This window comes from Borostomias antarcticus (assembly GCF_949987555.1).
Source record: "Borostomias antarcticus genome assembly, chromosome: 16".
NCBI classification, from domain to species: domain Eukaryota; kingdom Metazoa; phylum Chordata; class Actinopteri; order Stomiiformes; family Stomiidae; genus Borostomias; species Borostomias antarcticus.
This window is the reverse complement of record NC_140249.1, coordinates 14077218-14149306: the sequence shown is the minus strand read 5'-3', so window position 1 is coordinate 14149306 and position 72089 is coordinate 14077218.

Genomic DNA, 72089 nt, shown 5'->3' with positions numbered 1-72089 from the left:
TCTACCCTGACAATGAGCTCGGTCTTGGAGGGCCTGTGTTGTAAGACATCAGCCTTCTGAGCATGTGTGGACCAAGCGTGTTGTGGAGCTTCCTGATCTGGTCCTCTTTGGTGATGTCCGCAAACTCCTCCAGGAAGCCCTCCAGGTTACTGGACAGAAGAGGGTAGAATGATTTAGTTTGTACATTATTAGATATGTTGACATTCATGAAGTTGGATATGTTTGTGTTTGAAACAACATTCTCATACACAACACTTTTTCCATTCACATCTAATCCACTTTCTGCCAGCAGACAATTTCATACACAGCACTTTTTAATTCATGTCTAATTCACTTTACAATCACAATCACACACATACACACACACACACACACACACACGGGTGTACTGACTTGAATCTCTAGGGGGGGAGGAAGTTGAGCAGGTAGAAGAGCTCCACCAGTTTGGCTGTTCTGAAGAGGAGGGCCAGTCAGCAGTGGTGATACATGGGATAGCGGCTCAGCACACAGGAGAACTGTGCACAGAGAGGAAGGAGGAGAGAGAAAACCAACAACAAAAAAGGCAAGAAGGGTTAATAACTGAGCGAATCTTGCAAGTTTGCACTACAGGGAAGCAATTGCTCAATTTCCCTGATATTGTGGTGTCACTGGCATCAGTGATGCGTTCTTATGGATCTCACATGTCTACCGCTAACATTAACTCAATATCAATATTCCCATTTGTTTATCCCGTCTATGGAAACGTATGTGCATGTGTACTTACGTGTGCCTATATTGATGATCAGGTGTTTCTCCACCTCAGGGCTGGCCAGACAGAACCATCAGAGACCATTGGGCTGAGCTGAGGAGAGAGCGACATGTTAGAGTGTATGTGTGCATATGTATGATGTGCATATGTATGATGCTCTTCTGTTAATACTCATGAGGGCATTTAACTAAACAAGACTCACAGAGCCTGTGGGGCTGTCCCAGGACTGCCCCTGGCCACGCCTGTCCCTGTCCTAGCGCCTCTTCCTGTCCCGCTCACCTGCTTCTTGCTCAGTTCAAACAAGAACTGGGAGGTTGGCAACTGAGAGCATGGGAGGGGGGGGGGGAGACAGAGAGAGAGAGAGAGAGAGGGTGACCCTCTCGTTGGCTGACATGCACACTCCACAGGACCACGTGATTTCTGACACGTTTAGAGGAACAGGGCAACATGTCTACCACTCTTCACCCTCAGTAATTACATAGATTTTGCAAGACACTATATTAGTAGTCCACATCATGAGTACCTATTATGCAAAATTTGGATTTGTATGTGAGGGAAAACGTAGTACATAATTCTTTACCGGTTTGACGGCATGAGCAACCATTTCAACAGTTAAGAGTAACATGAAATCACATCCCAAAACCACCAAGATGGCTGCTGTAACCAAAAAAGCCAAGATGGCTGCTATAACAAATATTGCTAGCTAGCCTAGCTCAGTTGTTGGGGCTTCTAGTATTCTGTTAACGTTAACTTCGGAAAAATGAATGCCTAAAAACGAATACCTACTAACGGTGTCGTGGGTTAATGCGAAATAAATGAGTAAGCTAATTATCCCATTTTATTCCAAGCAAAGAAACAGTACGAACGTGCAGGAGCTCGAGCGAGTCTGCTAGACTCGAGAAGAGTCTCCACCATTGCCCGTAATTAGGAAACAATGGCCCACGACAACACTTCACAAATGTTATAGTGTCCACAACTGAAATATTCTCAAGTTGCCAAGCCAACATTACAATTTAAGCTACAATTTACAACAAAAGCGAAAGTTATAACAATCATTGTGACAGAGTAATTTTACGTAGGCTACTTAGCTAGCCATGTACAGGAAAAGCCTAATCACGTTAGCTGGCTAGCTAGTTAGCTAACATTGGAAAGAGAGCATCTGCAGATAGAGAATCATTACAAAAGGGTAGCTTGCACATAACGTTGGTGTCATTTATCTGGGGCGATACCAAAATACATAGCTAGCTATGTATACATTGAAATTGAGATACTTACAGGATTTGTGTTGTCGCGGGGATAAAGACTGGCGTCTTTCTCAACCGTTTCTGTTTCAAACAAAACGGAAGGATACCCCATTGTCGTCGTCTTCTTCTTCGCTGGGTTTAGTGGCGGATCGCAAACAACTTTAATGTGCATACCGCCACCTACTGTACCAGAGTGTGTAACTTGTTTGTCTAGTTCTTCAATTCTGTGTCACCTAAGAAAGTAGCCCAATGCCTTGCATTCTTTGTTTTACGTTCACTGCTCAGCGTTCATTGCTCACATTTAGGTTGCAAAATTAGGACTTTATTCGTAGGCATATTTTTAATCATTATTTTTATTAGGCCTAGACTGCAAATCTTTAGTGTTAATATTAACTGTAAATTAGAAATTACACACAAAACAGACATGCAGGATTTCTCCTCATTATTACAATTCTGTAACTGTATGAAATGTATTTTAAAACCTAAGTAATTTACAAATGTTCTGACCCACTGTGACAAATGTTCATTTCCAATAAAGTCAGGTTGGGACTGTAATGTAACAGCATTGTCACGTTATTTAATCACATCGTAGTTACGGATTTAAGCAGCAGTGACGGCTACGTTGCCGTACATTCTCCTTGAGGTCGGTTATTAGGGCCCGAGCACTGGCGGTGCGAGGCCCTATTGTATTTCGAAGGATTATTATTCTCCCACGTTCTTCTTCTTCTTCTTCTCCCCAAACAAATGCCTTTTTGGCGGCCTAAACATCGATGAAAACGGATGAAACTTTGCAGATACGTCAGTCCCGGTGAAAAATTTGATAATTCATGGGTGACGGAAATGGGCGTGGCAAAACGGCTCAAGAGCGCCCCCTGGAAAATCTAAAATGGCGAGCCCCACCTTTCAGTTTGATGTAGGCGAACGAAATTCGGTGGGCATATGTAGTTCATCGAGACGCACTAAAATGTCTCTTGGAGCTATACCCAACATGCAACAGGAAGGCCGCCATCTTGATTTTAATGTGCCATTTTGTCCTTGTTTTGACCATTTCCATGCCTCGTACTTCGACGAACTCCTCTTACAGATTTCATCCGATCAACTTCATATCGGGTCAGCTTCATCTTAAGACCTTTGTGATCAAAAGTTATCAAAAAAATTGAGTTTTCACCAAACACCCTTGCCGTGGCGCCCCGCCAAAGTTTGACATTTCGCCATAAAACACGAAGTCCTCATAACTCCTCCATACATTATCCAATTTGTCCGATATATCTCACGCTTCATGACGGTTCTGTCCTGAACACATCTATGTGTCAGTATTGCATCATACTTATAGCGCCACCTTTTGGTGAAACAGGAAGTCCTCATAACTCCTCCATACATTGTCCAATTCGTCCGATATATCTCACGCTTCATGAAGGTTCTGTCCTGAACACATCTATGTGTCAGTATTGCGTCATAATTATAGCGCCACCTATTGGTAAAACAGGAAGTCCTCATAACTCCTCCATACATTATCCGATTTGTCCGATATATCTCACGCTTCATGACGGTTCTGTCCTGAACACATCTATGTGTCAGTATTGTGTCATACTTATAGCGCCACCTATTGGTGAAACAGGAAGTCCTCATAACTCCTCCATACATTATCCGATTTGTCTGATTTATCTCACGCTTCATGACGGTTCTGTCCTGAACACATCTATGTGTCAGTATTGCGTCATACTTATAGCGCCACCTATTGGTGAAACAGGAAGTCCTCATAACTCCTGCATACATTATCCGATTTGCACCAAATTGCTGACGCTTCATGAAGGTCACCTTCTGAACACATCTATGCGTCGGTATTGAGTTACACTTACAGCGCCACCTACTGGTGAAACAGGAAGTACTCATAACTCCTACATACATTATCCGATTTACTCCAAATTGCTAATGCTTGATGAAGGTCGCATCTTGAACACATCTGTAGGTCAGTATTGCGTCATACCTACAGCGCCACCTACTGCTTACAGGAAGTCCTCATAACTCCTACATACTTGTCCGATTTACACAACATTTCTCACGCTTCATCAAGGTACTGTCCTGAACACATCTATGCGTCGGTATTGAGTCACGCTTAGAGCGCCACCTACTGGTGAAACAGGAAGTCCTCATAACTCCTCCATACATTATCCAATTTGTCCGATATAGCTCACGCTTCATGACGGTTCTGTCCTGAACACATCTATGTGTCAGTATTGCGTCATACGTATAGCGCCACCTATTGGTGAAATAGGAAGTCCTCATAACTCCTGCATACATCATCCGATTTGCACCAAATTGCTGACGCTTCATGAAGGTGGCCTTCTGAACCCATCTATGTGTCGGTATTGAGTCACACTTACAGCGCCACCTACTGGTGAAACAGGAAGTCCTCATAACTCCTACATACGTTATCCGATTTACTCAACATTTCTCACGCTTCATCAAGGTACCGTCCTGAACACATCTATGCTTCGGTATTGAGTCACGCCTAGAGCGCCACCTACTGGTGACAGGAAGTTTCTCTCAGTACTGCACACCGAAATAGCACAGCCTTTAACGGCGCAGCACCCCGACACGTGTGGGGTGCGAGGGCCCGCTCACTGCTGCTCGCAGCCCTAGTTTTGGTTATTTTGCGACTGTATAGGCAAGTGTCAGCTAGGTGTCAACTAGGTCCGCTTTTGGTAACGTCGCAAATTTACCAAACTACGACCAATGTGTCCCGTCAGCTTTACGTACTGTGTTAGTAGGGTGGGGCTACTGTATTTAACATAATAACTTCGCATTCATAAGCCATCGTTCTGACACCATAAGGGGAAGCTTGTTAACAACATGCGATAACAGGTCCTTATCTCTCACATAGAAGCATATTCACACACATTGCCAACATGATCAATCTGAAATGCATACGGTTGTGTGCCCACCGACAAGATGTATTTTAGGGTGCTATAGGGACGAGAAAATAACCTGATATAAAATGAGAACCGCAAACGCGGGCATTTCTGATTATGTCCTCAGTCCAGTCCGTAGGCTACGCTTAATGGCTTGTAGCCACAGGCGACTCCAGTTCTGAAAAGGCCGGTTTCCTCTTGAAACGAATAAAGTTTGCCACTAGAGCGCCGATTTGTACACCCGTAGACGCAACAGCCAGACATATTTATGGTATATAAAATACTAGTCTTTGCACTAAAATACGGCTCGCTCTGAACTCGTCTGTCTCCCCCTGCTTGTTTCAAGAATGCGCGCGCATACATAGCTGGGTCTATAATGAAAAAATATGACCCACGCTCTATTTTAACAAATGCTGGGTTTTGAAGCCTCGGCGCTACCAATAAATAACTTATTTAGACGTGTTCTGACCGAGTGAAATTATTTTTCCAAGGTAGTCTTCTTCTGTGGTGGTGGCGGTGCTTTGAAGCTTCAACCCAGCATTTGTTAAAATAGACCCTTTTGCTTAGGTAAGTGAAGTTTCATGTTTATCTGACACTTGTAAATATGAGTGCCTCTCCTAACTAGGCCGACACCAATTTATTTTGACGGCAAAGTGAATGGACCAGCAAAAGACTGTTGTCTGGCATGAGCGAGCGGAATGCGACAACGGGACTGAGAAGGGCTACATTTCAACCAGACAATCCAGTGAAACCAGGTAGTCAAAATAGCCTACCTGATATAAAATGGGCACCGCAAACGCGGGCATTTCTGATGATTTCCTCAGTCCAGTACGTACGCTTAATAATGGCGATTTTGTCTGTCTTCCTCTGCTACTGTTTCAAGAATGCGCGCGCATACTTGTGCTGACTAGGCTGTAAAAGGGTCTATAATTAATGTTACATAACTTCTATAACATCCAGTGACAAAATATGTCATGGTACCTTGGTATGGCCACACCAAGGATTGAACTCACAATCTTCGGGACGATAGGCAGTGCACTATCCACTCGGCCACTGCTGACCTGGGTAATCTGTGGAGACTTTTTCTTTTGATGTTCTGGGACCACTGCCTCTTGTGGTAGCAACATAGAACTGCAGGTCAACAACTCGCCGGAAGTTGAGGCAGGGAGCGACAAATAAGGATTCCCTCTTACAGCCAACACACAAAAAGTAGGATTTTCATGACAAGGGCGTAGGAATGATTTTGAAATTAAACACGCCGTATAAACATGTCGTTTTCATAGCTATAATAAGCTGTTGTTGATTGTCAGCCAGCTTGGCCAGTTAGCTAAAGTTAGACGTAAGTTACTTATGCTAGTGCTAGTAGGCTAAAAATCAGACATCAATCAATCAAACGTTCTGATTCGAAACGCATTTGTTAATTTAATCATATCTAATGTAATTTCATAAAGTTTGCTAGTTTACCCTCATGACTGAGAGACATTTACCTCATCCAAATGCAATCGTCCTCAAACTCACAGCGGGAGAAAGGGTCACATTAACGCTCCACAAGTGAAAGTGAAGTTAGTGGTGATTGACCAATATTCAAACACTGTCAAAACGAGCTACCCTCGTGTGTTGTAAAGTTTCAAATGTACTTTTTCTTCTCCACATTAGAAGAAAATTAACTCTCACATTAACGCTCCACAAGTGAAAGTGAAGTGAAGTTAGTGGTGATTGACCAATATTCAAACACTGTCAAAACGAGCTACCCTTGTGTGTTGTAAAGTTTCAAATGTACTTTTTCTTCTCCACCCGCCCGTACACCGACACGTCCCCCCCGCCCCGGTTCCTACGCCTATGGATGCAAGAATTTGCTTGAACGTGTGATATTTATTCGATCTAGACCTAATATTACATACAGCGAAAACATCCGAGCGGGGTTCTCAGCTGACTGATTGCCAATATTCAACGATCCATTATGAACGACTGGCTAACGTACGAGCACACTCACATCAGCGCGAATCATCTGGCGAGGTGAGCTGTTAGGCTCGTAGGCATAGTAACCAGACCAGACCCCACCACGCGCATGTAAATCGCAGGGTACCTGTAGCACGAGCACGCAACCATGGGACCTGATTATGAAGAGAGAATGGCTGATTATGAACTTTATTTTAAAATACAAAATATACCAAAATGTTTGAGGGGGCTTAACCGGGGCTAAGCAGATTTGTGAAGGGGCTATAGCCCCGCCTAGCCCCGGTGTAGCGCCGTCCCTGGTTGGGGGCAATTGTAACGCTGTTAGCTAGCTTATGTCATGTGTGGCATCAAAATAGATTTTTTCTAAATAGTCAGAAAAGTGTTGTGTTCAGTTTAAATGTTTGTATACAAATTCTGGTAACACTTCACATTAAGTGTGCATTAACTACTATGTAACTACATAGTAGTAAATGCATTTATTACATAGTAGTTACTAGTAATTATGTAAATACTAAATATACCATGTAAATACTATAGTGTAACTACACTATAAATCAGCAAGTAAGACTTATACTTATAGTATTTACATGGTATACATAGTATTTACATAGTAATACTAACTACTATGTAATAAATGCATTTACTGCTATGTAGTTACATAGTAGTTAGCCTACATAGGTTAATGCACACTTAATGTAAAGTGTTACCCAAATTTTACAGTGTAGGCAGTGTAGGAATTAGTTTATTGTGGTCCTTGGTATTTATATGAAGGTATTACGTGTGCTGTTACAATCGCCCCTGGACATGGGAGCAAATGTAACATTTGACTTCTAGTGTTTCAATCAATATTGTGACTCTAGCATTGCTTGTAAAAACATTTGTTGACTGTTAACAGGTAGAACATAGATACAACTTACCTACATACAAATTGTATCCAAATAGTTCAATAGGTTTTTGAGTAATGACATCAAAACCAAAAATTGTTACAATTGCCCCCGGTCTCCCCTACATACAGCATGCATGACGTCATTTTGTGCGCCTCTGCCAGCTTGCTGACTCTACCAGCTAACATCTAACACAATACAACTAAATTACAAATCAGTACACCTACGAAAATGCCGATATGCATTGCATGGCTGGCAGAATACTTCAGCAATAACAAGAAGTGCATCCCACGTGTTGCCAATCATTTTAGATCTGGCCATGTAGAAAAATGCCGCTATTGGCAGGGGGAGCTGTTACTGTAGGTGGCGTCAGGGCTAGCATGAAGGACCAGTCATATCATGTTACGGTGAGTTAGCATCATAAGTGAGCCTATTACGGTTAGGGGTTTAGGTTAGGGTTACGGACCAGTAAGAATAGCCACCTGCGGCTCAGACCAGCTAAGACCATTCTGACCAGGTCATGGATTTGTTGGTAGGCAATTATATGTAGGCCTATACAGCGAAATCTCACGGTGCTTTTGCAGAACGGTCAAAGAATTAAAACAAAACACAACTCATTAATTTACACCAAAATCACAAATTATTAACACACAATCTAAATATTTTATCTACATCTTCAAGATCAACACGAATAACAAGTAATTCGGAGCGAAATGATTTAAACTATGACATATCAGATATTCTGACGTACACGTTTACAATGGAAATTATGGTTATGATTAGGACACGTTATTGGGAATTATGCAAATATAATTGCATTTCAATCATATATCATCCAACTGTAGAACTGCGGTAACCGCAATCACCAATGTTGCATAGTCTACATTTCCACACTCAAATGGCCTACTTGCGACTGCTATTCAGTGTTCGTATATTCTGTTCTTAGCCGAGAACAAATCCCAGATGAGAAACCATTGGTGAATGCCAGAATTTTCTTAGAAACGGCGCAAGTACAGTTTAAGAAGAAATGCTTCTTAAGAACTTCTTTACTTTGTTGGTGAATGAGGCCCATTGTGTTACTGTTATCCAAATGATCAGACATAATAAGAGGCATGATTCCATTTGTGTCCGACATTGTGTCAGTCATGCATTAACTGGACTGGGCCGCGTTTCCCAGAGGCATCGTTAAGGCATCGTAGCGCTACGTGCTTCTTAAGAACGTCGTTAGCTCCACCTCTAGGTGGCGATGCGTTTCCCAGAACCTTCTTAAGCCAAGGTATACCTTGGCTACGAAGGCTCTGGGAAACAGCTCCACCCAAGGTACATCGTAAATCGCCCTTACGATGTACCTTCCGAAGATACATCGTTAGCCTACCTTGGAGCCGAAGCGCTGTTTCCCAGAGCCTTCTTAGCCAAGGTATACCACAGCCAAGGGATACGTTACGAAGGGCGGTCTGAACCCATCGTTAGTGTACCTTGGCGATGCGCTCCGTTCATCCCGTCATAGTTTTAGCTCGATTCGAGCTAAATTACACTTTTAAAAAGGGGAGTTGCAATACAGCGCACATCTATCTATCCTACCTGCGCGATTCACATAGTGTACACAAAATACAATAAACTTGAATGATGAAAATAATGTCAGCCTACAGAACACATCATGGGAATGTTGTTTTTAAAACTTTTATTGAGCCAAGCAACATATACGGACTATCCATAGCCTAATATAATCCACTTTGTGAACAACAACAACATTTTCTTATGTAAAGGGATAATTTGATGACATGACTTTTCTGTCTGTCTTTATATATTGTCAGACAGATATCCTGACGAATTGATTAATCCAATGAGGCCATCTAGATGAATAGTCAAATATCCTCACACACGCTCCAAAATATTGTAGAAAGCCTTCCCAGAACAGTGGAGGCTGTTATAGCTGCACAGGGGGGACCAACTCCATATGATGCCTATTCATTTAGAATGGGATGTCATGAAAGTTGTAATGTGTAGGTGGCCCAATACTGTTGTCCTTATAGTGAACTTTGCTAACAGATTCACAGTATTTAGTGATCTTACAAATGCTGTTTGTTATATTGTGTGTGTTATGACTGGGTTGGATTTGGACCCAAACGCACGACACCGGAGGCAGAGAAAAATGCAAAGCCCAAAGGGCGGTTTAATAATAAATTAATAAGTCCAGCAGGCAAGGTCAAAAACGATAAACAGGCAGGGGTCAGGCGATCAGCAAACAATGTCCAATATCCGTAATCCGTAGTCAAAGTCCATATCCAGAAGGGGGGTCAGGGAATCCGTGTTTCAGTCCAGGGGTGGTGATAGCAGGCAAGCCGAGCACTGCACACTGGGTCTGGAGGGAAAGTAAAACGGAACGAGAAAAAATGGATAAGCAAAAACAGAGATACGGACAGCAATCAACAAGGTAGGCTACGCTGGCTAGGGTACTTGCCACAGGAATTCTATGGGAAGTTCTGGCGATGAGCATGGAGAAAACCAGGGTTCTTGTAGGCAGGCGATGATGATGATTGGGACCCGGTGCGCAGCACTCAGCCGTAAGCGCGTTCACTAATCACCACGATTGCCTTCACCTGTGGGGTTGGAGCGCGCGCTGTGCGCGTGCTGAGGTGCTGGGCGTCTCAGGAATACTCTCAGGAGGCGGGAATTCGGGAGACCCCGAACGCCGCGGGGTAGAGCCGGACCGACGCACGTTGCGTTGGGCCACCGGCAAGCTCGGAGGAGCGGAGGGGAATGCGCGCGGTGGTGCCGCCGTAACAGGACCCCCCCCCAAGCGGGAGCCACCTGGCGACCGACCGGGGGCATCAGGATGGGCCCGGTAGAAGTCGCGGAGGAGAACAGGGGTCATGATCTGGGACCGAGGAACCCAGCTCCGTTCCTCCGGGCCATACCCCACCCAGTCGACCAGGTATTGGAACCCGCGGCCCTGGCGGCGGACCTTCAGCAGCCGCCTCACCGCCCACTGAGGGTGGCCATCCACCAGCTGCGGAGGGGGCGGCGCGGGAGCCGGTGGCACGAGGGCGCTGGTGACGACGGGCTTGACCCGAGACACATGGAAAACCGGATGGACCCGGCGAAGGGAGGCGGGGAGAACCAACCGGACAGCGGCGGGGTTGACGACCCGGTCGATGAGGTAGGGCCCGATGAACCTCGACGCCAGCTTCCTGGAGGAGACGTGGAGGGGCAGGTCAGCAGTGGAGAGGTAAACCCGTTGACCGACCTGGTACACCGGGGCCGGGACACGCCGCCGGTTGGCACCGCGGGAGGCGCGCGCCGTAGCGCGGAGCAGGGCGGACCGCACTGCGGACCAGACCCCCTGGCACCGGCGGAGATGAGCCTGGACTGACGGCACCGACGCCTCGGCCTCCTGGAGCAGGAACAGGGGAGGTTGGAACCCCAGGGAGCACTCGAAGGGTGACATGCCGGTGGACTCGCTGACCATGGCGTTCAGTGAGTACTCGACCCAGGGCAGGTCCTTACTCCAGGAGGAAGCGTGAAGGGAGGACATGCACCGGAGGGCTGACTCCAGGCTCTGGTTGGCTCTCTCCGCCTGGCCGTTGGTCTGTGGATGGTAACCAGAAGAGAGACTGACCGTGGCCCCAATCCCCGCACAGAATGCCCTCCATACCTGAGACGTGAACTGGGGTCCACGGTCAGACACCACATCCTGGGGCAGACCGTAGAGCCGAAAGACGTGCTCAGTCAGCAGCTCCGCCGTCTCCATCGAGGTGGGGAGCTTGGGTAGGGCCACGAGGCGCACAGACTTCGAAAACCGGTCCACAATGGTGAGGATGGTGGTGTTTCCCCGGGAGGGAGGGAGACCGGTCACGAAGTCCAGAGCGATGTGTGACCACGGACGACTGGGCACAGGAAGGGGTCGCAACAGGCCAGCCGGCGGCTGGTGGGATGCCTTGCTGCGGACGCAGGTGGTGCAGGCGGAGACGAACTCTCTGACGTCCGCTGCCATGGTGGGCCACCAGAACCGCCGGCGTAGGAAAGACAGCGTACGGTGGGAACCCGGGTGGCAGGCAAACCGGCTCGCATGTCCCCACTGGAGGACACGGGTCCGGACGGCAGCCGGGACGAACAGCCGGTTGGGCGGGCCAGTCCGGGGGTCGGGTTGGGTGCGCTGGGCCCTCCTGACCACTGCCTCGACGTTCATGGTGACCACCCCGATCACCCGGGAGGCGGGAAGAATAGTGTCCGGAGTGGTAAGATCCTCCCCTGCCGCATAAAGCCGAGACAGTGCGTCAGCCTTGGTGTTCTTGGACCCCGGACGGTAAGTGATGTGGAAATTAAACCGTCCGAGGTACAGGGCCCAGCGCGCCTGACGGGAGGTCAGCCGCCTGGCCGACCTGAGGTAGGTCAGGTTCTTGTGGTCCGACCAGACGGTGACGGGGTGCTCCGCGCCCTCTAGCCAGTGCCGCCACTCCTGGAAGGCCTCCACAACAGCCAGCAGCTCCCTGTTGCCGATGTCGTAGTTCTCCTCTGCAGGTGTGAAGCGGCGGGAGAAGAAGGCGCAGGGATGCATCTTCTGGTCGGCCGCTGACTGTTGTGAGAGAACCCCGCCGAGACCCGTGTCTGAAGCGTCCACCTCCACGGTGAAGGGCCTCGAGGGGTCGGGATGAAGCAGGACCGGCGCGGAGGTGAACCGCCTCTTGAGGTCGGTGAAGGCGGCACTGGCTGCAGGTGTCCAGGTATAAGGACGCAGAGAGGAGGTGAGGGCAGTGAGGGGAGCGGCCACCCGGCTGTAGTCCCGTATGAATCGCCGGTAGAAGTTGGCGAAGCCAAGGAAGGACTGCAGCTGCTTACGGGTGGTGGGTTGGCTCCACTCGACGACAGCCTGGATCTTCTTGGGATCAGGCCGAGTTTGTCCACCTTCCACAATAAGTCCCAGGAACTCCACAGAGGGAGTGTGGAAGGTGCACTTCTCGGCCTTGATGAAGAGGCGGTTCTCCAGGAGACGCTGGATGACAAGGCGGACGTGCTGGACGTGTTCCTCAGCGCTCCTGGAGAACACCAGGATGTCGTCGAGGTAGAGCACAACAAAGATATCCAGCATGTCCCGGAGGATGTCATTCATCATAGCCTGGAACACGGAGGGGGCGTTGGTGAGGCCAAACGGCATGACTAGGTATTCGTAATGGCCTCGGGGAGTTTTGAACGCGGTCTTCCACTCATCCCCCTCATGGATTCGAACCAGGTGGTAGGCGTTCCGGAGGTCCAATTGCGTGAAGATGGTGGCCTCCAGGAGGGGTTCGAAGTTGGAACTCATGAGGGGGAGAGGGTACGTGTTCCTGATGGTGATGGCGTTCAGCTCCCGGTAGTCAATGCATGGCCTGAGGTCCCCACCCTTCTTCTTCACGAAGAAGAACCCCGCCGCCACCGGGGAGAGAGTGGGTCGGATGAGGCCCTCAGCCAGACACTCAGAGATGTAGCTGTCCATAGCCGCCTTCTCAGGGAGGGAGAGGTTGTACAGGCGACTAACTGGGAGCTGGGCGCCGGGGCGGAGCTCAATGCCGCAGTCGTAGGGCCGGTGCGGGGGAAGGGTGCGGGCGCGCTCCTTGCTGAAGGCCTCTCCCAGGTCGTGGTAAACCTCTGGCACGGTGGAGAAGTCGGGGGGAGCAGGGGGCGGCCGAGACGACAGGGAGGGAGTCTGAGCAGCACGGAGGCACCGCGCGTAACAGGCCGTGCTCCAGCTCAGAATGCGGCCGGGGCCGTAGCTGACATGCGGCACATGGAGCTCCAGCCATGGTCGGCCCAGAATGAGAGGAGCCCGGGGGGTCTCAAGAATGTAGAACCGGATCTCCTCCACGTGATTTCCGGAAATTGTCATGGTCAGTGGCTCGGTCCGGTGTGTGAGGGGGCCTAGGTCGTGTCCATCCAAGGCCGAGACGGTGAGAGGGGTTTCCAGGGCGGCGAGGGGGAAAGCCGCTGAGGCGGCAAGGTGCGCATCCACAAAGTTGTCATCAGCCCCAGAGTCAATGAGCGCACCGATGGTAAGCGTCTGCCCGTGCCAGGCGAGGGTAACTTCGAACCGGGCAGGGCTGACAGATGGTGGGGAATGGGTAACACGGCTCACCAGAAATCCCCTCCTGGCTGGTGAGCCTACTCTTCTTGGCAGAGTGGGACCCTCAGATGGCCCTTAGCTCCACAGTAGAGACATAATCCCAGTGCCCTCCTTCGGTCCTTCTCAACAGCCGTGAGGCGAGCCCTACCCACTTGCATGGGCTCTTCGCTGGTGAGAGCAGGCATGGTCAGGGTAAGTGGAACGGTGGAGGAGTTGCCCGGAGAGCGACCAGAGGGGGCGGGATGACGCAGCGCCTTCTCACGCTTCCTCTCCTGGTTGCGTTCGTCGATTTCCATAGCGAGAAAGATGAGTTGGTTAAGGGAGGTGGGGCGGTCCCTGACCAGCGCGTCCTTGAGAGTCTCGCTCAGGCCTCGTCGGAACTCGCTGCGCAGACCGACGTCGTTCCACCCGCTACCCATAGCCAGGGTGCGGAACTCGGTAGCATAGGCAGCCACGGAGCGGCCACCCTGCTGGATGGTGGTGAGACGGGTATTAACGTCCTGACCATCAGCCGCATGATCAAAAACTAGCCTAAACTCGGCCTCAAAAGCAGCATAGTCATCGCGGAGGTGACTGCCCGGACCCAGGGCTGCCTGGACCCACTTCAGAGCCTCCCCAGTGGTGAGTGTAGCAATGTAGCCCACCCGTGCAGCGTCAGACCAATACATGCTGGGTTGATGTTGGAAAATGTATCCACACTGCATGAGGAAGCCCCTACACTCAGAGAAGGTCCCATCATATGGCTTGGGGTTAGCTAGGTGAGGTTCACGCTGGGGCTGGGTCCACTGCTCTCCAGTGTCGGCTGGGTCCATACTGGCCAGAACTTCTGTTATGACTGGGTTGGATTTGGACCCAAACGCACGACACCGGAGGCAGAGAAAAATGCAAAGCCCAAAGGGCGGTTTAATAATAAATTAATAAGTCCAGCAGGCAAGGTCAAAAACGATAAACAGGCAGGGGTCAGGCGATCAGCAAACAATGTCCAATATCCGTAATCCGTAGTCAAAGTCCATATCCAGAAGGGGGGTCAGGGAATCCGTGTTTCAGTCCAGGGGTGGTGATAGCAGGCAAGCCGAGCACTGCACACTGGGTCTGGAGGGAAAGTAAAACGGAACGAGAAAAAATGGATAAGCAAAAACAGAGATACGGACAGCAATCAACAAGGTAGGCTACGCTGGCTAGGGTACTTGCCACAGGAATTCTATGGGAAGTTCTGGCGATGAGCATGGAGAAAACCAGGGTTCTTGTAGGCAGGCGATGATGATGATTGGGACCCGGTGCGCAGCACTCAGCCGTAAGCGCGTTCACTAATCACCACGATTGCCTTCACCTGTGGCGTTGGAGCGCGCGCTGTGCGCGTGCTGAGGTGCTGGGCGTCTCAGGAATACTCTCAGGAGGCGGGAATTCGGGAGACCCCGAACGCCGCGGGGTAGAGCCGGACCGACGCACGTTGCGTTGGGCCACCGGCAAGCTCGGAGGAGCGGAGGGGAATGCGCGCGGTGGTGCCGCCGTAACAGGGTGCCTTCTCCAAAACCTCTACTGTTGTAATGTGGCAAGAAACAACAAATATACAGGATAAAGGGAACTTGTTTAATATTGGTTGGGAAAAAACATGGGCAGGTTTGTTCTTTAGACCTTTGTCCTGTAACAGGCTGTCTTTTTCAGGGGTGGGGTTGTTAGACCCATGCCCAACCCCCAACCTGGAGGGCCAGTTGTTGCTTTTCGTCTGGCCTCTACCCTGAACCTGCCCGGCATGGTTGAACCTGCTGGGGGGTGACCCCCCACCAATATAGCCTTCATGGTCATGGAGGCACACAAGCCTTCCCACCACGACAAGGTAGCAACACGTAGGAAGGATGAGTGGTGTGGTGAGTGTATGTAGTGTGTGTGCGCAGTGTACTGTAGTGGGTGGGCAGTGTGTGGTAAGTGTATGTAGTGTGTGTGGTGAGTGTGTGCAGTGTGTGTGGTAAGTGTATGTAGTGTGTGTGGTGAGTGTGTGTAGTGTGTGTGGTAAGTGTATGTAGTGTGTGCAGTGTGTGTGTTAAGTGTATGTAGTGTGTGTGGTGAGTGTGTGTGTGTGTGTGTGTAGGAACTACAGCGTGGTGAACGTGTTGTGTGTGTGTGTGTGTGTGTGTGTAGGAACTACAGCGTGGTGAACGTGTTGTGTGTGTGTGTGTGTGTGTGTGTGTAGGAACTACAGCGTGGTGAACGTGTTGTGTGTGTGTGTGTGTGTACGCATACAGCCTTCTTCAATGGGCTATATGCACAACTCCAGTAGGCTACTTCCTGAAATTAGACATGCTTCTTTATTTCCTGTCTTACACTATTGGATGAAATGATTATTCAGGAATTCCTGAATAATCATTTCATCCAAAGTGTAGGACAGGAAATAGAGAAGCATGTCTAATTTCAGGAAGTAGCCTACTGGAGTTGTGCATAGGCCCTACTGGTAGCCGCCAAACAGGACGGCCTTCGGCTGCTCCACCTCGTCCAGCATGATCACTAGTTATTCTTTGGTGAACGCTATCACACGCTTCCTCTTCATATCTGCCATGTCGCTCAATATGTGCAGTTACCCTTGTTTTTTTTATAGGCCACATGCGCCAACACCGGTGCCTGATAGATTAAATTAGTCATCGTATCCACGTGAATTCTAATGTGGGAATGCTACTGCCACAGAGGCAATTTATATGGGCATTATACCTTTGTTTGTATGATAACTAAATCAGTGGTCATTTTGCTATCATCATTGCCTATCATCATTAAAGTATTTTTTCCTGGCCTTTCAAGACATCCTCGACGGGGCGTATATGTCCCAATCCGATTCATGCTCTTTCTTGGATATTTTATTTGATGTAATGTAATTTAATGTATGAATTGGGACTATCACGAGGTCTCGCTTTGACTCTTAAATACATTAGCAGATGAGCTTTCGGTGGATTAGCTTCCTTTTTGGTAATATTTAGACTGAAATCAAATAATTAAGACAGCACGTATTATATTGGCACGTCATTTCTGTGACTTTACGAATGGCCATCGATGTGTGCGGCATCGATTAATTCTTTTTTCAGCACCGCGCCCAGGGACAGCTCCTCTAACGATGTATCTTGGGATGGACCTAACGATGTATCTTCACGCGCACGCTAAGGGATAGTCTGGGAAACACTCGTAGGAAACTCTGTCATTTCGCCAAGGTATACCTTGGGAAGCGTGGTAGTGCGGAGAAATTCGGCAAATCTGGGAAACGCGGCCCTGGCCTGTAAACAGGTCTGAGTGTGAGAAATAGTCTTTACTTCGTTGGTGAATGAGGCCCATTATTGTTTGTTTTTTTAAACGATATTACGAGAGGCCCTATACTTATAATGTTAACTTGATGCGTACGCACGCGGAAATCAGCCCGAGGTCTGGGGTGGTGGTATTTGAGAAATTTTAAGTTGTACGTCTCAGAAACATGTTAGGGATTCTAGAAATGGGGCTTAAAGTGTTATTCAGTGAACCTATCCTTTAAATTGGGATTTGTTATGTGTGTGTGGGGGGGGGGTGTGTTAGCGGGGTTGGCAAGGGTGCTCATGGGTGCAGGCAGTGGCAGCAGCGATGGTGGCGCTTAGGCTACACTGCTTCATTAATAGCAAATATCAAACCTTTAATAATCCATTAAAGTATTCTTGATTAAATACAATTCTAACACTGCTTCTCAGCCCTATGCTGTGCTGTTCCACCCTGTGCTGCACCACTCTGCTGGGTTTGGTGACTCAGTCCTAGAATATATAAAAACACTAGTTTATCCAACTCAGCCTATTAAGCCATGAGCTGATTACCTAAAGCTAATTTAACTAGCTATATTAACTTGTAAGTTCTGTAAGTTTTCTCCTTTTAACTCCACCCTGTTTCTTTTCTGCTTTAGCTTTCAAAATAATGTAATTTAGGAAATAGGAAAAGGAAATAATTAATTTCTGCATCGCCTGAGTAGGAGCAAAACAGAATAATTTAGGAAGCTTGCTAACGGTAAACTACCTAGGTAATGGGGATAGCTATAACGTGGCTGATGTGATAGCTTGCCATGTTAGGCGGCTTGATTTAGCTAATGTAGGGCCTATATCTAGCTGACTAACGTTAGCTAACTGGATAGCTTTCCAGTGATTCCTGGCAGACTAAAATATCGGTGTTGTTAGAGACAACATTGTTTAATTGAATATCAGACGAACTCCAAGATATAGCCTACTCCCTCATATAATAATCAGAGGGCTCCCTATCCTATGCCATGAGCGTACGCTACAGCACTTCTACTGACAACTGACTGACTGACAAGTGGAGCGAAAGTGAAGTAGACCAATGAAAATTATGACACATTTTAAACTTGCAAAAACAGTAACAAAAATTATGATTCATTGTAATGGTGAACATGAAATGGCTGCATTATTTTAACAATAAAGACATGTAAAAATAAATTACATGTAAAAATAAATAAAATGTTGATGATAGATGTGCCGGGATTGAGCTCCAGCTGATGACGTTAGGGAACCTATGTGCCGGGGCTGAGCCCCAGATAGCCCCGGTCCAATTTAACCCCTGCGTCCGACTCAGATTTCTTTAGAATAGATGTGGCCGGGGCAAGTTAAAATGCATTGAAAAACTCAATAAAAACTATCAGGAAGCTGAGTGTGTAATCTTACTGGTCTCAGTATGCTGTCCTGTGAAATGTATTACAATCTGTTGTGTTTACGTGCATGGCAAGGCTTGGATAGGAGCTTTGCTCCAGCCTCACTTTTTTCCGCGTCCCACAAAATAAATGTAAAACAGAGGCCCAGGCTGGAGGGACATCATGGAGGACTCCCAATCTGTAAGTGCATACTCCCAATCTGTAAGTGCATACTCCCAATCTGAAAGTGCATACTCTCAATCTGTAAATGCATACTCTCAATCTGTAAGTGCATAGCCTATTACAGTGAAGAGGCCAAACATGTTAAACACATTGAAGAGGGGACCCTTGTTGTGCAAGGTTTGGGAATGCATCATAAGAACCCTGTAGATTCCGCGTCATGAAAACCGTGTAGATTCAACTCCACAGCTTGGTTACCAAAATGGTCCTCTTGTGTTTTCTCCTGGCGAATACATGGCTAAAAATCTAAGTGGAACAGAAGTCTGAAAGTAAATATGAAAGCAACAGCAAGCAGCCTATTTGTTGTTCGAAACATTGTTTGCAACTGGTTGAAAACATTCCCATTGATGCTGTGCACACTAGGTTTCCAATGGCATTTGACTCCTAAAGTGTCCAAACGTGCAAGCGATTATGGACAGCAATCATTGCCCAGTGAGCCAAAGTTGACTGGCGAGGGAACAAAATCCGCTAGGGACAGATGTGGTTTTTAAACTTTTGGGGTGCGTTACTGTGTGTAAACCACAGTGTTGAATAGGCTAAACGGCGACTTAACACCATAAGAATTGACTGCTCGGTTGTCCAAATTGTTTGAGTAGGCTATGATTTTTAGACGGTAGTAGGACACCCCATCTGCTACAACTGAACTCTTCTGTACACGCAAGTGTTCATTCCCCTAACACTAATAGGTTAGTTACATGTCTGGCCCACATTTCAATGTTACAACATAAAGTAAACATTGAGTAGGCTAGCCTACTGGAGGGATACATATAACCCTACAGAATTATTCAGACTTAGAACATGACAATGCATCACAGTACAGTGCTTCCAGAGCCCTTCCACATTGGTTTATTATTTATTTTGTTCACAGACAATTCAGACTGGTAGCCTATCATGTGGTATTGGAGGGGGTGCTGAAAGCGCAGCAGTTGGGTCATAGACACAGACAGACATAGACAAGTTCTGCCAAGTTGCGTACAGAATAGGCCTTCGACACGTACAGTAATGGCGTACGTAGTGCAGTAGGCGAAATAGTTCTAATGTAGCGGTTCTAATGTAGCTGTGGTTTCAACATTCGATTAGCAAGTAGCTTACATTTATCAGGTCGGCATACTGAGACTGAGGCTGTGTATCAAACGGAAGGCAGACGGCCTGTCTGCCTGCTGCCTTGCTGTCTAGTGAGGCAGTATCCTTTGGAGACAGTGTTTTTGTCTGAAGTTGCCTGGAAAGGAGTCTAGATTGAGACTTCCAAGGAAGCAATGCGTAACAATGTCATGCCGCTAAATACCTGTCGGTCAATCACTAAATATTCTGGAAACAGTATTTCCTGTGTAACAGAACTTATCAGTAGTCAAAACAAAAAGACAACCAACTGGTTGTTATGCTGGCCAGCTAACGTGTTCCCAAATAGCTAAATGCTTGTCTAATACGTTAGCATAGTATTTGACTACTGTACCTGTAGCCATCCAGTCACAAATGGTCCTAGCTAGCTTCAAATGAAGGAACAACTTTGTTTTTTTGTATTTGTTCTTTTAACAACTGCTAAGACAACGATGTAGTAAGCTAGTTACTTTAGCTACTTAGCTAGCTAAAAATATTGGTCCCCAAATCATATTACAATTTGTTTAGCTGTATGTTCCGATGTTTCCGTCAAATCTTACAGGTATGTAACTAGCGTAGCCTAGCTAATGAACATAGCATAGCTAACGTTAGCCTACAGAAGAGGAAAACACATGTCAGATCAATGGTCTATTTTGATAAACTGACCACATTCTGAGAATCTACATGGTTAATTTCTTGTCTGAAAACACAACTTCATAAAGTGACATATTAACAGTCATGAAGACAAAATTGCTCTCCAAAATTGAATCCAGAATGTGGGTGTCTGAAGCATTTGTTATTCACTATGCTGTTACATTGTGCACAAGCTCCACATTTATAGTTCCCATCAGGGATGGGGGTCAAAAGGGTTTGGGGTGCAGGCTGTGTTGGAAGAAGGTCAGATGCCGTTAAGATATCTCCTTAATTGCTCCCACGCTTAAATACTACTCTGGGGGGCTCTTTGTACAAGTGCTGGATATCTTTATCTGTGTTAAGTATGTGCCAGTGTTTTAGCACTACACCTTTATACTTCTCAGCGCTCTTTGTGTATTTTGTACTGAATATTATTGAGCCATTCGTGTTCTTTGGTCTTGGTTTCAAAAACTTGTTTCTGTTTTTTGAATCTATCTTAGATTTAGCAGCTATCAGAGTGGTCTCTCTGTACTCCCTTGTTCTGAATCTAGTCATCATCATATCAGAATTACGTTCAAAATCTGCATCTTTGGTGCAGATTCGCTTTGACCGGCAAAGTTGACTGTATGGCAGACTATTCTTTAAAGAAAGCGGGTGGTGACTGTCAGCCCTCAGTAGGGTGTTACGGTCTGTAGGCTTTGTATACAGATCAGTGTATAGTTGATCACCTTCTTTGATTATCCATAGATCCAAATAGCTGATTCTCTCAGAATCATAGTGCATGGTAAACTTGAGGTGTGGAGACAAACCATTTAGGAAGGTATGGAGTTCCTGAAGTTGTTCGACAGTGCCCCCCCAGATTACCAGGATGTCGTCAATATATCGCTTGTAGACGAGGATGTGGGGGAGAAGGGGGTGATTGGAACCAAAAAGGACGTGTTCTTCAAACTGTCCTCCATATAGGTTGGCAAAATTTGGTGCCATAGGGGAGGCCATGGCTGTACCCTTTATTTGAAGAATAAAATCAGATTCGAATCTGAAGTGGTTATGTGATAGGACTACATCAGCCAATTTAACAATGCAGTAATTGGAGGGCTTTAGACTGTGTGGCCTAGTGTTGTCTAAGGCATGGCGTAAAGCATCCATCCATCCATCTTCATCCGCTTATACGGGGTCGGGTTGCGGAGGCAGCAGCTCCAGCAGGGGGCCCCAGACATCCCTTTCCCTAGCAGCATCAACCAGCTCTGCCTGGGGAATCTTTAGCCGCTCACAGGCCAGTGCGGAGATGTAGTCCCTCCACCTAGTCCTGGGTCTACCCCGCGGCCTCCTCCCAGCCGGACACGCCTGGAACACCTCCCTAGGGAGGCGCCCAGGAGGCATCCTCACTAGATGCCCGAACCACCTCAACTGGCTCCTTTCGACGCAAAGGAGCAGCGGCTCTACTCCGAGTCTCTCCCGGATGACTGAACTTCTCACCCGATCTCTCAGGGAGACCACAGCCACCCTCCGGAGAAAACTCATTTCGGCCGCTTGTATCCGTGATCTCGTTCTTTCGGTCATGACCCATGCTTCATGACCATAGGTGAGGGTGGGGATGAAGATAGACCGGTAGATCGAGAGCTTTGCCTTTTTGCTCAGCTCTCTTTTCGTCACAACAGTGCGATAAAGCGACTGCAGAACCGCACCAGCTGCTCCGATTCTCCGGCCAAACTCCCTCTCCATGGTTCCCTCACTCGTGAACAAGACCCCCAGATACTTGAACTCCTTCACTTGGGGTAAGGACTCATTTCCTACTCGGAGCGGACAGGCAACCGGTTTCCTGCTGAGAACCTCAGATTTAGAAGTGCTGATTCTCATCGCAGCCGCTACACACTCAGTTGCGAACCTATCCAGAGAGTGCTAGAGGTCGCAGGCAGATGATGCCATCAGGACCACATCATCTGCAAATAGCAGCAACGTGATCCCCAGCTCACCGAACTGCAAACCCACCTCGCGGCTACGCCTCGATATCCTGTCCATGAAAATCACAAACAGGATTGGTGACAAAGCACAGCCCTGGCGGAGGACAACCCCCACCGGAAAGGAAGACGACTTACTGCCGAGGACCCGGACACAGCTCTCGCTCTGGGTGTACAGGGATTGGATAGCCCTAAGTAGGGACCCCCTCACCCCATACTCCCGCATAATCCTACACAAGACCTCTCGAGGGACCCGGTCGTAAGCCTTCTCCACTTAAGTCCACAAAACACATGTAGACAGGTTGGGCAAACTCCCAAGCCCCCTCCAAGATCCTCGCGAGAGTGAAGAGCTGGTCGGTGGTTCCACGACCAGGACGTAATCCGCATTGTTCCTCTTCGATCTGAGGTTCGACTATCGGCCGGACCCTCCTTTCCAGCACCTTGGAGTAAACTTTCCCTGGGAGGCTGAGTAATGTGATGCCTCTATAATTGGCACACACCCTCTGGTCCACTTTTTTGAATATTGGGACCACCACCCCAGTCTGCCACTCCTTTGGCACTGACCCAGACTTCCACGCAATGTTAAAGAGGCGTGTCAACCAAGACAGCCCCTCAACACCCAGCGCCTTCAGCATTTCTGGACGGATCTCATCAGTCCCTGGGGCTCTGCCACTGTCGAGTTGTTTGACTACCTCAGTGACCTCCTCCAAGGAAATTGACGACCCCCCATCATCTTCCGGCTCTGCCTCGATCGTAGAGGGTGGATGAGTCGGGTGCAGGAGTTCCTCAAAGTGCTCCTTCCAACGCTCAACAACCTCCTCAGTTGTGGTCAGCAGTGTCCCCTCCTTGCTGTATACAGCTTGGATGGTCCCCTGCTTTCCCTTCCTGAGGTGTCTGATGGTCTTCCAGAAACACTTTGGTGCCAACCGAAAGTCCTTCTCCATGGTTTCTCCAAACTCCTCCCACACCTGCTGCTTTGCCTTGGTCACGTCCAAAGCCGCAGCCCTCCGGGCCAGTCGATACCCTGCAACTGCTTCTGGGGTCTCCCGGGCTAACATATCCCGGAAGGCCTCCTTCTTCAGTCGGACGGCTTCCCTGACCACCGCTGTCCACCACGGTGTCTGAGGGTTACCGCCCCTTGAGGTACCTATGGCCCTCAGGCCACAGCTCCCAGCCGCAGCTTCAGCAATGGAGGCTTTGAACACCGACCACTCATGCTCAATGTCCCCAACCTCCACAGGGATGCCTAAGAAGCTCCGCCAGACTTGGCAATTGAAATCTCTTCGGACAGGCTCTTCCTCCAGACGTTCCCAGTTCACCCTCACTACACGCTTGGGTTTTCCAGGTCTGTCCAGAAGCTTTCCCCGCCATCGAAACCAGCTCACCACCAGATGGTGATCAGTGAACAGCTCTGCCCCTCTCTTTACCTGAGTGTCCAAAACACATGGCCTCAGATCAGATGATACGATAACGAAATCGATCATCGACCTTCGGCCTAAGGTGTTCTGATGCCAGGTGTACTTGTGGGCATCCTTGTGTTCGAACATGGTGTTTGTTATGGACAAATCGTGACTAGCACAGAAGTCCAACAACAAAACACAACTCGGGTTCAGATCGTGGTGGCCATGCCTCCCAATCACGCCCCTCCAAGTTTCTCCATCATTGCCTACGTGTGCATTGAAGTCCCCCAGTAGGACAGTGGAGTCCCCTGCAGGAGCCCCAAATAGGACTCCACTTAGGGTCTGCAGGAAGGCCGAGTACTCTGAACTGCTGTTCGGTGCATAAGCACAAACCACAGTCAGATCCCCCCCCCCCCCCCCCCCCCCCACAGTCCTAAGGCGCAGGGAGGCGACCCTCTCGTCCACTGGGGTGAACTCCAGCACAGAGGCGCTCAGCTGGGGGCTAGCTAGTATACCACACCTGCCTTACGCCTCATACCGTGTGCAACTCCGGAGAAGAACAGGGTCCAACCCCTATCAAGGAGTTTGGTTCCGGTGCTGTGCGTGGAGGTTAGCCCCACCAGGTGTAATTGGTATCGCTCCACCTCCCTCACAAGCTCCGGCTCCTTCCCTCCCAGCGAGGTCACGTTCCATGTCCCCAGAGCCAGCCTTTGCCGCCCGGGTCCGGTCCGTCGGTGCCCCCCCGCCTTCACCGCCACCTAGTTGGCAGCGCACCCGACCCCGACAATTCCTCCCCCGGGTGGTGGGTCCACGGGACGATGGAGGATGAGATGGTGTTGCCACGTTGTTTGTTCGGGCTGGGACCGGCCGGGCCGAGGCGTTTCTGTTATCAGGGGGTACAAAGTAACTCTTGTTTCTAAATCCAGAAACCTGGCTGGTTTGTTCAGCCTGCATATCGGTGCCAACTATAAAATCATCATGAATGTTAGTCTCGGAAGGCATATCATTGGATTGAATCTCAGAACTGGGTTTATCGAAGAACTCCCGTAATTTCACATTTCTAAAGAATTTAAACATATCCACTTGAATGTCAAATTCGTTTAAATTGGTACTCGGGACAAAGGATAAACCCTTGTTTAACACTGCAACATGGGCAGGGGTGAGTGTCTTACTTGAAAGGTTGAACACATTCGTTTCTTCTATGTGTTGCTCCCCATTCTGGAGCGTAGAGGGTAGTTTCTTTGGCTTTTTGTTCCCCCTGCGTATGCGCCTGACTGTTGGCCGCGATGTTGTCCTGTCCCTTTCTGTCGTCCTCTTCCCCGGCCTTACCCTGGGCGGTCCTCGTGGTATAAAAAAACACGATGACCTGACGAGGCACTGTCCGTGGACTGTTGGTCTGATGACATTGTATCAGGATGATCGGTCTGCTGCTGTGGCCTACCCCGGCGCCAAGATGGTCGTCCCGTGGAGGGCGCACCCACATTCATGATGATTTTATAGTTGGCACCGATATGCAGGCTGAACAAACCAGCCAGGTTTCTGGATTTAGAAACAAGAGTTACTTTTTACCCCCTGATAACAGAAACGCCTCTATTCATACATTCTGTCGACTTGTGCAAACTGACATTGAAGCTTTACTTAAGGATGATAAGAAAAATAGATATGACAATTTAACCAAAGATGAGAGAGAAGCCTTAGATGATTTACGTTCTGACTCTACTATTATTATTAAGAAAGCAGATAAAGGTGGGGGTATTGTGTTATTGGACAAATCTGACTATGTTAATGAGTGTCGTAGGCAACTGTCAGATGAGACATACTACCGCCAGCTCCCACATAATCCTACCACGGAGTTCCAAAACACTGTCACAGCAGAGTTGTCGTCCTGCTATGAGACAGGGGAGATCACTAAAAAAGAGTTTGAGTTCATGGCAGTGAAATGTCCAGTTATTCCTACTTTCTACACTCTCCCAAAGATCTATAAACAGACTACCCCACCACCTGGGCGACCAACAGTACAGTATCAGCAATAGACTCTGTTGCATGCAATGTCTCCAAATTTGTTGACCACCATATTAAAGCCTCAGTTGAAACTTTACCTTCCTATGTGAAAGACACCAGCCACATGAATAACTTGATCAAGGACATTGATAACGTTCCAGAAGATGCCATATTGGCGAGTTTTGATGTGGAATCCCTCTTTAGCAATGTACCGCATTTTAAAGGTTTAGATGCTTTACGTCATGCCTTAGACAACACTAGGCCACACAGTCTAAAGCCCTCCAATTACTGCATTGTTAAACTGGCTGATGTAGTCCTATCACATAACTACTTCAGATTCTAATCTGATTTTATTCTTCAAATAAAGGGTACAGCCATGGCCTCCCCTATGGCACCAAATTTTGCCAACCTATATGTAGGACAGTTTGAAGAACACGTCCTTCTTGGTTCCAATCACCCCCTTCTCCCCCACATCCTCGTCTACAAGCGATATATTGACGACATCCTGGTAATCTGGGGGGGCACTGTCGAACAACTTCAGGAACTCCATACCTTCCTAAATGGTTTGTCTCCACACCTCAAGTTTACCATGCACTATTTGGATCTATGGATAATCAAAGAAGGTGATCAACTATGCACTGATCTATATACAAAGCCTACAGACCGTAACACCCTACTGAGGGCTGACAGTCACCACCCGCTTTCTTTAAAGAATAGTCTGCCATACAGTCAACTTTGCCGGGTAAAGCGAATCTGCACTAAAGATGCAGATTTTGAACGTAATTCATATGATGATGAGTAGATTCAGAACAAGGGGGTACAGAGAGACCACTCTGATAGCTGCTAAATCTAAGATAGATTTGAAAAACAGAAACAAGTTTTTGAAACCAAGACCAAAGAACACAAACGGCTCAATAATATTCAGTACAAAATACACAAAGAGCGCTGAGAAGTATGTAGTGCTAAAACACTGGCACATACTTAACACAGATAAAGATATCCAGCACTTGTACAAAGAGCCCCCCAGAGTAGTATTTAAGCGTGGGAGCAATTAAGGAGATATCTTAACAGTATCTGACCTTCTTCCAACACAGCCTGCACCCCAAACCCTTTTGACCCTGTCATAGAATTTACAACTGGCCTCAAGACCTTCCTATTCCAAACACCTTAAACCTTTGTTCTCTCTCTCCTTTTTCTAATTCTCCACCTCCCTCAACCGTTCACATAGACGGGATGGCCTCCAGGAGGTCCACACACCTAGAAATGTCTACTCCAGAATAACCATCCTTTGTCCTTTTGTCTCCAAGAAATTGCCGCCTTTTCTCATGTCAAATGTCTGTATTCTCGGCCACGCCTGCCATTTCATATGACGTGCAATGAGTTAGCCAATCACATCCTCAAAGCGCCGTACCTGTGTTTTGCTTGAATATAAGGCTGGGCATGACAAGCTTTGAATTCACTTCTTTGGATGAACCACTCTTGTTGCGTTGTCCAGGAAGTCCTTGCGCTCATATTGTTTTCTCAATAAACCAGACTTAACCTTTTGAGCGAATCTTGGTAAATCCTTTTTGACTAGATCAGTTAAAATCCATTACACCCCCATCCCTGATGGGAACTATAAATGTGGAGCTTGTGCACAGTGTAACAGCACAGTGAAAAACAAGTACTTCAGACACCCACATTCTGGGAAACAAATACCAGTCAGAGGAGTAATCACATGTACAACGAAGGGTGTTATTTATTTAATAACATGCAGTTGTGGGAAAGGGTACATTGGTCAGACAAAAAGACACCTTAAACAAAGAATAGCTGAACATCGTAGTGCTATTAGACGTCAGGATACTTCATCTCCCATTGCAGCCCACTTCGTGGAGGCAGGCCACTCAGTGTCGTCTCTCCGTTACACTGGGGTGGAACGGGTTTTACTATCTCGGAGAGGAGGAGACTTAGAGCGGCAGCTTCTGAGATGTGGAGCCTATTGGATGTACGTACTTAATACACGTGCTCCCTTTGGGCTTAATATCGATTAGGATTTGAGGCCCTTTTTGTAATTTTTTTAAATTTTGCTATTAATTATTACTATAAGACTACTATTATTATTTTGTGATTTTGCAACTATTTTTCGGTAACATGTACGTGATGTATACTTGCAATTATGTAAACCATGATTATTGTAACGCTGTTTGGATAAATGCATGATTGAACTGTTACCGACGCTCATTGGCTCTGCACACCTGTTAGCAATTGAGTTGTCTATATAAATGACTGATTCTAACATGTGACACCACCCTGACGAAGGCTACAGGCCGAAACGTGTAGGTGATCAAAATGGTGCATTATTTATACTCAAGGAGACCTAGAGTGTGCGGCTTTCTTTCTTTTAGCAGCCCCAAATGTTTGCCACGCCACTCCTCCCACAGTTCTAAGCGCACACACACAAGTCATATGTCAAATCGACCAGCTTCATCGGGAATCGTGTGCTTCCTCATTGATAAGCAATATCTTTGATAGTTTAATTTATATAAATTGATTAGTGAATTAAAATTCTCCATTGACTTGAATGGGAATAGGGAAAATCTCCAGTTCAAATATTTTTATCTTAAAGGACTATGCTCGTTTTTGACAACCTGGACCTTATTTACGACATATTATAAGAAGTTTGACTCACCCAGATCACTTTTGTGTTGTTCGGAGGCCTGTAGAAGAAATTTAAAATCCAGCGCGAGCCAGTATATCCATGTAATGGCGGCGCACGGGGCAAAGGGAATGCAGCTTCTCAAAATCCATTTTCGGCCGCTAAACGGTTGTTTTCATCAATCACATTGCATGAATCGACAGTTGATATTCCTCTACGCGAGCCATTCTTTCGGTTTTCAAATACGTGGTCTGTAGCCACTGTAATATGATCTTTACACTGGCTATGCTCCCTCACATTCTCTGCGCTACGATCGGATTGTTGCTGACGAATGACGACGACAATATTCTCGGCACCAACTACGATCGTAGCGCAGAGAATGTGAGCCGGAGAATAGCAGGCTGCGCGCTGGCCTGTGCGCATGCGTGCTGGAGCAAGTGGGGGAGAGGCTTGTAAAGATCATATTACAGTGGCTACAGACCACGTATTTGAAAACCGAAAGAATGGCTCGCGTAGAGGAATATCAACTGTCGATTCATGCAATGTGATTGATGAAAACAACCGTTTAGCGGCCGAAAATGGATTTTGAGAAGCTGCATTCCCTATGCCCCGTGCGCCGCCATTACATGGATATACTGGCTCGCGCTGGATTTTAAATTTCTTCTACAGGCCTCCGAACAACACAAAAGTGATCTGGGTGAGTCAAACTTCTTATAATATGTCGTAAATAAGGTCCAGGTTGTCAAAAACGAGCATAGTCCTTTAAGGCCTACAGTTACCGAAAAACTACAAGTGCATGCACACAACATCCAACACACCCATGCACACACTCAAGACACGCACACACACCATACACACACCCAACACTAAGTAATAATGACAGAAGGGGCAATCACACTTTATTTCAGATTGATGTTAGACCTACATTTTTAAATGGTACGGTCCATTAACAAAAAAAGTGGTCCAAAAAGCATAATGTTTGCAGGAAAAGGCACTGTTACGACCCAGCTCGTTCCGAGTCGCAACAAAAAGGGGAGTCACACGACCAAAGCAAGCTTTTAAGAATATTTAATAAGTGGCTACTAAATCATACAAACAATAACCAACTAGTATGAGATGTGAATCAGTAGGTCAGCAATGTAATGTATGGATGCAAAGACAACAGTATGGTGAAGGTGGATGTTATAAGGCTTAAACCAAAAGTCCAAATCAAACAAAGGTGCTCCTGGGGAGAGAGAGAGAACTCTGATTCTGGACGGCCCTTATACTCCAGGCACACCTGCGCCAGGTGCACCTGATCAGGACCACTTTCACTCCACCTGCTGGACACAGAAGAAAAGACAGCCTAACCCCAACCCCCAGCCAGGGGACTGTGAGTCATCACACCCCTCCCCATAAACTTGGGGACCCCAAAAGACCAAAACAATCAATACACACATAAAGTTTCCCATCAACCCCCCAACCTCCAAACCCCACCTCACGAGCCCGCAGACTGCACTCCAGCAACTCGGCGCCTGAGAAGCAATTTAAGGAGACTGACAACAGACAGGGAAGCAAGAGGAGGACAGAAGGCAGGGACAACCTAAAATGAAAACCGTGGTTAGTCTGCGGGGGCACGGGACAAGGCGTCCGCAACCACATTCTCCGTCCCCTTGATATGGCGAATGTCGAGAGCAGACCCCTGCAAAAACAAACACCAGCGCATGAGTCTTTGGTTTGGACAATTCATAGAATGTAAAAAGGTCAAAGGGTTATGATCGGTATAGACCACTAGGGGGACCCCCGACCCAACATAAACTTCAAAATGTTGTAGAGCCCAAATAAGAGCTAAAGCTTCCTTCTCCACAACTGAGTTATTAAGTTGGTACGAATTGAACTTGCGTGAAAAGAAGCTGACAGGGCGCTCGATACCCTGGTCATCCTGCTGTTATAGCACTGCCCCTGCCCCCACGTGGCTCGCGTCCACCTGAAGCTGGAAAGGCTGGTCGAGCCGTGGAGCAGCCAACACAGGGGCAGAGCAGAGGATGGAACGAACGCGGTCGAACGCGCCCCGGCAGTCGACCAAATAAACTCAGCCCTTCCCTTAAGAAGGTCCGTCAGCGGAGCTACGACCGTAGAAAAGTTCTTGCAGAACCCCCTGTAATAGCCAACGACGCCCAGAAAGCGCATGAGCTTCTTTTTAGTGGTAGGGGCCAGATAGGAGTCTATGGCCAAAACCATAGCCCGGACCGGCCGCACACACCCCTGACCCACCACCTTACCCAGGCAGGTCACCGTCGCCCTGGCAAACTCACACTTCGCCAGGTTGACGGTGAGCCCTGCCCAGGCCAGGCATTCAAACAGCGCACGGATGCACGACAGGTGAGCAGGCCAGGTATTACTATAAACGACCACGTCGTCTAAGTAGACGGCGCAGCCCTCTAACGGCGCGACCACCCTGTTCATGAGCCTCTGGAATGTCGCAGGGGCGTTCCTAAGGCCAAGTATAGGAATACAATCCCGACGGGGTAATATACGCTGACACCTCACGTGCGCGCGGAGATAAAGGCACTTGCCAATATCCTTTTAGGAGATCGAACTTGGACACAAACTTTGCCGACCCCACTTGGTTGATACAGTCCTCCATCCGCGGGAGGCTTGCCCACGAGCAAACACGGTGATGCCCAACTGGATGCTGAGGGCTCCGCAATACCATTCTCTGTCATATACTGGACCTCAGAGTCCAAAACACGCCGTTTCTCAATTGACACCCGATAGAAACGCTGCCGTATAGGAACCGCTATAAAGAAACGCTCCCCCACGTCTTGTTCAATGAGATGCGCGCGCGAGGGAGCATCCCCGCAAATGGAAGGAAAGCTCCTGATAAGCTCCGCCAACTCCACCCGCCGTGAGTCAGACAGATGCCCTAGTAAGCCCTCCAACTCAGCCAGAGTCTCAGAGTTTTTCAAGCGGCCCTGCAGCACACAGTCATCAGGTATACCTACCCCCTCCTCTGCGTGCGCTGCCACATCACACGCAGGGACCATCCCCACCGAACCCAGTAACAATGCAGGACTAGGGGCTACTGTGCCTACAGGCGCCCGGGCATAATACGGCTTTAACAGATGTACATGGCATAACTGGCTAGGATGCTTCCTCTGTGGGGTAGCGATAAGATAGTTGGTATCAGAAACCTTTCGCATCACCCGATGTGGGCCAGTAAACTTGGCTTGAAACAGCGAACCTACCACAGGTAACAAAGCCAACACCTGGTCGCCCGGATAAAGACAACGGGGCTCCGACCGGCGGTCATATAGCCTCTTCATCCTAGCCTGCGCCCCCGACAGCTTCTCGCACGCCAATTCTCCAGCAGCATAAAGGCGCTGCCTGAAACCGTTCACATGGTCAAATAGATTCTGAGGAGGCTGCTCTGTAGACCAGCGCTCTTTCAGCGCCGCCACCGGGCCATGCACGGTATGGCCGAACATCACATGGCCGATATGGCCGACAAGGTCATTTGGGCTAAACCCTGTGTTCTCTTGGACCACCTCTCGAGCAGCCAGCAACAACCACGGGAGGCCATCCTCCCAATCCCCACCGATCTGAACACAAAAAGCCCGGAGTAGAGACTTCAGAGGTGGTGGAACCGTTCTAAAACCCCCTGACTTTGTGTGTGATTAGGGGTGGATTGGTTGTGCTTAACTCGCAGTTGTTTCAGTACTTGAGAAAATAAATGACTAATGAAGTTCGAACCGCGGTCGGGGTCTTGGGGATACCAAAAACCGAGATGAACTGTGACAAAGCTTTAACCAACGAACGAGACGTAATGGTGCGCAGTGGATACGCTGCAGGGTACCTCGTAGTCTGGCACATAACTGTCAACAAATAAACACAGCCCGTTTTTGAACAGGGTAAAGGGCCAACACAATCAATAATCAAACGCTCAAACGGATGTCCAATGGCAGGAATCAGGTGTAACGGAACAGGCTTAAAGGAAAATGCTCGTTTTTGACAACCTGGACCTTATTTACGACATATTATAAGAAGTTTGACTCACCCAGATCACTTTTGTGTTGTTCGGAGGCCTGTAGAAGAAATTTAAAATCCAGCGCGAGCCAGTATATCCATGTAATGGCGGCGCACGGGGCAAAGGGAATGCAGTTTCTCAAAATCCATTTTCGGCCGCTAAACGGTTGTTTTCATCAATCAGATTGCATGAATCGACAGTTGATATTCCTCTACGCGAGCCATTCTTTCGGTTTTCAAATACGTGGTCTGTAGCCTCTGTAATATGATCTTTACACTGGCTATGCTCCCTCACATTCTCTGCGCTACGATCGGATTGTTGCTGACGAATGACGACGACAATATTCTCGGCACCAACTACGATCGTAGCGCAGAGAATGTGAGCCGGAGAATAGCAGGCTGCGCGCTGGCCTGTGCGCATGCGTGCTGGAGCAAGTGGGGGAGAGGCTTGTAAAGATCATATTACAGAGGCTACAGACCACGTATTTGAAAACCGAAAGAATGGCTCGCGTAGAGGAATATCAACTGTCGATTCATGCAATGTGATTGATGAAAACAACCGTTTAGCGGCCGAAAATGGATTTTGAGAAACTGCATTCCCTATGCCCCGTGCGCCGCCATTACATGGATATACTGGCTCGCGCTGGATTTTACATTTCTTCTACAGGCCTCCGAACAACACAAAAGTGATCTGGGTGAGTCAAACTTCTTATAATATGTCGTAAATAAGGTCCAGGTTGTCAAAAACGAGCATTTTCCTTTAAGACTCTGGTTTGGCTTACCCGTTAGCTGACACGTATGGCAGGTTTTAATATATCCTGCCACGTCCCTTTTCATTCGCGGCCAATAGAAATACCTCGTGAGACGATCATACGTCTTTCTCACTCCCACATGCCCTGACTGGTCATGAGCAACTTGCAAGACCATGTCACGAAACTTCGTGGGAACCATGACCTGCACTACTGGGTCCCCCACAAAAGGATGGTCATACGGGACCCACTTTCACAACAGAAGCCCGTCCTGCAGAAAGTAGCCCTGCGGGACACTGTTTACCTCCACCCCTGACAGGACAGTCTCAAACCCCTCTGTCAAAGATGGGTCAGCCTGTTGGTCCTTCACAAACTCATCCTGAGAAACTGACAAGGATAAATCCGACAGAGAAACCCGCACCTCAGGGCCCTCCTTCCCCTCAGAGTCAGGTGAGTCAAACCCAGATTAAGCACGACTCATTGCGAGGGTCACCGCACACGCCGTGAAAACCTCTGGATATTGCTGTGAGTTTACATCGGTCTCCCCCGTGAGCTGAGGGGTGTTCCAACAATAGGGGGTGAAACGCCTTTCCATACAAAACCACCAGCTAAATCGTTACCCAAAAGAAGGTCCACGCCCTCCACAGGCATACCGGGACGCACACCAAGAGCACCCTCTCCACGTACTAGGTCGGACTCCAACACCACGGTGTGGAGAGGCACACACATAATCAGCAGCTCCATGCCCCAGACCAAGATGTTATAGCCGGTCTCCGAGTCCTTAGAAAAGGGAAGCACTTTTTCCGAAATAAACGAATCATATGCACCAGGGTCCCTCAGGATCCGTACGGGAACCTTCTTATCCATACCCACCAACGACACATAGCCGTTCGTTATAAAAGGCGAGTAGGCCATGGACCCACCGGAGGTTCTAACCAAGGCCGGATTGCGCAAAGAATCTACTGCGGGCCGCACAGGGCCCACCAGCCCAACTCCCTTCGCCTGCTCACTGGATTTACCCTTCAGGACCGGACAATCCAACTTCCAGTGCCCCTTTCCACAACAGTAATGACAAACGTTGCCGTCGGGTTTTACGCGGGACACACGGTCAGAAGCCGGCAAACTGCGCTCCATCCCCACTCCTCCCCTACTCGGAGAGCGGAGACGACGGTCAGAGCCACAGTGAGAGCACTCGTCCGTAGCGCGGGGCTCATAACTACTTTTGTGAGTTATCACCTAATTGTCGGCTAACGCGGCAGCCTCCAGTGCCGTCTTAAAGGACAATGCTAGTTTTTGACAACCTTATTTACGACATATTATAAGACGTTTGACTCACTGAGATCACTTTGGTGTAGTTCGGAGGCATGTAGAAGAAATTTAAAATCCAGCGCGAGCCAGTATATCCATGTAATGGCGGTGGTGGGGGCACCGAGAATGCAGTTTCTAAAAATCTATTTTCTGCTGCGAAACGGTTGTTTTCATCAATCTGTCCTTATGAATCGCTAGTTGTGCTTACATAGAGCGTAGGCCTGTTGTGGTTGTTCACATGCCTCTGTAATATGATCTTTAGAAACGTCTTTCGAAACGAAATAGCTTCCCCACTTGCTCCAGCACGCATGCGCACAGCGCGCAATCGTTGCTCCAGCACGCTGTGCGCATGCGTGCTGGAGAAAGTGAGGAAGATATTTCGTGTCTTAAGATGTTTCTAAAGATCATATTACAGAGGCATGTGAAAACTAAAACCCACTGCTGCGGAAAGAGCGATCGGCAAGCCGACAATCCGCCTGGAGCAGGGACGTGCTCCCGAGACTTTGGCCCAGTTCCAATGTCCACCCTTGCAGACTCACAGACTTAAGGGCGCACTCCCGCGAAGTCCGCGAGGGCTTAGGGGTGTCCCAATGTCAAATCGGCAAGTGCATGAGGGCTCTCTGGCAGACATTTTGAGCCCTTTATGGCCCCTTACTATAAGTCTGCACTTCTGCAGACTTCGCCTAAGGGAATTACCCACAGTTCATATCGTTGTGACGTGAAACACAGGGTTGCCTGAAGAACAGCCAATAAACAAGCACGGACAGATCAACCAACCCTAATGTTCACGTTACAAAACAAAATATGTTTTCATATTTTCATCTGGACTTGCTTATCTGCACAAGTAGCCTTATAATTATTTTGGTTTCATTATATTTAAGTATGGGTTATTAACCCCATGGGTTTGTATAATGTGATTTGTGTAAAAATATGTAGGCTATGGTTGCTCTAAATCATATGATTTCCCACTTAAAAGCAGTATGACATTAATCACCCATGTCGGTGCAGTGTTCTTTGAATTGAGATTTCCAACATGAATATGGAAAGAGTTGTGAGGTGCAGGAATGTGTATACATGATATATAATCATTCTTAAGTAAATACTTTTGGATTCATCACAAACAAGAATCACAGACGGCATATCACCACAAAATGAAATTATTTCAACAAGTTGAACAAACATGTTTTGAGGGTAACACAGAGTTCGGATAATGTAAAGGGGATTTGACTCAGCCCAAAATTAATTTACATGAAGGCCTACAAGAAAAACATGTAAAATTGAAAATTTGATAAAAAGCCCCACACCCACAATAGTAAGAAACATGTTTTCACGTCAATGTAATGTGATGTCGCAAGTGCTGTCCCATTCCTTTTTATACCAATTCGAGCCCTTGCAGCCTCTCGCACTCAACCACGTCAATAAGTCTGTGAGGGCTCAGGGCTTGAGGGTTTAGGGGGGACATTGGGACTGGGCCATCGTCTCTAACCACGTTCGCTACAACACTACAACCCCCCTCAACGAAACCCAAAGGGGAATCGCTGCTCTGCCTGACCAGGGGAATGGTAGCAGAGCGCAAAGTGCACCAGCTGCATAGACCCACCCGCTGACGCACAAACACAAGCCAGCAAACAAAGAAAAGACGGTCCGAACCAAAACTATTCCTGACAATCGCAAAAATAGCAATAGCAAATTAGTAGCCTACTAAACCTTTGCACCAAGCCCCCCCCTCCCATAAAGCTAGCTCGCCGGTATAAGGCACTCATTATGCACAATTCTTGGAAAATGAAACATTTCCTTCACTGCAAAAATACAATGATATTTACTTTGCATGAACACAAAATGTAAAATTACACTAATTTAGTTAGATTTTTTATGTGCTAGATATATTTTTCCTTTATCGAGGTTTGAAAGATTAGAAATACATTTTTATTCAATTAAACTTTCCTTTAATTCTGCAATGAAATGAAAGCAGCAAGAAGGGATGCTATCTCAATTGAAATGGTGCAGCAAGAAGCCTCAAGCGTATTGAGGTTTGAAAGATAAGCCTAGCTCTAACAAAGACATACCAGAGCACTCACAAGAGCATGTTTGCAAGTCTTCATAAGCACATTCACATAAAAGTATGAAAATTATATCACTAGAATAGTACCAACAGCTTTGATTGACAATATTTAAATTACCTCTCTGTAAGTTTGTTTAATTGAATAAAAAGCTTGTTGGCAAAGCATATAGCTCGAGCATTGTTCGCCAATCCATTGACAGTACAGAGGACAAAAAATAACATTGTAAACGAGCAGCAGTTAAAACATTGGAGCCTAATCTCAGACTGACATGATACAATGTGCATGATATAGTGATGTACAGTACTGTACATACTGCACTGCAATCAGTAATCAAGCTACATTGTGAACCTTGCACAGAGTGTGCTATGATTCATAAGCTTCCCATTCCCATTCACAGAACAATCCATACATGTTTTGTCCTGCTTGTCATTCACAATGTATTACAGTAGCCTATACTTCCCTCAATTCATTAATCCCTATACCGTCAATTAATGTCGTTTGTCTGGAGTTGCTACAACAGTGAGGCTCATCTACAGTGAGGCTCATCTACAGAGAAAATAAAAATGATGTGTCCAAAATGAATGTTTTAATAACTCTCATCTGAGATGTCTGAGATTTGGTTCCCACCTCTAACAAGGCTACATGGTACCACACGGCTCCATGGTTCCACACGGCTCCATGGTACCACACGGCTCCATGGTACCACACGGCTCCATGGTTCCACACGGTTCCATGGTTCCACACGGCTTCATGGTTCCACACGGCTCCATGGTACCACACGGCTCCATGGTTCCACACGGCTCCATGGTACCACACGGCTCCATGGTACCACACGGCTCCATGGTACCACACAGCTCCATGGTACCACACGGTATGTCGGGAGGCAAGAGCGATCAGAAATCTTGGCTACTGATTTATTTTTTACTATTGTAGACTTAAAGGACCATACTGGTCTAAATATGATGTGATCTCCTAAAACTACTCACCCAACCTTTATCACATTACCGCAATCCTTTTTTTTTTTTATTGTCGCGCAAGCTTAAGTATACTGATAGCTTCACATGCAGTACCAACAACAAATTCGACCGACATTGGTGTGGTGGTCATCATTACGTTAAATCCATTTAAATCCTAGCGTCTAGCTTGTTAAGCAGGTGGGCAGTTGGCTAATTTATGCTCAGCTGTTTGGCGCTGTATGAGATTTACTTCACAACAGAGACAAATAAATGCAAGTTATAGTTTTGCAACTGAGGCTTAGGGGGCAAACAACACACTCGTTTCGTTTATGTGTTAGTTACCTGGCTGGTTAGCTGTCATCACTCGGGTACTCTGGATGGGGAAAGGGCAGTGGAGGAGTAGCGTGCCTCCGTTTGTGTCCGCTTTTCGCGTTTACCGTTGACAAAGGAAGAGAGGGAGGGGAGGGGCACGGTGTGTGCTGCGGGCACGTATGTGCGTGGGGGGGGGGGGGGCTGGCAAAATTACAATGCATTTTGGGGCATTATTATTACACACTTTTAATCGAGAATCGATCAATGTCACCATGGGCCACATACAGTAGGCCTACACTGTTAAAGAAAAAAAGAAAAAGTAACTTTCAAAAGGGCACTTGCCTTGTCCAGAGGGCAAAGGGCAGGTGCTCTAGCACCACCTCGCGTCTATCTGTGCACGTCCCTGTGGACAGGTACCACCTTTCACCTGCAGAGAAGGAACACCGTCGCCGGGAGAAGCTCTGCCTGTACTGCGGGGTCGCTGGTCACTTCTGCCATCAATGTTCTGAGCTACAGGGAAACGCCAAAGCTCATTAGGAGACGGGAGCCACCTTGTGAGCGCTGCAGCACAGTTCCCAGTGCCAGTTAGACGCCTAACATTAGTCGCACAACTTTCATGGACTCTGGAACAACCTGAGAACGTACAGGGCTCTGCTTTGGTCGACTCCGGTGCAGAGGAGAATTTGATGGACATCACTTTGGCTGAATGTCTTCACATACCGATATGGGTAAGCTTAAGCCATGAACATTCAAGCTCTAGATGGTAGACCTCTAGGGTCAGGTAGAGTGGTATACATTACATGTCCTCTATTATTACAAATAGACACGCATAATGAGTGTATTCACTTCTCCTTAGTTGAGTCCCAGCAGGACAAGATTATCTTGGGCTGCAGAGACACAATCCCCAGTTAGATTGGGCCAAGGAGAAACTCGTGTCATGGGGTTCTGGATGTAGTCAGCATAGACACATATATCCCACCCAGGTAAGCTCTGTTTACGTGAGCTCTCCTCACAAGGTTACTGTTTCTAGAGATGTTCTTCCTGATATTGATCTCAGTCGGGTTCCTACAGTCTATCATGACTTGAAAAAGGTATTCAGTAAGTCAAGAGCCGCTGCGTTACCCCAACATAGACCATATGACTGTGCGATCGACTTATCTGCAGCCCAACCGCCTAGAGGACGGTTATATCCTTTGTCGGTGCCTGAGACCAGAGCTATGAAAGAGTATATTAACAAGTCCCTTAAGAATGGTCTGATCAGACCGTCCACCTCCCCTCTGTCGGCAAGGTTATTTTTTGTCCCTAAGAAGGACGATGGCCTGCGACCGGGCATAGATTATCGGGCACTAAACAAAGTCACTGTAAAGAACAAATCTCCTCTGCCTCTCATGTCCACTGCCTATGATCTGCTCCATGGTGCCACTGTGTTAACTAAATTGGATTTACGCAACACCTATCATCTAGTGAGAATGAGAGAGGGCGATGAGTAGAAAACTGCTTTTAGCACCCCTAGTGGACACTACGAGTATCTAGTAATGCCTTTTGGATTATCCAACTCTCCAGCAGTGTTTCAAGCCCTAGTGAATGATGTCCCGAGGGATTACATCAATCGCTTTGTGTTGGTCTGCCTGGATGATATGCTGATATTTCAGAGTCTCTAGAGCAGGGGTCTCAAACTCAAATTGGCTTGGGGCCACTGCTGGTATCGTCAACTCATAGGAGGGCCACTTCAATGTCAACTTCAACTACTACTATCTATAAGAAAGTGCAATATTTCTGAAAATGTAATTTTTCATTTCCATAACTAGACTCACAACTCAGTCTCTAAATGTTGCAAGACTATTCCATAACTAACATTTTCATCATACAAATTCAAACCGGTTTCCATTCATTTGAATATATTTTAAGAGTTAGTGCTGCAAATCATTTTTCCTAACTTTTATTTTATCTTGAATAGTCTACATTTGTACTTTATTCTGTTTTAGCTGCAAGATGCATCACTACTGTAAGCCTGCCCTGGACCTGTACTTGCATTTATTAAAGTTCAAGTTTGTTTCCATTTCTTACCAGACACTTGAATACATTTGTAGGCTACTGCTCTATTTCTTGCCAGACACTTATCTTGAAAGACTGCTGAGACGTTAGCCCTCTCAGCTGTGTGGCTCTTTTTTTCCTCTCGTCTCCTTATGACACTCCATGTTTAGTAATGAATAGCTCTTTATAGATTTGAATAGCTCTTTATAGATGAATAGCTCTTTAGACATTATATTCCTTTAGAACAGCGACTTTGTTCTTGCATATCAGGCAGGTAGCATTTCCATTGAACACCACAAAAAATACTGCAATGTCCATATTTCTTGAAACTGTCTGTGTTCCTAATGTTAGTTAACCATGAAAACAGCCTCTCGGTGGCGAGCTGCATTCCGTTCATAGTCGTGTGTGGATTGATTGCACCTGTGACTGTATGCAGCGTTCACCTCGCGCGCTGCGCACAATAACAGAATTTCGCCCCACGTTTAAGCGACTTGAATTTCGCATTGTAGGCCTGCCTGCTGGCGCCGTTTACAATAAATTATTTTGCGGGCCAGATTACATTATATTTCTGACATCATGTCGCAGGCTAGTTGGAGTGGTGTGGCGGGCCGCGAATGGCCCGCGGGCCGCGAGTTTGAGACCCCTGCTCTAGAGGAACACCAGAACCAGGTCTGGCTGGTCCTGAGGAAGCTGCTGGAGTGTGAGGTTCATGTCTCCAAGATCACTTTTTTGGGACTTGTGATTTCTCCTGAGGGTGTCGCCATAGACCCTGGTAGGATACAAGCTGTAGCAGACTGGCCCGTTCCCATAACACTGGAACAGGTACAACGTTTTATCAGGGATTTCAGCTCTGTTGCAGTGCCAATCACTTCCTTGACCCGTGGTCAAGAGACCCAGAGACACAGGGCGTTCGAGGACCTCAAGGCCAGATTCACCTTGACTCTCATTCTCGCTCACCCAGATCCTAACCTCCCATTTGTGGTGGAGGTGGATGCTTCCAACATAGAGGGTAGGAGCTGTCCTCTCACAGATCTCAGGCTAATAAGACTCACCTCTGTGCGTTCTTTTCCTGTAAACTCAGCCCTACAGAGAGAAACTAGAAAAACCGCGTAGCGGCTAAATGCCTCCGCCCAACAATGCCAGTTGCAGTTAACCTAACTAACCCTAACCCTGACTAACTGCTAACCTAACCTAACCCTAATGCTAGCTAGCTAAATCTAGCATTAGTGTTAGAATTAGCGCTAGCTAGCTAGCATTAGGATTAGCGTTAGCTAGCTAGCGTTAGTGTTCAAAAGTGCCTTTTGTAATGTCACGGTGACCTTGACCTTTGACATTTGAATACCAAAATCGAATCCAATTAATCTAATTAAGTCCAACTGGACATTTGGCCAAATATGTACACATTCTGTCAAGCCATATCGTGTTCACTAGGCCAAAAATGCCTTTTGTGAGGTAACAGTGACTCTTGACCTTTGACCCCCACGTTCTAAGCAGTTCATCCTTGAGTGCCATTGAACATTTGTACCAAAGGGGAAGAAATTGCATGTTCCCGAGATATTGCATTAACAAACATCGGACGGACAGACGGACGGACAACCCGAAACCATCGCCTGGCGGAGGCATAATGATGATGCTAGTGACCGAGAGCTCCTAGCCATCAAACAAATTCTCGAGGAATGGAGACATTGGCTAGAAGGGGCGCGCCATCCATTTCAGGTCCTCACTGACCACAAGAACCTCCAATACCTCCGAGAAGGTCACCGCCTGAACCCACGTCAAGCCAGTTGGGCCTTGTTTTGATTTTGTTGTCCCTTTTCGGCCAGGAACAAAGAATGTCAAGGCTGATGCCTTGTCACGGCAGTTTGAGACAGATGTGACTGACCCTCTGCCTGAGTGCATCATGCCTCCCGGGTGCATCGTTGGTCAGGTCACCCTGGCCCTCGAAGACATGGTTCAACGTGCCCAACAGAAGGAGCCAGGTCCAGAAAGGGGCCCTCCCGGTTGCCTGTATGTTCCCCTTGGGGTCCATCCTGATGTCTTGCGATGGGGCCATGAGTCATCGGTGGTGGGACACCCTGGAGCTGCCCGGACTGCCGACCTCATCAGCCGCCGCTTTTGGTGGCCACGCCTGAGGGCCGATGTGGAGGAGTATGTCCATGCCTGTATGATTTGTGCAGCTCCGAAGGCAAGTAGCCAGGCACCAGCTGGACTATTGCTTCCTCTACCGGCTCAACACCGACCCTGGTCAGACATTACTATGGACATTATTTCTGGCCTACCGCCATCAGCGGAAAATACTGTTATTTTTGTTATTGTTGACCGTTTTTCTAAGGCAGCACACTTTGTTCCTCTGCCCAAGCTGCCCTCGGCACTGGAGACTGCAGACCTTGTAGTCCGTGAAGTGATGAAATATCACGGTATTCCCAGTGACATTGTGTCCGGCAGGGGGCCACAATTCATGTAATACTGGAAAGCGTTTTGGTCTCTGTTCTTCTTCTTCTGCCTTCCCTCTCCCTAGTGCCTCTCTCTCTCCCTCCTATCTTCTAACCAGGTCCAGTGGATGCCCCACTGTCACCAGCAGACCTCCCAGAGTCCGATAGATACCCCTGTGTCTGCTGTGGATGTCGTAGCATTTAGTTAACACACACACACACGCACACACAGACATACACCAGCCCACTTCCGGCTTTAGGCCTGGGCCATAGCAAACACACACCAGTATTTGCCATGTCTGTCCTATGATGCTTTTTAGCCTCTCTTACTCTGAAATGTAATTTAATGTAATGTACTGCTTTATAAATGTTCTTAGCCGGTAGACAAACATACTCCAGGAGCTTGCTCGATCGCCTTGTTGAGAGGGGTCAGGGAAGAATTTTTACAGCTCACTTATATGGCCCCCGGGTGATTACTGTTTTTTTGCTTCCCTCTGGAATATGTAGAGGTGGGTCGTATGCCCACCTCCCTTGTTCTCTGTAAAGCGCATTGTGTTGCCTCTGGGTATGAAATGTGCTATACAAATAAAGCTTTGATTGATTGATTGATTGATTCTGTCTTCAGGTCATCACCCCCACAGCAACGGCCAGACTGAACGGGTGAATCAGGAGCTGGAGGCCTACAGTACCTGCACTGCATGGTTTCCTCCTACCCGGAGTCCTGGAGCCAAAAGCTGACATGGGTGGAGATTGCTCACAACCAATTAAGGGGCTCATCCACTGGCATGTCACCTTTTGAGGCCCAGATGGGATATGTTCCTCCCTTCTTTCCCTGTCAGCAGGTCGAGTCGGCGGTGCCGTCTTCTGATGCTGCGGTGGCCAGATGTGCGTGGGAGAAGGCCCATGCGTCGGGCGTGGGAGAAGGCCCATGCTGCTCTTACCCGTACGGCTGACCGCCATCGCACAGAGGCTAACCGACGGAGAAGGCTGACGCCCGCGTGTCGTCCAGGCCAGAGGGTCTGGCTGTCTACCAGGAATCTGCCCTTGCGAGCTAGGATTAAGTTCACACCCCGGTTTATAGTGTATTTTGTAGTGGTGGGGAGGGTCAATCCTGTGGCGTATAAGTTACGCTTGCCCAGATCACTCCGGGTGAATCCTGTTTTTCATGTCTCTCTACTGAAACCTTTCTTACGTTCTCCCTTGTCTCGCCCTGCCCCGCTGCCTCCTCGTATCGTTGCAGGTGGCCCTGTGTATACGGTTCGTCGGTTGTTGGATTCTCGCCGGGTGGGTCGCGGTCTACAGTACCTGGTCGACCGGGAAGGCTATGGCCCGGAGGAACGTTCCTGGGTCCCCTCACGCTGGGTCCTGTGCCTGGACCTGATTCGTGACTTCCACCGGGAGAATCCACACCTGCTGGAGCCACCTGGAGGCGGCTGTAGTACCACCTGGGGGGGTAATGTCAGGAACAGGGTGCCTGACAAACCCTCAACGACCAGCAGAGGGTGTTTGAGGAGGCGTGTGCCCTAATCTATGGACTGATGTGTTTCACCTGTGCTGGACTTTTGTGATTGGTCTGTCTTGTGTATATATACCCCGGTATTTGTGTGCCCTGTGTTGGAGCTTGAAGGTTTGTGCCCCTGTGTTTTTCTGTTGTAGTTTTTCCTTTGTTATTCTATCAGCTCGGTGAGCGTGTCTGTTTGTTCCTGCACCTTCGTACCCATCGATGATATTTTCTGTTATTAAAATTTTCTATTTTTGCTCACGTCTCGCCATGCGATTGCACTCCTTTCCCGTCCGGTGTGACACAACAACACATGGAACACTGTTGTACTTAAATGTTCTGCTTTTCTTTTTTTAATCATCCCTCATGATTGAGGCTGTCACTCAAGCATGTTCCATTCATACCCTGGTGACTTGAATCATAATTACATTACAAAATCGATCCCCACTGTTCAGTATGCCCATTAATCCTCTTTGTCACTTATGTTTATTAATTAATCAATCAGGCAATCAATCGCAATCAACCACAATGGACTATTCCTTACTACAGGCTATCAGTGCATGCACGCACACACACACACACACACACACAGACAAACACTCACCTACACACTGACACAACATTTGATATAGCAGCCATTTCATTTTCTGTTGTGCATTAAGTTGTGCCAAAAGCAAGATAAGGTGGCAAAGCATGGAGCTAGCAGAGATTTTCTCAATGCTCATTAAGAGGGGGGTAATGAGTTTATCCCAGACTGTGTGAGAGTAATTAGTCATTTCTAATTGTGTGGAAAATAACTCAAATTAATCTATCTTTGAGATGCAACAGAAAAACAATCAGACACAATTCAACGAATGTCACTAAATAGATAGAATGCCAGTCTCACAGCAATCTGAAAATATATCTTAATGGAGCAGCTGGTATGGTCCTGGTCCATCCACCCTGCTCGCCCCAAGCTCCCAGCCCAGACCCTCACCCCTGCCCCCGTGCCCGTCCTGCTCGCCCCCTGCTCCCAGCCCAGACCCTCACCCCTGCCCCCGTCCTGCCTGCCCCTGCTCCCAACCCAGACCCTCACCCCTGCCCCCGTCCTGCCTGCCCCTGCTCCCAGCCCAGACCCTCACCCCTGCCCCCGTCCTGCCTGCCCCTGCTCCCAGCCCAGACCCTCACCCCTGCCCCCGTCCTGCCTGCCCCTGCTCCCAGCCCAGACCCTCACCCATGCCACCCATGCCTGAAACGGCCTTAACACAGAATAATCTAAACCGGGGGGGACAAAGGAGGCAGGAAAAAACGGATACAAAGAATAATTTAATCAAAAACGAGATTAAGCATGTAGAAAGAAAAAGAAGGCCACACAGTTAGAAGTAGGAAGGCTACATGTTTAAAAAAAAAAAAAAAAAAGCAAACAGAATTAGTAAAAGGTACAAAAAATAGCAACAGTAAGCGTAGCAAGCAGGTACATTGGAATGTGTGTCCTAGGTACGCAGTTAGACATTTAAAGATAATTTACTGGCAAACTAGCATTCTATCACTACCATCCACATTTACTTATCCCATCCGATCATGAATGGCTGTGACTGTGTCCATGATATGGGCAGCGCAATTAATTAACATTTCAAGTATACAGTAGTGCAGAGTCAGTTGTATAGACAATAGTTAATTGTTATTGTCAATCATACAGGCAAGGGGTCCAATTGCTCGAGTGTTGGTTCAAGTGATCTGAGTGTACACCAGTAGTGCTGAGTCAGTTGTTGTCTATAGTACTATATAGACAAGGTGCTCAAAATGTCAAGTAATCAGTTGTTGGTCTAGGGGGTGGCACGTGTGTCATTGTGATGATGAGAGTGAGAGCCTATGTACAGTAAATTCAGAGTGCTATACACAGATAGTCTTCTTCTGAGCTACTGGTTGGCAGGGGGCTTCTACTGAGCTGCTCTTTGGCATGGGGCAAGTAATCAAATCAAATCAAACTTTATTTGTGTCGCGCATTTCATACCCAGAGGCAACACGATGCACTTTACAGAGAGCAATGGGAGGGTGGGCATAGATCCCACCCCTACATATTCCAGAGGGAAGCAAACGTTTCAACCGGGGGCGAGAAAAGTGAGCTGTAAAAATTGTTCCCTGACCTCTCTCAACGACACGATCTGCAAGCTCCTGGAAAATGTTTGTCTATTGGCTAAGAACATATACAGAGCAGTAAACATGGGCTAGATACTTCATAAGAGATACATGATTAACAGGAGAGTGCAGAAATAGTTACAGAGAACTTGCCTACATGGTAGGCCATTATGTGTTAGCTATCCCTGTAGTCACTAATATGATATTTGAGTGAATCATATAACAAAGCACAGTAAGCACTTAGCAGAACAGGCTAATAGAAAATGCCACAAGGCAGAGGTGGGGAAACAGAAAGCAGAGAGCCAAAGGTTAAAAAATAAATAAAATGGGTAGGATAAGGCTGGATAGGGACAGCTGACAACAGAGTGGGAAGGAGCTAGTCATGGGGAGGCAGGGGGCCTTTCCAGGAGCCATAGGGTGGACTTTTGGCCAAGGGCAGGGGGGTGTTCTCTGGGACCTGCTACAGTGTGGCTTGCAGGAGACAGGGGGAGTCCACAGGACCTGTTTAGAGTATAAGAGGGAGAGGCACTAGGGAGGATGACAGGGTTAGTGGCTGTACTGGACATCCACAGCAGACACAGGGGTATCTATCAGACTCAGGGTGGTCTGCGGGTGACAGTGGGGCATCCACTGGACCTGGTTAGAAGGTAGGAGGGGTGATGAGAAGTGATGTCTTGAGCCTTGTCATAACATAATTTTCTGATCTTCTCAGAAAGATACTACTGTCTGGCCATGTCCAGTCCGGACGGGGCTTGTACCTGAAGACCATCTTTGGGGGGCTGGACATCAGCGTTGCACAGCAGCTGAAACCTGACTGGTGTTGCATCACAGTGTTTTTTGGGCTCAACCACACCAGGCATCAAAACTGCAATAGAACAGAAGGAAGATGGTACATTAAAATATTGGGCACAGATAAAATACAACCATTCTATGTCCATAAAATAGAATAGCTGAATCTGTGTGTATTTTATTGTATGTACAGCACTTTGGTCGGCCTAGGCTGTTTTTAAATGTGCTTACAAATAAATTTGACTTGATTTGACTACATGACAATGATAATTACCTGAAGTGCTGGTAATATTTGGGAGCTTTTTGAAGTAGCTTCTCAGATGCTGATCAGAGTGATGTCCTGCTAAACCCAGCTACCTACAGTAGCTAATTAACGTTTGACACCAGTTTCGGTCGGCACCAAAGTGTTTCTGGAAGACCATCAGACACCTCAGGAAGGGAAAGCGGGGGACCATCCAAGCTGTATACAGCAAGGAGGGGACACTGCTGACCTCAACTGAGGAGGTTGTTGAGCGTTGGAAGGAGCACTTTGAGGAACTCCTGAACCCGACTAATCCACCCTCTACGAACGAGGCAGAGCCGGAAGATGATGGGGGGTCGTCAATGTCCTTGGAGGAGGTCACTGAGGTAGTCAAACAACTCCACAGTGGCAGAGCCCCAGGGACTGATGAGATCCGTCCAGAAATGCTGAAGGCGCTGGGTGTAGAGGGGCTGTCTTGGTTGACACGCCTCTGTAACATTGCGTGGAAGTCTGGGTCAGTGCCGAAGGAGTGGCAGACTGGGGTGGTGGTCCCCATATTCAAAAAAGGGGACCAGAGGGTGTGTGCGAATTATAGAGACATCACATTACTCAGCCTCCCAGGGAAAGTTTACTCCAAGGTGCTGGAAAGGAGGGTCCGGCCGATAGTCGAACCTCAGATCGAAGAGGAACAATGCGGATTTCGTCCTGGTCGTGGAACTACCGACCAGCTCTTCACTCTCGCAAGGATCTTGGAGGGGGCTTGGGAGTTTGCCCAACCTGTCTACATGTGTTTTGTGGACTTGGAGAAGGCTTACGACCGGGTCCCTCGAGAGGTCTTGTGTAGGATTATGCGGGAGTATGGGGTGAGGGGGTCCCTACTTAGGGCCATCCAATCCCTGTACACCCAGAGCGAGAGCTGTGTCCGGGTCCTCGGCAGTAAGTCGTCTTCCTTTCCGGTGGGTGTTGGCCTCCGCCAGGGCTGCGCTTTGTCACCAATCCTGTTTGTGATTTTCATGGACAGGATATCGAGGCGTAGCCGGGGGGAGGAGGGTTTGCAGTTCGGTGAGCTGGGGATCACGTCACTGCTTTTTGCAGATGATGTGGTCCTGATGGCATCAGCTGCCTGCGACCTCCAGCACTCTCTGGATAGGTTCGCAACTGAGTGTGAAGCGGCTGGGATGAGAATAAGCACTTCTAAATCTGAGGCCATGGTTCTCAGCAGGAAACCGGTGGCCTGTCCGCTCCGAGTAGGAAATGAGTCCTTACCCCAAGTGAAGGAGTTCAAGTATCTGGGGGTCTTGTTCACGAGTGAGGGAACCATGGAGAGGGAGTTTGGCCGGAGAATTGGAGCAGCTGGTGCGGTTCTGCAGTCGCTTTACCGCACTGTTGTGACGAAAAGAGAGCTGAGCCAAAAGGCAAAGCTCTCGATCTACCGGTCTATCTTCGTCCCCACCCTCACCTATGGTCATGAAGGATGGGTCATGACCGAAAGAACGAGATCACGGATACAAGCGGCCGAAATGAGTTTTCTCCGGAGGGTGGCTGGGGTCTCCCTGAGAGATCGGGTGAGAAGTTCAGTCATCCGGGAGAGACTCGGAGTAGAGCCGCTGCTCCTTTGCGTCGAAAGGAGCCAGTTGAGGTGGTTCGGGCATCTAGTGAGGATGCCTCCTGGGCGCCTCCCTAGGGAGGTGTTCCAGGCGTGTCCGGCTGGGAGGAGGCCGCGGGGTAGACCCAGGACTAGGTGGCGGGACTACATCTCCGCACTGGCCTGTGAGCGGCTAAAGATTCCCCAGGCAGAGCTGGTTGATGCTGCTAGGGAAAGGGATGTCTGGGGCCCCCTGCTGGAGCTGCTGCCTCCGCGACCCGACCCTGGATAAGCGGATGAAGATGATGATGATGATGACCAGTGGGACAGTGGCTCCTTTGGTCCTGTGTTTGGTCAACACTACTATGCCTAGCTGGCTAACAGACAGAATCAACAATAGCTACTATACTAGCACCTACTAGTCACCACATTGTGACAGTATTAGTAGTAGTAGTAGTAGTAGTAGTAGTAGTAGTAGTGATAGCAGTAGTAGTAGTAGCAGTAGTAGTAGTGGGAACATTCATCAACATAGATCTAGCCAGTTGGAGAGTGGCTCCTTTGTTTGTTTGGTCAACACAGCTAAGCAGGCTAACAGTATCAACAATGTAGCCCACTAGCTAGTGCAAAGCTACCATTAACTCTAGACTAACTAGCATTACATAGCTAGATGATCACACAGATAAACCGTACATAGATAATTTACCCAGGTACTGTACAAAGCAGCATTCAACTCCACTGATCTCCAACTCTGTCTCGGCGGTGTCCATTGTTACAACATGCTCAGTCGGTGCCATTGTCCTCGTCCTCATCACCAGAACACAAACTCTCGTTCGAGTTAAGATCAGATAAGTTGTCGTCGTCAGTTTCAGAATCAGAGTACTTTTCATCATCCCAAAAGTCCTTCACAAACAAGTTCATGCTCAAGTTATGCCATATTAACGTGGTCACTAGTACACAAAGAGGAGCCTCACTGGTTTATTTATGGCAGGTGACTCTACCGAAACTAGAGAAGATTAGCCAACGAAACTGGAGATGTTAATTAAATGCCACCCCTATCACGTCCCCAAACTCCAACCAGAAATGATCATAAACGTGCCTACTTTGACGACAAAGTATGACTATTTAGTGAACCTAAAACTGTTGTTTGTTACAAACAAGTAACTGGCTACTTCGCAACTTAAATTTTTGTATTATGAAAAAAAAGAAAACCACACCCCACAGGATAGGAGAGTGGACTCTGAGTGGACCTGAGAGATATGAGGCAACCCTGTCAAGGGCACTCTCTGAGACGTCCACTTACTCTATAGGCCTGTCTAGCAAGATGTGGTGATCCATAGTATTGAAAGCTGCACTGAGATCAAACAGCACCAGCATAGAACTTTTGCCAGCGGACATCATGAGGACAGGATGATATCATTGGAGGCTTTAAGAAGAGCTGTCTCTGTAGAATGTCTCTGATGAAAACCAGACTGGAATTTATCAACAATACTGTGGATATTCAATGCAACAGTGAGCTGATTAGCAGCAACTTTTTCTAAAAGCTTTGAAATAAAGGGCAGCTTAGAAATAGGCTGATAGTTGCCAGGTTAGGCTTTTTAAGGAGAGGCTTAACAACAGCCTGTTTAAAATACGAGGGAACACAGCCTGAAACCAGCGAACTATTAATGATAGAGAGGATATAGAGGCCAATGGAGCTGATTACATCTTTCACCAGAGACGTTGGTAAGATGTCTAAAGGGCTGGAGGAGGTTTTTATGCTGCTCACTAGCTCAGTTACATCTTGCAGGGAGATGGGCAAGAAACATCCCAGAACTGCTGGTTATGACAGGCCGGAAGTGGGGAAATGTATTCATCATATGGGAAAGTTATTATTCTTATTTCAATAGAGTTCTCTGTCTGACTGTCTGTGAGAGTACAATAGGGATATTTTGATCAATTGTTTATATCAGCCCCCAAAATGTGAAGAGAGTAATCCATCATTATACATGGCAATTAAACTGACAGATTTTATGGTATATGTGCTCATTTTACAATCAAAAATGCATGTGTCTCTTAAGAATGCCACCCCTCTAATCATGTGCATCCTTGTCTGGCCCCCGGGTGATTACTGTTTTTTTTGCTTCCCTCTGGAATATGTAGGGGTGGGTCGTATACCCACCTCCCTTGTTCTCTGTAAAGCGCATTGTGTTGCCTCTGGGTATGAAATGTGCTATACAAATAAAGCTTTGATTGATTGATTGATTGATTGATTGATTGATTGATTGATTGTCTGTTTAGAGCACGATTTCTCCCCTCAGAGCAGCTGTGCTTGAGAGGCATGGTGTACTGCAGAGGTAAAGGACTGGGTGGAGTGGTTTCTGACCTCTGCACTAGGAGCCTGCTGTTAAGATTAATGCCAGTACTTGGATGGGTCCCTTAGTCTCTAGGCTCTGCTGAAGTAGATGGCTCTGGCCTTTAGTTTTAGGAGAAACGTTGCACATAGCCTATCTTTCACTGGCGGGATTGAAATGACATAAAAAGGGCTTGCCACTGAAGTGTAATGCTCCGGGTATGCCAGACAGTCCCTGAAGAAGATTTGATTAATCAAAACGTCATTTCTCAAATAAAGTACAGGGAGCATTACACTTGAGTGGCAAGCCCTTTTTCAAGAATTGAATTCCAGTTTGGCTCAGCCACAAATCAGGGATGTGCGTAACACCTACTATAAACACTGAAATAACAGACACACTGGACATAGAGACAGTAGCTAGGTTCCTTTGATGAGGAAATTGTACTTTTAAAGTATAGTACAGTACTTGCATTAAGGAGACAATGGTTATAATGATTGAGCAGGAACTGCAGGCTGTGCCAGGGCTGTACTTTATTTCATTGTTCTTAATATTTTTAGCATCCTTCCTATGACCTCACTGTGCAGTCTGCCAATCAATCAAAAACTCCCCTTCTATGGAAGATTACATTTACTTAAATTCAATTTAACCGAATTTCATTAGGGACTTGACTTTTAAAAAGCATGCACTCACTAATTCCAATCCACTCCAAGAAGTAGATAAATGAAACCCAGTATCACGGTCTGATGTCAAGGGGCCGCATCTATTGTAATTGGTAGTTTTATTGGGGGCTAAGCAGCGAAGCTGCATAGGCCACCATTGTGTTTGTACCTTTTCCTATTATTTTTCATCTTCTTATTATTCCTATTATTTTTCATCTTTCATCTGCCATTGGAGTCTATGGCAGCTCATAGAACCATATGGTAAAATGTTCTGAAAATGTGCACTCATTTGGGACCATGACTGTCCTTACCAAGTCTCATGTCAAATCATACACTCTAGCGCCACTAATGTGTCAAAGTTGGAAGTGTGTTTGTGCATGCAACTTTGACCCATAAGCCCGATTTTTAAAATCGAGGTACCATTGGCTCAAGCCGAGTTCAACGCACCCTATGAGGTCATGTTCCACCATTTTGGGATTTTGTGACAAACACTTAAAATGTATCTCCTATGAATTTTCACCAATCTGCACGAAACACAGAAAGCACAATCTATAGACCAATCTCTACAAACGCTTTACAGGGATATTTGATCTTTGAAAGCGTTCGCTTGTTACAGCCAATCAAAATCGTCAGAGAAGGCCCCAAACAGGAAGTGTGGTCATAGCTCAGCAATGTTTTGATCTATTAACAACACAATAGGCACACTCATCGAGCACAGTGCCATGACCTGTGTCACTAAGTATTGTGTTGACACCTCGAACACTCTAGCGGCACCAACGTGTCACAGTTGGTTCAGGTGGTTCATGCTGAACCGTATGCATGATTTTCAAAATTCAGGTGCCGTTGGATTCCTTTGATAAATTCGAGTTCAACACAATCCATGATATCATTTCTGCCATATTGGATTGTACGCCATATTGGATTTTATGAAAAATGCACACACAAAAATAAATTCACAGGCCACAATTTTTTTTAAAATCTTAAACATAATTATCACAAATGATCATCAGACAAATTATCACAAAGCTGTCAAATAGATTTTTGAATTTCCAAAGTACCAAACAGGAAGTGGGGTCACATCTCAGCAATGTTTTGATGTATCAAAACCACATTTGGTACACTCATTGGGGAAGGTCCCGTGACCCCTGTAACCAAGTCTATGTTGACAGTTCAAACTCTCTACCACCAACATGTCGAAGTGGGAAGTGCGATCATGCTGAACTGTACAGTATGCATGATGACTGCGGTAGAGATTCAAATGTGGCTATGGTGTGTTCTCTTTGATGCGATGGTTGCGCTTCCTGTTTGGCCCCCATATCACTGCTTGCAGCAATATGCATTATTTATCTGCCATGGGAGTCTATGGCAGGCCCTATAGCCGATTGGTCACTTTTTACAAAACGTTACACAATGGTAGAGGCTTGTGCCCTGAAGCCATGGAACAAGTCTCACATCGAGTGGCCAAAGGGGTGCGCTATTGTTACACCATTCTCATCGACACATGAATGGTGTAGAAAAATTCAATCATTTAATTTACCTCACGGCAATACAAGCAAGAATGATGAGCTGACGTCTGGTCTTCAACACCCGCGCCAGGCACTAGACTTTTTTCTCTCGAATCTCTCAGTAATGTTTTTTTAAACAGAGCTTACACAGCACCACCTAGCAGCGAGGTCAACAGGAAGAAAACTTATAGCAATAACAACTTAACAACTAATAATAAGGGAAAGGCATGGATACAAAATGATTTTTTTCCGACCTCCTTCCAGGTGCCACATTCCTCCCCTGCAAAATCAGTGTTGTCCTCAGTTACCCAAATCTTTCATTTCAAACAACATCTTTTTTCATTGTCAATTACAATCTGAATTCTGGAACTCTTTTTACAATCTTTTTTTCTCAGCTCTGATTGTCCAATGACACCCAATGGACAGTAACGACCCAGTTCGAAAACAGTCCATGTTACTGTGTCCATTTTTCACAAACAGTCCATGTGTGTCTATCTATCAGTGATCTACAGTCCATCAATAGTAGGATAAGCCAGATGTGTTCCAAACATTTGTGGCGGTAGCCAGGGCACACTGTACTGTCTATAGGCTGGTGTCAGTGTATTCACATACAGTGGGTTTGTGTGGGGCCCTACCACACGCTGCGTTGGTTGCCCTAGTGACTCATATGTCAGTCTCTCTTTAGGTCGTCTCTCTCTCTGTGACCTGCATGGTCGTGTCAGAAAGTTCTGGCTCCTCACTGCTGGGAAGGTCTACTGTGATAGTAAAATAACTTATCTAGTCAAAAGGATTTACCAATATTCGTTCAAAAGGTTAAGTCTGGTTTATTGTGAAAAACATACGAGCGCAAGGACTTCCTGAACAACGAGTGGTTTATTCAGCGAAGTGAAGCCTTCAGCCTCTTGGGCTCACTTTTATTCAAGCAAAACACAGGTATGGTGCTTCCAGGATGTGATTGGCTAATCTATTGTACGTCATATGAAATGGCAGGCGTGGCCAAGAGTACAGACATGTGACATGAGAAAAAGGGCGGCAATTGGGGACAAAGGATGACAAAGGATGGTTATTCTGTTGTAGACAGATGGCCTTCTGGAAGCCATTTTGTATGTTAGCACAGCTATGTGAATATTTGGGGGAGGTGATGTATTACAAAAGGAGTGAGAGGACAAAGGTTTAAGGTGTTTGGATGTAAATTCCTCAACACTACAGACTGACCTGTTTGTGTCACTGTTTGTGTCACCTCTGTGTGAGTGTCATATCCAGTAATGTCATTGTCCATAGGCATCTGCGCTGGAATCTCCGTTCTGAACTCCTCTGCTTCAGGGTTAAGTCCAGGCTCATCTCCTATCTGGGTAGGAGCTGGAGCTGCAATGTTTTGTTCTCCAGGCCGCTGCTGCTGGTGGTGTCTCAGTCAGTTAACCCAATGATATTCCTCCTCATCTGAGCCCTCTGACGTTTCTTTTGTTTTATTTTCCTTGTGTCTCTTTCTTTGAGTGTGAGGATTCTGTTGTTCCCCCGTTGTTTTTGCTGGTTCCTCAAGTGGAACCAGCAAAGTCCATTGTATGACCAAAACGATGCTAGAGCAATTATCAGACTTTCTCAAAAGTGCTAGTTTTGTCAACATTTTGATCTGAACCATTGTATATGATCATAAGTAACCTTAAAACAGGGCTAAACATGCATTTTCCCTTTACTACTCCTTTAACAAATCACTGATGTGATTGATTTTAGTTTTGTGACTTCCACGCCTCACTCATGATAGATACTTATGCCCCTGTATCCCATAAGGCTTGAGTCTTGACGTTATTCATTTTGCACCAAACAAGACACTTTCTGCCTACTAGTTGTGCTTCATTTTTTTCTTCTGATTTTACAGGTGCTGAAGGGTGGTGAATGTTCAAATGTTTTTTTTTTTTTTCTCGCATGCAGGCGTACAGGCTCTGTGTGGGTTCTCGGCTTGAGGTTTTGGTCATTTTGGGACTTAGATTTTGAGGCTATAGCGCGTCCCCTAGTCACAACCTCCTCCCGTTTCCCGACTGCTTCTATCGGTCCCCTACTCTGCACCCTTTTGCCCAGTTAGTGTCACTTCCACACTTCAAACAATGATCACAGTCACTGTTGTTCTGCTGGCATGCTACACAACGTATCTTCGGCCTTCTGAAGGCAGGTGCTTTTGGTTGGTTATTATCACCAGTTTGTCTGTCGCGTTTTTTAGTGTTTTATCATTTTAGTCTTGTTTAGTATTTTACTAGGTTATTGGACAGGGGGCATCCACACCCATCATACTGGACTGTATGGGTGCGGCCGACCCCTGTGTGTGCGTGTGTCACTTCTGCTTTGGCTTGGCCAGAATAAGATATTTGATGATTCCAGAGTGAGCCCAGAATCTGAATCTGAATCTTTTATGATGGGAGCGGGGCCCACTAGGTTATTGACCCAAGTGACCAATCGCATGCCTGTCTACGCTCACAGGACACACCTCGCCTCTCTGCTCCTTAAAAGCGATCAAACAGGAAACTCTCATTTTCACACTCTTGTGATTTCTCTTGTAACCCTCAACAGCCAGGGTCCGTGTTTCTCCAAGTAACACGTGACCCAGGATCCAAGCTTTGTGCCGGTTGATAAGATCAGCCTGTATTCACATCAAGGTTATTATAGTTAATGAAAACTAGCTAAAAAAAATGAAAACTAGGTGTGAAAAAACATTTTAGTTAACTGAAATAAAAATAAAAATTAGACTTTACAAAAAAACGATAACTAACTAAAACTGTATTGTGTGTTTACAAAATTAACTAAAATAAACTAAAATTATTGAGAACATGTCCTTAGTTTTTGTCTTTTTCATTTCATACACAAGCCTAGTATTTTGGGTGGATATGAAATCTATCCTCCATTTTTTTTAGCTGTGTCCCTGCACAGAAGTAACCTGACATGCGCCAGATGGATTGTTTCACACGTAGTGAAACAACATGAGCTTGTGAGATAAGGATGGTCTCACGAGGGTAGTGCAGAAGAAAAAAAAACTAATACTGAAACTAATAAAAACTAAACTAAAACTAAGCATTTTCAAAAAATAAAAACTAAACTAAACTAGCAAACTTGCTTTAAAACTAATCAAAACTAAACTGAAATTGAAAACAAAAACGTTAAATGATTTAAAAATAAAAACTAATGAAAAAAGCAAAACTATTATAACCTTGATCCACACTGGACTGCTACCTAAGATCTCTGAGTCGACACAGGGGCTTAGGAAAATACTCTTCAACGATCCACCTCTGGCGAGAGCAGAGGTTTTGAATGAGATATTTGAAACTTGTGAACTCTGAAACTGAACTTTGAACTCCGCGAACATCAACTTCGTGCAGCAACGCTACTATCACTGTTCCACAGGTGCGCTGCCCCCTTCATCAAACCGAGCGACCATCAGTCACGTGCCTCCTCCATGCTTCGAGCCAGACAACACCGCCTGGACAACGCATCAGTTTAAGGTTGACATCCATGCATTCTCTTTGATGTGAGTGATGCCAAAGTGTTGTTTAAGCTTAGAAGATTTAGGATAGGCTGTGATAATCTCTGACATCATTCTTTTCATTTCTGCTGTGTCTTCACATTGCCACATGTGTTTTTCCATCTATTATGGAATTGTGTTATAATATTATTTTGATAATTGATTAGTATAATTTCAATAAATGTTATTAACATTTGACCATGTCCGAGCATCATCACATTATCTAACTTGATTGAGTCAAGAACTCCTCCTGCAGACTGAGATGATGAATACATTTATTGATAAAGGTTATCGTGTTTCCCTGTACAAAACAGGGTGGTGCCCCATATGAGTGATTCAATGCCTTAACACTAGCATAGCCGAGGGTGGATCAAGTGACTCATGCAACACAATAAAAAAATTATTCTCTGCAACCGTTCAAGTTACAGTGCCCTGCTTTCATGACTTTTCCTAGATATGTGCGTTTTACGTGTCAGTGTTTTTGAAACTTCGAAATCCCACCAGGAAAAGGTAGTTTGGTCATTTTTTTACGTGAATTCTGGCTAAAAGCCGGTCGGCCATCTTTTTTACCTGACTTTTAAGCTGCAATGCTACTTTCTCCCAGCAGATGTCGCCTAGGTTCATCAATACGTTTTTTTATAGGAATCAAGGTTAAATGAATAATCCATCCTTACATATAAGAATGTGCACAGCAATAATATTTTTGTGGTAGACTATATGTGACTTCAACAATGAATGCAAAATGTTACACTCACACAATGGCTCAGTTAGAGAAAACTGTGTTTAATCTCAAAACGTATGCTATCAGCTCAACACAGGTCAAATGTCCTCAAACGAATAGCACTCAATAGTCTATGATGCAAATGTTGAATTTTGAAATGCTGTAAATGTCTTGAAAACACACCCTTACATGTATGGATGTGAATGCTTATGTAGGCTAGTGAATGAATGCAAAATGACTAGGGGTGCAGGCTATTCAACCCTCTAGATCGTTTGCATCGGTTCAGGGAATAATATGTTACAATGTTGCACTTGGCCCTTGGGTCGTTTTTGTTCAACTGGCAATCTGGACAAAGCAAATATATAACTGGGAGTATAATATAATTATAATTATATAGGAGCATTGGTGTGAGTAAAAAGAACTGTGCTTTACCCTCTGGAGTCTGCGCCCGCGGTGGCGCGGGCGTCGTACGTTTTTATAGATTTTTCAGCCATATCAACACGCACACAAATCATATTTACATAATTTTACACCGTTGTTGTGTGTATAAGACGTCTTTCGTGTCTTGAGATTTACAGCGTTTATGATTGGTTCCTGAAGGCAGCATACACCGCCTCCTCTGAATCTCCATTGGTTGGAGCTTTCCCCATGTGAATTCCCTACTGGTGGATTTAGATGTCTATCAGTCTCAGACATAATAAACCAATGACCATCCACATTATTCACCACGTTCTATCAAGAGAGCCCCCCATTGGATAAACCTGGGCCATGTGGTTTGCAAACAACTAGGGAGGATGTTTTGAATACGGCTGGGCTAACGTTACCTGAATTAACTTAGGCTACCTGAGGAGATAAAATGAGCAAACAGGAGATGTGCTGAGGTTTTAGAGGCTGTCTTTGAGTCCAGCTCATCAGAGGAGGAGCTTGGGGGATTTGGAGACGTGACAACAATTTGGATCTCGACGATGATGTAAGTTTGGCTAGCTTCGCTAACGTTAGCCCATTCTTACCGGTAATTTTGATGTTACTGTAATGTTGCCGACTGCTTATGTTAGCTAGCACTGTTTATGTTAGCACTGTATGTTAGCTAGCTCTGTTTGTTTGTTTTATGCTTAGCCACTGTTTATGCACACAAAATGATCAATCCTACTGTAAGTTACCTCATGAACTTATCAAGAATAAATATCCGCTCATTATATTTGTGCAGGGAGTAAGGGAGTAACTTAGGGTGGTTTCAAACATATAGTTTTGTGCGCACCAAACAAGCTTTGGGCCCGAGAGCACTCTGTATGGGCCTGTGTGAACACAACAATTGCAGACAAGTGCGCACTAAAACAGCCATTCCGAAACCCTCCTGAAGAGGTGTTTTCGGAGCGGTTACAACCGATTTCTAGGGCGCTCCAGTTGTTGTGTGAAACCGCCCGTTCTCGGACGGACAGTACTTCCTTGTGAAGCAACATGTTTGACCTAAAAAAGACCCTGTAGTCAGATGCGCTGTGCATTGTGGGGAGCACTGTTTGTTTAACTTGACTCTCCAGTGGAGTGCGAGCTAGCGCAAAGGTGATGAGGGACTGAATAACTGAAATATTATAACTGAAATAACCGATATAAGAGGACAAGAGACATAAATAAGCACTAGTGCTATGAGCAACAGGTGTTGTAACATCTCCATGTTTACGTCGTGTTTACATCTCAAGCCGGTCTACTCCCGTTTACAGCCATCGTCATGGAAACATCATTGGTGCGCACTACATATGTGAAACCACCCTAAGGCGCGGCTGTGCTTCTCCAAAGTGCGCCGACTTCTTGTTTCAGTCAACACCAAATCTAAAGTAGGCCTAATGATTTACATCCTGCAAAATATACGTCTTTCTATCCAACAATGAATGTTTAATTTGCCAGTGAATGTTTTTTTTGCCAGTGCTCTACTACTAGAGTATGCGCACGTGTGTGTATGTGAGTGTGTGTGTGTGTGCGAATGCCCAGGCCCAGGCCTTTGGCCCATAGTTGGCCAGTTTACCTACTCAGTTAGCTTACCCTGTGTTGTTAGTCCTGCCTGTTCTTTTGTCTCATTGGTTTTCTCTGTTCTTGTAAAGCGTCCTTGGGTGTCTTGAAAGGCGCTTTATAAATCTAATTTATCATTAATGTTGTTTCTCTGTTTTGTATTTTTCAGAAAAGATAAGCACACACCAGCCACGTTATCCACGCCAGTTTCCATCCTAGTTGGTTCTGCTGAGATGCGGTCAAGACCACCGGCTTTGCTATCAGATATCTTGTTCATAGCTTGATACACTTCATGAGATGGAGTCCATTGTTTGTTTGTTCATTCCAGTGAAAAATTACAAGTAAATGATAAGTTTGGAGAAAGAGAACCTGTTTCCATGGTCTTTTTATTTCCAGACATTCCATGCAGGTTTATGTGGTGTGTAGTCATTATTTAAGCAATAAACCACGAGAGGCCGTGTGTTATAGTGATTTTATAACAGCTAGACGCGAAGCGGAGTGCCTCAAACCCCCCTAGCTGTTATAAAATCACTATAATACACGGCCTCGAGTGGTTTATTGCTTTTATACAACGGTTACTACAGCTATTAGTGTAAAATAGCAATGTAAAATATTAACATTTATTCAAAACAAAGCATCATTCCCTCAATTCCGCGGAGCAAAATAGTTCCCCTAACAAATGGGTTGCCAAGCAACAACAACAACTACAATGCATTGGATCAAATGGGAGGCGCATTAATACTGAAATGGAATGATATGCGGTCCCAGGTGTGTGTTTAAAGTATTTTAACACGGCTTCCAGCCAATCAGAATCAAGAACCAGAACTAACCGTTTTATAATCAGTATTATTACATTCCAGTATTACATTTGAGGAAAGTAAAGTGAAAAACAACAATTTACAAACAAAAAAAAGTATTTTACATAATTGTATTTTAGGCTTTGATTATAGATGGATTTAGCTATTTTAACTAACTTTTCTATGCTATTTCATTTATTTATATATATATATATATATATATATACATACAGTATATATATTATATATACACATTTATATAAATCATTCTCTGCCACAATCCAAATAAGCTCAGCCAACTCTCCTAAGTGATAAGCTGATGTTTACTTTAGTTTATGTGGCATCTGATGTGGCATTTTATTTGAACATGTATGTTTGGGGATGAGAATTGTTTTTTTCGATGTCGATGCCATCAAGGAGGCCGTCTTCTTCTTCGTCTTCTTCACATATGGAGTATAATCTTCCTCCTCTTCATCATCACCCCGCCTCTGTTGTGTCTGTTGCACTGGCAGCTCCCCTATTGCTTCCACTGTGTTTGCTGCCAATGCTCTTTTCTTCAGCCTATCCCAGATGGCGTCCTCCTCGATTCTGGATTTAAATCTTGGGTCCATCAGTGTGGCCTCCTCCAGGAAGGCCCAGACATCCTTGTCCTGGTAGCGTTGGGCGAGATCACCCCAAATGGCCTGCTTGATGGCGATCACGAAGGCAGAGTCCCCCTGGCGCACAGTGTAATGGGCCTGCAACTTTTGGAGGATTGGAATGATCTGGCCACAGGTTGGGTTTCTTTCACTGGAGACACATTTTCCTTCATATTTGTGATAACCGTGGTATAATTATAAATTATACTGGTCATAGTCATAGCTCTACCCCTAGAACACGCTACACCAGGGTGTGTTAGATCTGAGGGCCCTTATCAGGATTCCAACATTCCAACCTGAGTGAGATGTGTCTTACAATAGTCAGTAAAACTGTTCGTCATGTCCTACTCCACTACAGTCACAATGCTCCCAACATCCTGGCCTATGGAGCCTTTGTGTGGTGGTGCTGGGGTCATCTGGGACACAGAGTCAAAGTGGTGATTCCAGCCTGTGTGGTGCTACGCATCCGCCAGGAATACCCTGATCCGCAAGGCAGATATGTGGGGTTCAGACCGCGCCCTCCTCGCTATTGAACCTGGACACATATCTGTCGATGACCTCCTCCTTCTCAGGCCGCACATACTGGGCAAGCAGGTCCTCTGCGATGTTGATTTTCAACACCTCATTCCTGTAAGCATCTTGGTGGGACCAAGACTGTTAAAGCTGAGGTCCATCAACTCATCCGCATATCCTGTGCAATAGCAGACATCCTATTTGTTTACAACTGTTTTTTTTTTGACTTTTTTTATTTTTATCTCAGGTACTTTTTTTTTTTTTACAGTTTACATTTTGTATAATATTTCTATACAGTCATTATGTGTTGTGTGTATTGTATACTGTTAAATTAAACTTGTGTGTTTTAAACTTATGGTATGTCAGTCTTCACTGGTTTTGCTCTGAATTCTCCCTTCAGGCTCTTGGGAAAGTGCACTTTAAACATACAGTCTCCATCCACAGTCACGGCTTGTGGTCGGTCTACATTTACATGTAGGTCTTCATGTAAATAACAGCATCAACTGTACACATGTTCACTAGTTTAAAGTAACCACAGTTTAGCTTACCTGCACAGCATGCCAAGATTTGGTACACATTTTTGGGAGCAAAACGCAGGATTACGCTATGGTAAGACTCCAAAGCTGATGTCTGGTGGTGGGGGCTGAGCTTGTTGAAGGCAGCACTGTCTAAAACGGATAATACATGTATACATTACATTCCATTTGCATCCTAGGCACCTTTCTGTTTCTATATGGACAAAGGTATTGGGACACCTACACATTACACCTAAAATCTTGTAGAAAGCCTTCCCAGAAGAGTGGAATTTAGAATGGGATGTCATAAAAGCTCCTGTAGTGTAATGCAGTAGCGTACCGTGGGGCCTTCTCTGACAGATTACTCCCAGCCCCCCCCCACTGTACACATGCACACACATACGCGCACACAGATAGAGAGAGAGAGAAACTGCACACGTAGGCCTACTAATAATTTGCAGCACCAGGAACAATGTATTAGTTTCCACCATTACCTAGGCTAAACAATATGCAAAGTATTATACTTCCGCACAAAAATGAAGTCCATCACAAGATTCCGACAACTCAAACACCACAACGGCTTAACAAACTGAAAATAGGCCTGCCAGTGCCAACCATCTCTGAGTGTGGGCTCTCACATCGCATGCATAAGCCATCAACTGACACCAATAATAAAGGAAAGCTTTTGTCAACGACAGACAACAACAGGTCATTATATCTCACATAGCAGCAAATTCACGCACATTGCCAACATGATCAATCTGAAATGTGTAAAGCTGCAAAGCAGAACTCACCATTTCACTTATACACAAAGTCCATACGTCGTTCCTTTCTGATGAAACACTCAATGACCTCCTCATGTAGTCTGTTCTCTTCCTTGTTGCAAGAGAGAGTTGCAAGTCCACTCTACTTTCCCCAAATGTTTTCAAATGAATCACAGACATAAGATGTCGTTCAGAGAGAGAGTGCTTGTTGGCTGCCTTTGTTAAAGTGTTGAGAGTGCAAAACCCAGTGGCATACCATGTGCCCCGCTCTGTATTGAAAAGCAAGCACAGCCAGCAGAAAAGTTCATTTTTTACTGTGCTAGCCAGTCGTATCGGTCATAGTTAGCATCTTGAAAGTGCCTCAAAATGTGCCTGGCTGCGTTAGCCCTTCCAGCTTAGGTCTTGGTCTCTCTCGTTCAGTAATTTATTTTGTTTGCTTGAAAGAAGAAAATGGTTTGCTGAGCAAGTCAGCTACAATATCCACTTCTTGGCTAGTAACGTTATTTGCTGCGGCAGCCATTCTTCTCGGTCGATCACTCAGCCACTTAGAACTACGCCCCCTACTGTACGGAAAGGCTATTACACACAGAGCCTGCACAGAAGGCCTTTGGGGTGGTGTATTGCGCCAAATCAAATTCTGATTGGTAGCTGTATGATTCAGTTCCAATGGCTTAGGAGGGGTTTATGGCTGTGCTAGGCTGGCCAATGAAAATCGAACCAAAATTATTTAAAAAAAGCAAATACATAATTAAAATAAAATATTATGAATAATTTCAACAATAATACAATAATTACTACTACTTTAAAAAAAAAAATGAAATAAATAATAATAATAATAAAAAATAACACTTCTCAAAAATCATAGTGCCTGCAGAGAAGGCCCTGACGGATCTCCATTGGTGTGATGTGTAGGTAGTCCAATACTAAGTCCATATAGTGTAGTATCAATTTAGAGTTCCTTTAGGTTATGGTCGCCTTTCACCACCAGGGGGCCGACCTGCTGTTGTGTTTTTGTGCGTTGGCTGTAAGCCAGCGCACCTAGAAGAGCGAATGTCGGGTTGTCCCTACCCTCCGTTGTTGAACTGCAGTCCGTTGTTGACCTGCAGTTCTATGTTGCTACCACAAGAGGCAGTGGTCCCAGAACATCAAAACAAAAGACTGACACCATTGATTTTCAAGAGCTCCGGTGGCCCAGTGGTTAAGGAGCTCATCTACCATGCTGAACGTTGGGAGTTCAAAACTTGTGGTATGGATAGTTTTTTGTCATTGGATGTTATAGAAGCTATGTAAAAATGCGGTTCACTGGTGGTTCTGTCATTTATTGAATTTATGTGCAGTAATTGAACATTTGAAATACTCCTGTTTTGAAATTATACCTACAATATGTATCTCAGTAATTACCCATTAAAGGCTATACTTTGCATGTATTTACCAGGTAAGAGACGGGAGAGATCCCATGGGAACAATTTTTTATTTTTTTTATCTTTAAAGAAATGTACAGTCTGTTTTGCAGATAAATGAACTGTGTCAAACTGATGGTGACAAGACCCATCTTTATTTATCAGACAGTATTTCATGTCATTTCTATTCACAGCTATTTCAGTGGCATGACTAGCTTCTGTCCTACCAGTCCTGCACAGAAACAAGCCAGCCAACGCACATAAGCCAGGCTGGACCTGGCCTGGTATTATTCCTGGTCTTAGGGGGGCATCTAGTGGGCACCTTCTATTGGGGCAAACTAGATATTATAATGTAAAATTGTAGATAAATAAATCTCATCAATACCCCAACCAAACACAAAACCTTACTAAGCAGTTCTGATAGTAGTCTTTTTGACAAACACACCTGGTTTCAGCCATTTCGTCTTGTCAGCGGTGCCATGCACTTTGTGTAAACACACTGGCTAGTGGGGGTCTTCATGTTGATGGATGTCCCGCACATGGTTGAGGACGGACTTCCATCTGGCCATGCTGTCTGGTTCAGTGCTTGCAGATGCTGCAGTCCGGTACACGTGGACTTTCAGACCATGTGTAGCGGGTTGCAGAATGAGATGACAAGCTCAATCCGGTGCTACACATTTATTGAAGATTATTTGTCTCTTCAATTCACTCTCACAGTCAAACATACTATTAACTAGAGGGGCTTGCACTCAGATAGTGCAGACCTCCGCCCCTGCCCCCCCCCCCCCCCTCAACTGCCCCCCCCCCTTACCTTTCCTCCCACCTCCCACCACCATCTCTCATGTGCTGTGCTCTCCTACTGGCTTTTTGAATTGGTTACTGTAGCACCACCTGTAGTTTCCTCTTTCTGCTTGACATCTTTCCTCTCCAATTTCCAAAACGTTGCTAGTTTTGTGAAGACTTCCCATTCATATTCATTAACAGCCAAGCAGAGCAGTAGTGGAGGGAGGAGTGGGATGGTTCAGAGTCTGCAGACAGTAGTTTACAAGATGTACATTTGAGATGGGAGTTATACAGCCAATGACATGGTAAATCTATAGTCTATAGGCGAGATATAGTTTTCTATGAAGTCAATCATTTTAATGTGAAGACACTTTATTTTATTCCACCTGAAAGTGTCTGCAGTTTACTTTGAATGCTTGAAGTTTACATTATTGTTTAAATGCAAGTTGAGACACTTGTCTATATAACAGGTGTCACTGTGTTGCTTGGCAGTATTGCCTTTACGCTCACTTGTCCATGCTGGGTTCGATCTTGGCTGTACAGAAATCATCACACTTCACACTTACATATAGTATACATAAAGCATTAAACATGGTAATTTAGTGGACTCTATTGAGGTAGCCTACAGAATGCATCACTTTCCACACAAATGATGGTGCATTCCATTTGTCTCGGGAGGTGCGAGTGGGAACTGGCAATGGTCACTCCCGAGGTGAGCGTTCCAGTTGCAACAGCTGATCTCTTTATCAACAGCTAACTAGTAGCTCTAGCCTTTGTTAGCAAACAAGTTGATAACAACGCACTAAGTGGTATTGTGCGCACAAAACACCATAATCAGCAATACCTTTAGCAGCTTGTTTGTCGTTCTCTACACTGCAGCCAGTAGTCTCGTCAGGCGCAAGGCGATATTTAATTATTGCTGATTTAAATAATAACACTGCTGCAGCATCATCTTCCATCCGCCGGACGGAAAAATTATGGTAGGCGGGCTCTAGAGTTCTACCTTCTGGATCGAGCTGAAAAAGTAAATAGACACCAGCCTGTTGACGCGAGCATAACTGATCATGGATGTATTATAATAAGTGGATAAGGCGTGCAAAGATGGAGGCCCATTTAATCCAATGAAAATTGCTCATTGGCGCATGAAGAGGCCAGGAACAGCCAGTTTTTGGCGTAGTGGCCAAGCTCGGTATTGCAAGTGGCACCAAGAACCTGAAACCTATGAGGAAACTCAAACTGAAATCCCCCACTACACTGAAGTAACAGTAATATGGGTACTGTAGCGCCACCTATGAATGAATCATTCAAAATTTAATGGTGAGTTCCTTGGCTCATGCTGCACCCCTCCTCCGAGTTTCATGCATATCGGGCCAGTACGTTTTGTTTAATCCTGTCCGCCTACAGACACACACACAGACAGGGTCGAAAACATTACCTTTCGCCCTATGGGGCTTTGCCTCTGGGGCGGAGGTAATTACCCTAACTAACGTTACACATGAGCGGTGCAGGCTCCCACTTGAGCTACCCTTCCCCCACATCACGCTCCATGCTAGCTAGACCTACTGAACTGGCGGGCATGAACCTCCCGTTAACTTTAGCCACTAACGTTACTCGTAGCTAAACATGCACATACAAAAACCAATCCACACAGAAATAATCCAGCGTCACTAACATTTCACTAATCCCTTACTCTCGAATACATTTCTAACTCCACCCGCTTACCTGTAAAGAGCAAAGCATACATATAAGAAAGATCAATGGTCACTACACAGCGTTTCTTGCGTTCTTCTCAAATCTACTGTACAGGGTCTCGTTCGTGAGAATTCCCTTCCCCCTGCACACACACTGCATAACGATGCTGCCACCTACTGGCTGGAGTTAGCCTCGTACTGATTCTTCTCAATTCTGACACTATACTACTAACCTCAACTAGCTGTTAATTCAAATACACCCATTTTCTTATTACATGAGCGTCAAGGAAATATAACAACCCTCTGAACATCGACTATATTAAAGAAACACAAATTGCTCAGAAAAATCTATAAAATAAAATAAATTAAAAGAGGTGTCTCGGTATCCTAAGCTATACCTGGCTTGCTATGCCACACACGCATACACATCTTTAGGATCACACAGTCCTGATCCTTGGCGATCTGCTCTATTTTCTTTGAAAGTCCTATAATTCAGATTACATAGATATTTGTAGTAATTGCTTCGGTAAAACAGGCAGTATGAGTGTAATTCCAGAAAACTCCAGGTCTGCTGCAACTCTCAGTTCTTTTAAACCAGGACTGAAGACTTTTCTTTTCTCCGCTGCTTTTTATTAAATCAAATAATTATTCATTCGTACACTGCACTGTAACTTTTATTCCTGTATTTTATTTTTCCTGCATTTTGTCTTAAATGTCCTTTTTGCATTTCGTTTTATATGGCCTTTTATGTGTTTCTTGCACATTGTTTTGATGCTTTTAATGTCTCATGTAAAGCACTTTGAATTGCCTTGTTGCTGAAATGTGCTATACAAATAAACTTGCCTTGTCTTGTAATTTTCAATATCCAACAAAAGGTAATGTGTCTTTGCCACAGCTATAGAAATTGCCAGTGTATGACGAATTCAGGGAGGGAATGATAGTTCAAACTGAGTGATGAAAATGAGCATACCTTTCTCCATGTGCCAGACATCATAGAACTGGGTGATCTTGTTGTTCCAAAGGTATTTCTGGATTTGTGCAAGTTGGTCTGTCACAGTCCAATCCAAAGTGACACTCCGGGCAGCAAACAAATCCAGGCTTCTCACCAGACCTTCCTTCTCCATGTGGTAACTCACACACCAACCTCATTGCTCTTTGACCATATATATTGAGTTACATGGACAAAGATTTACAAAAACCTACAAGGACAATCTTTTTGTAATTGGATTCTGTCAAACTCACCTGAACCAACAACCCTGTTAGACTTGAGCTCCATCACTAAGTAGCTTCCAAATTTAGCAGAGTGGCCTGTGAATACACTCATTACAGTACTCCATCGTATGGCAGATGCTTTGATTTATATGTAGACACGCATACACAAACACCGGACCAATCTTTCCATTTTAAAAGCATATCTAAATACCTGGAGTCAGCTCTCATGTCACCTCCAAGTATAACTTTGTATTGTTGCCTGAGCTGCTGTGGCGTCTAAAGGAGTCACACCAGAACACCTGCAGATGTGATGCGTGATCTGGAGACCTGATAATATGAAAAAAAAAAAAAAAAATATGTATTAGTATTTACATTTAATATTAGTGAAATAGTTTACAGAGATTCAACCATATACTGTATACATGCATGCACTATGGTGTATATGACACTTGTTATTCAGAAATTGTTATTCATTTTCCCTTTCCATTGTGGAGAAAGATGCACCACTGATATATATTGCAGACAGCTGGATATTCCCAGCAGGAGTACTATCTAACAGAGGGTGGCTTTTCCAATTCTGTGAAAACTGCAAATGCATACCTCTCTGTTTGACAGACAGAAATGTCCCAACCCTTGCAGTCTGAACAACAGACACACACTGACACACAGGGCACTTCTCAAACAGCGCCAGAAGGCAAGTCTCAAACACAATGTATTTCTTTGTCTTCTGGGGGGGAATGGGTGTTTGACCACTGAAAGTACAACAAATAACAGAGGAACTTGTTATAAGCCATGCTATGGCTTCAGCTGTCTATAGCTATGTCAAAAACTGGCCACACACTACTGGTATTATCTGTTCTAGGGCAACTTATCACCTTCCCAGATTAGACATAGATGAGAAGAGAACATCAGAATTCAGACACACTGTTTGAGTAACCTGCCTCATGTCTATTGACTCTATTACACTATTGAATTCGGTGACAGACTCTGCCGGGCCATGTGTCATGTGAATAGAATAGAATAGAATAGAATGTCTTTATTGTCATTGTGCCAAGATACAACTAAATTAAGATAGCTACAACTTGAGTGCGCTGGACAACATACAACATCACAGTGTGCGGACAACATCACAATATACAGACAACATCACGCAATAAGAATATAACATCACACAATAAGAATATAACATCACACAATAAGAATATAAATATTGCACTGGAATTAAAATATAGAATATTGCACTAGATTAAATATTGCACAGTGTGTGTGTGTGTTGGAGGGAGGGGGGGCAGAGGGGGGGATTAGTGCATGTTGGCATTCGGGGTGATCACGGCTCTGGGGAAGAAACTGTCTTTCAGTCTGTTGGTTTTGGCCCTGATGCACCTGTAGCGCCAGGTCAAACAGGTGGAAGCCAGGGTGAGAGCTGTCCTTCGTGATGTTCTTTGCTCTGCTGAGGCAGCGGGAGGTGTAAAGGTCCATCAGGGAGGGGAGAGGGCGGCCGATGATCTTCTGCGCTGCATTGATCACTCTCTGAAGACCCCTTCTGTCTGCTTCGGTGCAGCTGGCGTACCACACAGTTATGCAGTACACCAGCAGGCTCTCGACAGAGGAGCAGTAGAAGATCACCAGCAGCTTTGGATCCAGATTGTTCTTCCTGAGGACCCTCAGGAAGTGTAATCGTTGCTGGGCCTTCTTAATGACCGCTGTGGTGTTGTCAGACCAAGAGAGGTCAGCAGAGATGAGGGTGCCCAGGAATCTGAGGGTGTGAACTAGGGGTGTAACGATACACTAATCTCACGATACGATACAATAAGCAGACTCTTTCCCCCCTGAGATGAGCCCAACCACTGTGGTGTCGTCCACGAATTTGACGATGATGTTGTCTGGGTGGGCTGGGCTGCAGTCGTGGGTGCAGACTCTGCCGTGACAGACTCTGCCGGGTTATGTGTTATCCTGTGCTTTAGGAACCACAAATGAAGACGAGCCCTCAAAAGGAACCTCCTCCCCCTCAGAGACAAGATGACATCTCTTTGATGGTCTTTTTATTGGTGTGGAGGTTATCAGGGGATGAGGAGCTACATAGGGATCAGTTGACGTGGCAACATCCAAGTCTTTGCAGGACAGAATGGATAGCTGGAAAATAATAGATTTTTTGTGAAATGCAAGGAAAATGATTTTGGAAACATTAGCCCCAACAGTACTCCAGTAATCGCTTCATGATCGCATTGCATATTTTACCCAATGTAGTCATAATATATCAAGCAACAAACCTGCACTTCTAATGTGAGACTGAAGGGTCCTCAAAGACAGTTGTGTTCCAACAGTGAGTGTCTGTGGTGGGTCTGTCTGACAGCCAACATTCCGTCTTCTTCATTGTGCGGGTTAGGTGTTGTGTCCTCTCCTCCCCAGGCTCAGGGCCGAGGGGCTATCCTTTTACCACCCCGAGCCTGGGTGAGGGATCACCCGGGCTATGTATCCAGGCACACCACCAGGAGCCATGTCACCATTTTGTCATCCAAAACCGTCAGGCCATGCATTCCATTGGGTGTCCGGTATATCGGACAGTCCTGGATGACATGGTCTACGGTTTGTTCCTCGGCACCACACTCCACACACGCCACACAGGATACCAAGCCCCATCTGTGCATTGATGAGCGGAATCGTCCAACGTCGGTCTGGAGGCGATTAAGCCTCACCCACGCCGGGGTAGGTCCATCCCGGGAGGGGAAGAAGCCAACATTCCTTTTTGTAGTTGACGGTTGGCCTACTGATAAGCTGGCCTGTATGGAGGAAACAAGAAAATATGAATAATGAATGATTACAGAATATTGTTGAGAATATATTTGTCTGATCCCTCTCGACACATCCTCAGTAATATTTGTGGAATCAACGGTTGTTTTAGGTCTTTCAACATCATACACCCTCCTCCAGGTGACCTGTCCGCCTACAACCCCCACCCCCTCCCACAAAATCCCCCTCCAGCTCCTCTCCTCCCTCAAACTGTAGACTCCATTAAAAGTTCCCTGCCTAATAGTTCTACTATTTTACTGATTACTGGAAACTTTGGGATATATATGGACCCAAAACAGTACACATAGTGTTACGGTCCCGAACGACCAGACCAGAGCGGCACAACCCAACAAACAGGCAGACACAGAGGAAGGGGTAAAGCCGTAGGCAAGTTTATTTTCAGTGGGAAATATAAAAGGTCACTGACTAAGGGGAAAATAACCTAATGTGGTGGGAAGGTTTGTGTGCGTGTGTGTGTAATGTAAATGGGATGTGTAACCAAATGTTGAATGCGTGCATGTACAGATGTGGGAAGTTAGAAATGTCACATGCTGCAGCATTTCACCTTCGCGGTATTTGGCAGTGAAATCCCGTTGGAAATCTCGTGGGATTTCAGACCGGTGTTATTTCGTTTTAGTGATGCACCACCGCCAGGTGGCGTCTTTGAGTTGATTTAGCAGGCTGGGCTCAGTGTTTTTCTTCTAAAGTCTACGAATGAAGCATCATTAAGTTTCACATTCTTTAATTTAAATGCTCTGTTGTAAAGCACTTTGAGCTGAATGTATCTGTATGAAAGGTGCTATACAAATAACGTTTAATTGTTATTATTACCTTGTTCTCAAACAAATGTTTTCTCCATCTGGATGTAATTTAATTATTACGAACACCTATATCTAGGCCTACAGTAGCCTATCTATCTCGGTAACTGACGTCGGGTCAAGACGTGGTGGCTGTTAGGTCAAATGCACAAAATAACAGTATTGTAAATATATTTGTTAGTAAAGATGTGGTGAACGTGGGGGTTTTGCGTTTTGTTTCTGGAACGCATTCAACTGGTAGGCTACTCGTAAACCCCGGAAGTAAATTTGAAAACGGGGCACCAGCTAATGTAGCCAAGTCTGAGCGCAGTAGGCTATATGGCTTCAGCACGATAAAAAGAAAAAATAAGCTTGATCGACTTGTGGATCCATACAAAATTGACATAGTCGCCATGAGTAAAGATCACTCATTGCCAATCATATCCGGACATTAACTATATTGTGCATAGATAGCGGCAGGTTTGACAGTGAGTGCGTTCACATGCACAATATACACAATATTTTGTTATTTGAATGATCTTGAATATATATATATTCAAGATCATTCAAATAAGAACATATTGTGTATGTTTTTATTTATTTATACCGGCCGCCAGCCGTTCCATGAACGACTATAGGGAATGCGCAGTTTCGCGCTGGCTACAGCCTATTATATGCACAGTTTCGCGCTACGTAGGCTATTATAAATAAGTATTATTCATTGGGGGAGCTTGGACTCGCTGGGGACTGGTGGAGAGACGCAGAGCCTCCCCAGACGCGACATCCTCCAGTTGGCTGAAGAGCTGCGCGCTCTGGCGTCCAAACAGCCACCGGCAGCGCCCCTTGCAGTGTCCACAGAAGAATACCCCCACCAAAATACCTGCATGGTGAAGACAAGCTGCAGCAAGAACAGAACTGTCT